Below are 72,089 nucleotides of genomic sequence, written 5' to 3' on the forward strand. Positions count from 1 at the left end.
GATTAAAAAGTTTGGTAACAACAATCCCAGTGAGGGCTTGTTAGCTAGAATGCAAAATGGACATAAGAGAAACTTCTTTCCATGAGCCACCATAATGAAACTAGATAGGCCTATAAAGACAGACCCAGCAATGAAGGGCTGCAGAACCTTGGTCATCTGTACCTAGACAGATGACTAAAAGAAAGTATCCTCAATTACATAAAGGATTAGTGAATGGACAAGAGGGAATGAGTCTGGGATGCTGCATAAAAAGGCTTTGCTAACAGAGTCGAGCGAGTCAGACATGATGGAAGAGGCTGTGGAGCCTCCGTTCCTAGAGTTTCTGAACCATCTCCCTGTGCACTCTGGCAGCAGACCTAGCTTAGCACGGGGAATGGGCTAAATGGCCTTAGAACTTCTCTTTCGGCCCTCTGATTACTCCTTTCTTTAGTGCCGTCTTTCCCCAAGAGAATATTCAGGCCAATTTTGTTTTTGTTTTTTCTGCATTAGTAAGAATTATAAACTAGCAATTTAGAATACCCCTCTCGCTGAAGTATCTTATGTTAGTATATGATACCTTGAGTCATAGGAACGTAGAACTTAAATGTCATTTACACCAGTCAAACAAGCCCATGTCATATTTCGATGATTCCACATTAATAAAACTTAGCTATGATATGTAAAAACTATTTTTTGCCAAGGTTTTAACTATTGGACTTTAAACCAATTGTAATATTCCATATAAAGTTCATTTATATTGCAGTAACATGCCTTCTTGTTTTCTACATACAACAAAGTAAGATTTTTTTAATATACATATATTTTTAAACCATTTCACTCCCTTTTACAATCACACCTTCAGTCCAACATTTAAAATATAAACCCAAACTGTCAATGAAAACAATAGTGGACCAAGTGATAGCATCATTTAAATGAAACAATAATGAAAAGGTCAGCAGTAAAACTTAGAAAATAAACATAAACCGCTTCATTGGAAAATTGCTTATATGCCTGATGTGTTCAAAAATGAACCTCATACAAAACAGATCCCACTGTGCTATTAAGACACTCACTCCTTTCTTATTTTCTCCTTCCATGAAGCATGTCTCACTATTTTTTACTGAGGTTTATACAGTGATTAGTTATCCTAACAGCAGAGATTAATATTAAATACACAGCCTATTCCAAAACTGGCATATGCTCCCAACAACTGTTTTGTGTGCTCCCTGAATTATAAAATAGTCCAATCTTTAGGAGCATAAAAATGAAAGGGCTTAAATCTTTTCACATACAGTGCGCATTAAATGGTACTAAATTAAGACAGTAAGGTGGAAAAAAGGAATAAGAGGGTACAGTAAATTTTCTTTAAACAATCCCATTATATTAGACAGTTCTGTCAATGATATAATTCAACCAGATTATGAAAAAAATTATCAGAATTTGTACCAATTTCTTGGAGATGCTAATAAAACATTAAATATACATATTTATTTGTATATTTATTTGAAGAATCTTTGGTAGCAATTGTGTTTCTTCTACATTATAGGACTTTTCAAAATAAATGTCGAAATTAATTTACTAATTTGCATATGAAAGATATATTATGATACTATTCTTTTGGTTTTCCCATAGAATGTACTTGAACCTATGAACTTGCACTAATCATGCACTTAAACACAGTATCTGTTTAACTCATGTACATATAAAATGAGACTAATACCAGAGAGAAATTAGACAATAATGAGAATCAATGACAAAACATAACAATAACAACTGTTCTTAAGAAATTTATTTTTAAATTATAAGATTACAATGCTTTGATTATGCAAAATAGCATAATGGAAATTAAACCAAATCAATAAAGAGCAAGAAAACTTAGTTTTCTTTAGTATCAGTACTTAAACCATCATTATAAGTATCTGATGTCCCAGTCACGTCTTATGTAGACATAAGTATAATCATTTCAAATGTTTCACTTGTGGGTTTCTCATTTTCAACTTTTATGAACTGTAATATAATTTATTTCAAATCCTATTATACTTAGTGTTTATACTGCAACAGCAGCAAACCTCACATGTGCAGTCAATTGTGGAATCGGGGCACTGCTTTTAGCCGCGGACAAAAATTATACACTGCATTCAGTACGGTAAGAGTACGTTATATTAACCAGAGCATAGAGTTTAGTACACTTATTGCAGGATTGATTATTTTTTTCCCTTTGAACTGAACCAGCTGAGCTTCTGAGCTGACATTACTGCTGTGGATAGTAAGGCTGCTGTGGGGGCTGAGGGAAGGGGTATGAAGGCTGCTGGGGTCCTGGGTACGGAGCCTGTCCAGGGCTCTGGTGATACACTGGCGGAAATGGCATGTTATACTGGCTGTATGCATAAGGATTATAGCCCATGGGCATGGGCATTTGGCAGTACCTGATGGGAAGAAGAAAACAAAAGAACTGGATTGGTAAATCAAATACTAAAAAATATGAAACATATAACAATTACTCTAACACCAAGTTTTTTCAAGACAGCCATTTTTCTCTATTGCTCAGTTTATTAGCGACCAAGTGGAGAGAAAAAACAGCTGTTTCAAGGTACTTAGAGAAAAATGTTCCTATCCTGCTATTAATTGAAGTGAAAGAATATCAAGTTCACTGTAACAAGCACAAATTTATTATTTATAAATTTCTAATATTGGGAAGACAAAATGTACAAAGTTTGAAGCACATCTTAAGAAGTAATCAATGTCTTGATTTTTAAGATTAACAAAGTATCACAAAGAAAGCTCATCTTTAAGAAAGCACATTCCATAATTAGATTTCTGTTCAACAGTTTATCAGAATATCAAAGTTCAGAGTAGAGGTATGTAAATAAGGCCTTATCAGTCTTGGTATGCTAAGCTCAGAAAAGGCACCTATTTATCACCTAAATAAACAAGACCAAGAAAAGACATTCTGAATTCCATACAGAAGTGATGTATAAACCCAATATGTAAAAACTAAAAACATAAATTGTTTAAATAAGCTTGGGAAATGGCTATCCAACTACTCAAATAAAGTGACTATACAATTATCTGTATGAGCTGACAGTATAACTTATTCTTCATGACACCTCCACTAAAGGGATGACTGTTTTATAAGACTAATCAGAGCTACCGTAAAAACATCAGCCAAGTCTGGGCTATACAAACGTTCGGCCTTACCCGGGATATCCTGGATAGGTAGGATAGGGGGGCCCCTGGGCCTGTGGAAGAGGAGTGGAACCCGGAGTCTGTGATGGAGCTGGTGCAGTGGTGCCAGCGCCCACTGGAGCTGGAGCAGTAGCAGGAGCTCGATTTGCTGGAAGCACAGGAGGTGGAGGCCGGGCTGGGGGCTGGGGCTTAGTAGGCTGTAAGAAAAAGTCGGCATTGGCTACAAAATGTTTCATGTTTCTCTCAACTTGTTATTAATTAAAATAAATGAGGGCATATGAGAAACTCTAGAATCCAACCAGATATATTTCTAATTCCCATTCTTAAATGCTGGCTTATTACTCTAGAAATATATCACAGTTGAGGAATAATTCTCTAATTTGTGGATACACCACAGCCACCACTCTGTTCCTAATGCCTAATATTTTAATCACTTACTGCTCACTGCTGCTCCCACCAATGGTTAGACAGCTAAGGTGGGAGGAAGGAGGTCAGGTACAGTTTACTACTACAATCTCCTCCTGGCCCCAACATGTTTTGGTATGAAAATTTTCAAACACCAGAAAACTTAAAAGAATAGTATAATAAACAATCACGTATTTACCAATTAAATTAAGTAATTATTAACATTTGGCTATATTTGTTTTATCTATAGTTATCTATGTCCATATATTTCTCTATCTATACATTTGCAGAACCATTTGAAAGTTGCAAACTTCAAGACACCAGCCCTAGGGATGTCAGCATATAACTCCTTTCTCCTGCATTATCACAATACCATTTCACCCTAAGAAAATTAACAATTATTCCTAATATCATCAAGTATCCATTTCAAGTTTCCCTATTTATGACAAAAAAAGCTCTTAAAGGTATTTTTATGAACTAAGATTCAATCAAAGTTCCTGTACTACATTTGATTATGAATCTTTCCTCTTTTAATCTAGAATATGCCCTCCACCTGTTTTTTTTTTTCTTTCTATGACATTCACTTTTAAAAAGACCAAGCCAGGTGTCTCACAGGATGTCCCACTTCCACATTTGTCCAATTGTTTCCTCATGGCACAGGTTAAATTTTTGTTTTATCACTGTATTTGCTATGAACTGAAAGCTGGTTCTAAAGACCTGGTTAGATTTTTGGCAAGAAATCCTGGGTGACGCTGGCTTCTTCATATTGCAAAACATCAGAAGGTTGGTCCACCTGATGAAAGTGGTGAGACCAGATTTCCCCAATGTAAAGTCTGTTTTATCCTTTACAGCAAGCCAGCTGTCACTGATGTAAAAACTTCCATTTGAGAAATGTGTTTGTTTACTGACCGTCATGGTTCTTGGTGCTGGAGTTGGAGGGGTGGGAGTTTGTCCCCCTGGCGAGGACTGATACGCAGGCGTAGGAATTGAAGGAGCACTGGGTTCTCTGGCAATGCTTTGCTGCAAGTCCCTTATTAAAGACAAAAGTATTAGAAATTATCGCAGACACACACACACAAAATCAACACATAAGAAAAAACAGGTCTTTTTCTTACTTTTCTTCAACGTGTAACATAGAAAATAGACTCAAAACGATGGTATTTTAAAATATGCTACATTTCTTCACTAGAACTAGCTTAAATCTTCTTTCTCCCTACTATTTAATAAAATGAAGTTAGTTCTTACTCTACTTCTGACGAATAGGAAAGAAGGTAAACTTTTCCAGAGATCACAGTTACAGCTACAGTAAGGAACATATCAAACTCCCAAGTGGTCCTGAAAGACTGCCTACTCTTAATAAGAGATCATCCCCTGGATGAGAAATTCCTAACATAATACCCAACTAGAAGTTATCAGAAAACTACAACTGCTCACAGTCACCTAGCTAATATTTTAATCACTGTATTATATCAGTGTTAAAGAAAGCAAAACAACGGGTGAGAAAGCTAACCTACTCAAACTATTTTGTAAATTTCTTAATGAAAACTTTCTAAAGATATTCCAAAAAAATGTGGCACTGAGATATTTCATGTTAAAAGATTCCTCAAAATCTATTATAATTAAAATACAGTATTAAAAAACAGAAAAATACTTTAGAATCTCCCCTAACAGTAAACTGAAATCCATTCCAAAATCTCACTAAACAAAACAGATGTGCTGTAAGTGGAAATTACACGCCAGATTTCTAAGATTTAGTGCGGGGGGTGGAGTAAAATATCTCCTTCAGAATCTTTGCGTTGGTTATATGTTGAAATGATACTATTTTGGATATATACATTAGGTTAAACAAAACCTATTACTGAAACTTATTTCACCTGTTTCTTTTAGCTTTTTTAATGTGACTACTAGGAATTTTAAATTCTAAATTGTATACTTCACTGCATAGTATTTCACCATAAGACGTAACTTTATTTATTTCACTAGTCTTAGACACTTGATTTGTTTCTATTCTTTTACTGCTACCAGCAATATTGGACAGTTGTGTTTTAGAACATTCATGCCCACACTACTTACAATACAATAGCCCAAAACTAAAAACTACTCAAACAGTGACACTACAGATAAATAAAATTGTACTATACTCACACAATGAAATATATACAGAAATGAAAATAAAAGATCTACTGCTCACAACTATATAATCCTCACAAATATAATGCTGCCTGAAAGCCAATCACAGAAGAGTACATATGATTCCACTTATATACAGAACAAAAACAGGAGAAACTAGTCTGCACTGTTACAGTCAAGACAGTGGTTGCCATGGGAGAATGACTGGGTGGATACCTGAGCTATGCTTCTGGGTTGCCTAGAACGTTCTGTGTGTTGATGTAAGTGCTCATTGCAAGGTCAGTCCTGACCTTGACAGCTAGGTTGCCCCACAGAAGGACTGCACCAGGCTGTGTATTCAGTTTGTGAAAATTCAACAAGATATACACTTATGTACACTTTCCTTGTGTTTTTATTCTATATTCAAAAAAATGTTTTAAAGAATTTAGGCCCTGAACATTAACAGTGATTTTAACAAAATAAAGCCTCAGGTTTTTAAAAGCTAGTATTTGGCCTACTTTTCCATCATTCATTCACCTTTCAATCACTGAGCTGAAACCACTAAACAAGTTTATTACTGTCTCAGAACTGATTTTATTTATAGTATAAGTATGCAAATAGTAACAAGCCTAATTTTCAAACTAGAGATTTGAATTAGGAAATATCTGAAAAGGAGAATATCCAAAATTCTCTTCCTAAGCCATGAACTTCTATTATGCTATAAAATTCTACAAATAGTTATGTTAGCCCATTTTACACTAAATATTTAAATGGAAAAACAGTCCAACTAGAAAGTCAATTACGATTGACAAGAAAATGATTTAAATTGAGGGTCAGCAAAATTTTTTATGTAAAGAGCCAGACAGTATTTTAGGATTTGCAGGATACAGGGTGTGTCTGTCACAACTGCTCAGCATTGATGTTGTTAATGCAAAAGCGACCATAGATCATCTGAAAATGAAGAGAGTGGCTGTGTTCCAATAAAACTTTACTTAAAATAAAAACAAAAGTAGTGGCAGGCTGGACTTAGCCTGAGTTGTCATAGTTTGCCAATCTCCAATTTAAGCTTAGATATCTTTTTCAGCTCTCACTTGGTCCTCAGCTACACAGAATTTAGGGGATCTGAACAGATGTCTCAATGGCTGCTGCCTGAAAGAAGGAAAGAGGGGCAAAAGGTCCTGCTCCAAGCCCCTGACCCTGCTTGGATCTGAGCTAGATCCATTTTTATTTATTTTACAAATTGGGCTTCTCTGTAAGATTAGTTTGAACAAAGATTTCTGCAGCTCAAAAATAAAAGAAGGAGTGGGGGTGGCCGGTGAGCTCAGTTGGTTAGAGCGTGGTGCTCTTAACACCAAAGTTGCCGGTTCGATGCCCACATGGGCCACTGTGAGCTGTGTCCTCCTTTAAAAAAAAAGGGGGGGTGGAGGATTGAAAACCATGTGAAAAATAAAAATCAGAGTATTTGATTTTGACTATAAGAACATGAAATTCCATTAATTATTTTATTGTAATTTTCTGACAATATATTCATTCACATGACTCAACAACTAAAGAGTGAAAGACCTCTCCCTATCTGCCAGTTCCCACTCCGTCAATCTCTCCAAAGTCACTAACTAGTCTTTTATTTACGAGTCCATCCGGAGTTTCCTTATGTATAAATAAACCAATTCAAATGTTTATTTTCTCCCTTTTTACACAAAAAGCATACTTTACAAATTGTCCTTTTTTTACATTAACTATCTTAGAGATCTTTCTATATCAATACATAGAAAACATTCTTTTTTTAAATGGCTGCATAGTATTTCACTGTACAGATGTAGCTTCATTATTTCACCAGCCATGGACATTTGTTTCTATTCTTTTACTACTACAAACAATACAGAAATGAATTAGCTCATGCATATGTCATTTCTAGCATGTGCTAACATATCCTCAGAATAAATTCTCAAAAATAGCTGGCTTCACGGATGTATGGATTTGTAATCCTGACCTTTACAGCTAGGTTGCCCCACATAAAGACTGCAACAGGCTGCACTCTCATAGCAATATATGAGACCTGTTCCCCCACATGTGTCAACAAAACATGCTACACAACTTCTAGATTTTTGCTAACCTAAAAAATGTTATTTCTGAGTGATTTTAGTTTGTATATTTTACATTGAATGAGGTAAGAATTTTTTCATATGCTTAAGAACCACTTGTATTTCCTCATCTACAAAATTTCTGTTTGCATCCTTCGTCAATTTTTCTATTGAGTTTTGTTATCCTCATTAATAATATCTAGGAGTTCTTTATTAACTAGGCAAATAAACCTTTTACCTGATATTAAGTTTCAATTATTTTCCCATTTGCTACATTTTGACTCTGCTTATGTTATGATGAACTTACATTTTTCTTTTTTAAAGGCCTCTGAATTTTCGTCAGAGTTAGAAATACCCTTTCCATTTCAGCTTTATTAAGGAATTCTCCCATATTCTTTTAGACTTGACATTGCATTCGATACACTTTTAAATTTGATCCACTTGGAATTTATTCAGGTACAAAAATAACTTGTTTTCTAAATGACTAGCCAGTTGTCTCTAAATTCTAATTGGTTTAGGATCTTTTTTACACTAAATTCATGTATGTGTTTGAATCTTTTCCTATTTTTCTATTCTTTCTTTGGCCTAATCATGTACCAGTATTACTGTGTTTTAATGAGAGACAATATTATATATTTTAATATCTGGTGGTATTAGTTTCTCCTTGTAGTTTCTCCTTGCTGTTCTTTTTATTCAGTTTTCCTGGCTAATCTTGTTTGACTGTTTTTCTACTTGAGCTTTAGGATCAATTTGTCCAGTTTCAAATGAAAATCTGTTAATTTTATTTTAAATCAAAATTATGTTGAATGCCTAAGTTTACTCAGAATTGACGTTTTTATGAATTTGAGTCATCCTGTCTGAGAACATTGTATGTCTTTCAACACTTAAGTCTTCTGTGGTCTTGAATAACGTTTCAGAGTTTTCTTCATACGGCTTTCATGTATTTTACCTTTTTTGTTGCTATTATAGCTGAGGTCTTTTGCACCATTATATCTTCTATATGTTTGTTTATATGAAAGTCATTGATTTCTGCAGATTATTTTTATTTTTGGTAATAATTCTTTCATTATCTGCAGAGCTTTGGGATTGACTCTCTTGGGTTTTCAAGTTGTACAAACAATACCTGTAAGTAGGGATAGTTTTACCTCTTCCTTTCCAATTTTTGTATTTCTAATTTCTTTCTCTTGTCTAATTATGCTGGCTGGTACTGCCAATATGTAATTAAATAATAGTGTTGATTATGGGCCTCTGAAATCTGTTCCTGACTTTAGGGGGAATGTTTACAGTGTTTCTCTATTAACCATGATGCTGGCTTTTGTGCAAATATAGACAGACAGACAGACAGACACATGCGAATGTTTTTTCACGTGAAGGAAGTATCCATCTACGCCTATTTTATTGAATACCATTATAGTTCTTTTCTCACATGCTTTTTCTTCATCTACGAAGGGAATCTTTTTCTCCATAGATGCAGAAATACTAAACCAGTCACTGCATTATTGGAGTAACCGCCCTCTTCTCCTTGGTCATGGTTCTGTTTTAACATACTGCTGAATATCGATGGCAAGTATTTTATTTAGGACTTTTGTACCCATACTCATAAATAAAACTAGTCTGAAGACTGTGCTTTGTTTCGTTTTGATCTTTGTCAGATTTTCTTCTCAACAGGAGTAATATGCAGGGTTTTGTTTTTTGGTTTTTTTAAAGGTCTGGAACCATTTAAAAATCATTTTATTAGGTTGGTACAAAATTAACTGCGGTTTCGAAGTTTAAAAATAATTGCAAAACCCACAATTACTTTTGCACCAACCTAATAATTTGGTTTTTAGTAGAAATACCATCTAAAATCACCTGGCCCTGCTCTTTCTTAAGAGTGGAGGGAGCTCCTTGGTAACTTCCCCCATCACTTCAATGGAAAACTGTTTAAACATGGACAGAGAGGTAAATAAAAGTGTGGTTGGCTGAAGGGCTCAAGAAAGGCTCATGAGTGTAATAGTCTGCGAGTTTCCTTATGTTCATTACTAATGAACATATGGCTTTGTATACACCTCAAGGAGAGTTTGACCAGATATAAAATCTTTGGCTCATATTTGTTTTCCTTTAGTTCCTACAGCAATCACTTCACTCTCTTCTAGCATGCAGTGCTGCCAGCCTAAATATTTTTTACGTTTTACAACTGACTTGATTTTTTTTGCCTGACTGCCTGAAGGATCCTGCCATTATCTTTTAAGGCTAACAATTCATATGCCTTGGTGCTAGCAGTTCTTGTTAACTTTCCTCAACCATAAGATACATCCTTTCAAGAAAGCCTTCACTTATTTTAGGAAAAGGTTCTTGAGTATTATCATTAAATATTTATTTTATTCACCGTTTTGATTTTTCTTCTTTAAGGGGAATGCAATCTTGTATATATTGGATCTTCTTTGCCCATCTCTAATTCTTTTTAATTCTCTCTTTACTTTGGTTTCACTTTTCTTTGATTTCCTCATTTCTACTCTCTATGTTCCTGTATTTTCTTCACTATCCATATTCTCCTTTTGTGCTCCTCCCCATTCCATCTTACATCTGTAATGTTTTTGCTCTTCGTCTTTTCTGAATTCTGACACTTCGCATTTTATCACCTCCTGTTTACTCACGACCTTGAGTTCTGGCATTTCTGTTTTTGGTGTGCCTTAGCGAGATTGCTTTCTAACCATTTTTGTTTGTTTTGTTTTTGTTTTTTAATTCATGGTGAAATATTAACTCAGAATTTTCATCTGTTCTGTGATAATATTCTGGTGAATATTCTTCATCTATTAAGTTTTGTTATTCACTTTTTCACCTAAATAAATATGGTATCTTCATTTTGATGCTAAGTCAACTCTGTACTGATTTTTCAGCATGGAATGAGTCCTGTATTACTCGCCCAGCTTTCTCAGAAGGCCCCTTCAGAAAGTGGTTTTGCTGATCTGAGCTGTTCACTCTGTCTTCCCCATGTTCTGTATGTCTAGTTTACGTAGGGAACCTATTTGTAACTTCAAGGTAATCTGCTTATGTTTATTGGCATTTCCTGAGATCTGCCACTTTGAACTGTTTTGTTATCATTTCTGTGACATTACTGTACTTCCTACATCTAGAGTTTCTGCTTTTTATCCTTTTGTTCCCAGATCATGCAGTTGTTTGCTTGTTACTCTGTAAAATACCCAGGAGAAAAGGAAGGAAATTGCTATCTCATACTGCCAAGTTCAAACCCTTATGGAGTTAAAGTACCAAAGGAGTGGCATATCTGAAAAACTTAAAAGTCTCCACATGAATTTCTTAAAAGAAAAATCCTTTAAATACAATTTGATACACAAAACAAACTTACTTTAAGAGTTCATCTCTTTCCGTCTTCCGTGCAAACACTATATCACTGCATTTGTTCTGGAACCTGAGCAGGATTTCAGTCAGCTCATTGTAAAACTATAAGCAAAGAACAAATATAGGTAATAAATCAGAACAACTTTTTAATCTAAGGAGGAACATAATCTAAAGCTCATTTGTCAATAATGGTTAAAACTAAAGAATTAAAATCTTCTGTATGAGATACAGTCATACCATTTAATTCCAACAACTTAGTATTAAATATGACCTAAGATTCCTACAGGAAATAAAAACAATAAAATTACTTTTAGAGAATATGGTAACCAAAAATTAAATGGCAAAAAGGTAAAATTTTCATGATCATAAACATTTCCCCAATTCCTAGAGAAAAATAAACTATCTCATAAAGACACTAAACCTATTTCATTGGAAGGACTAGATTTCCACGTTCACTTCAGAAATGCAGGTGTCATTCCAAAAACCCTTGGAAGAATTTCCCACGAATCTCTGGAGAGTTTTTCTCTGCTTGTCTATTTCAACAAAGCATTTTAAACCAAATTAAAATGGTATTTTACTATCCTCTCTATTTTGGAAGGCTTTGCAGTACTTCTACCCTCTCTTCAGAGGGTTATACATTATATCTACTATATTTACTTAAAGAGAACTTTATTCAATGATCCTTACGGAGTTCAAGTACCAAAGGAGTGGTATATCTGAAAAACTTAAAAACCACTTGTTCCCTTGTAAGCAAAGTATTAGGTTGGTGCAAAAGTAATTGCAGTGTAAAAGGTTAAAAATAACTGCAAAAACTGCAATTACTTTTGCACCAACCTAATAATTAGTTAAAAAATATATATATATAAGCATTTCCCTAAACTTTTTAAAGGAGAGGCAATTAAATACTTAAAGCGTATTTAGTAAGCACTCTGAGATTCGGGCAGGTTACAACTCTATCATCATCCAAACCATTAGCACAGAGTACAAAGGCCATACCCACCCACCTTCCCACGACAGAGCAACTTTGACTACTCTGTTTCCTCAGAATTCACTCAAATTGGTCAACTTTCCACCCCCCAAAAAAGTGTCATTGGCTTTTGATATCTCTGTGCTAATTCCTGCTACACCAAATGCCCATAACCCTTTCTGCCTGGTGAAATACACAATTCATCAAAGTTCCCATGAAATGTTGCTACCTTCATTAACCTCTTATAACAAACGTCGCTGAGGCAAAATTTAACAAATTAAAGCAAACAAATCTGAGGCAAAGAATAATTCGGTCCAACTGGAAAAATGAATGAACTTTCCAAACTTTATTTTCACATCTATACTGGTTAGCTAATTTCTTTTGTGCATCATACCTTTGTGCCCTCCTTCAAATTAGCTACAAGTTCAACAAAGTTGTCATAGGCAGTAGCTAAATTCTTCAAAACTTCTTCTCTTAAGTTAGCTTCGTTGTTAGATTGTTTCATTTTAGAAAATTCCTGGTGTGAAACCTTGTTAAAAAAAAGATTTATGTATCAAATTTACACATTTATTTATCAAATTAATATAGTTCCTAACATTTTTATTGATATTTTTCTAACTATGAAAATCATACATGATTACATGCAGGAATTACTAGAAATTTACCTAACATTTTTCTTCTGGAGTAGCGCAGTGCTTTATATCTTTCCTTAAGTAAAAATACCACAAATTCAGTACGTGTCAAAACATAATCGATAATGACTATGGATTTCTATTAGTATATAACATTTGTAAAAAAGACAATCCTAAATGAACAGATTTAGTCCAGGCTCATCCTTTCTATAATTTTTTAAAAACATAAATCTTACTAAAGTACATAACCTTCACCTGAATATTTTTAAGAAGTCCTTCCTGTTTCTTCAGAGATTCTTGGACTTTAGTTGTAAGACCTCCATAGATTCGATCCAGTTCAGTAACAGAAAGAGCTTCTTCATTTATCATACCATCTTGAGCCAAAGCTGTCAAAAATTTACTTGTCATGTCAAAATTCACTGATTTCAGGTCATTCTCCAGACTCTCTCTTTCCTTCTTTACTTCATCAAGATTTGTCAATAAAGATTTTAAGACATTTACAACCTAAACAACAATAACAAAAACACTTAATTGCCAAAAAAAAAAAAGAAGAAGAAAGAAAACCAAACCAGAAGCCAATTTCAAGGAAATTATATACAAAGGCTCATCATACAGAGTCAGGAAAAGATGATTTCTCAGAGAGCCAAGTATAAATCGTACATCAGATTTATTTAGATATAGACGTTGTAGCTTTGATGAACTCAGATTGTATCAGCAACAGCAATAACACTGGCAAGAGTTACAATGTACTGATCATTTATTATGGGCGAGGCACTGTCCTAAGCACTGTGAACATAGGGAGTAACTAGAATACAGTACCCAATTCACAGAAGACATTCACTAAACAGAAATGATTATTATAGGATAGCAATAGCATTCATATAATTACCCATTACTCGGTGTATATATCATGCTACTTTAAATATAACCACCTCAATTCACATCTGCAATTTTAAAAAGATGCCAGTAAGAAAGAAATCAGCGATCCATTGTATATGGATAATGGCTTGACCATAGCTTTCATCGACGACTGGTAGCATCGAAATGCATCTCCTCACCTCGCTGCCCTGCATGGTCTTTGCTGGGTTAGCAGAAGGGATGGCAGCATTCAGCTCAGGTTCTGGCTTACACAGAAGTGCAATGGTGTCACGGTGAGACTGGTAACGTTCTTTCACTTGTCCATCTGCTTGCACAGCTTTATCCAGAACTGCTCTGAAGCTGGTTCCCTCTGTGGGAAAAAAGAATGTTCTTAGAGGACAGCGTTGATGTGAACAGTAATGTTTACGGGCTGGTTGTATTTTTGTTCTGTACTCCTTCTACAGGCCCCAAGCCTATACTTAAATTTCAGCATTTTGGAGCCCCTCTTTTAGGAGGCTTCTGACCTTTTTTACTCTTTCTACAGGCCTCAATTCACTAGATAATAGAAACTCAGCTCCTGTCAGTCTTTGCATTTTTGTTTTTGAAAAGCCGATTGTAAAGCAAAAGCACAGTTATAACTTAAAATACAATTATGGTTACTGTCCACCAAATAAAAGCTAATTGACAGTCATCTAATCTTTTCCTACAACTTGTGAATATTGAAAGAAATCATTCAGCCCAAAAACTATTGCAACTTATTTTAAAAGTCCTCCTTTCTCAAAGGATCACTGCTTCAACTTTACATAAAATAACAGCAGATATATTTTTTAGAAAAATCTCAATAGTATTAATTCCTTTTATAGAGATAAAACAAGCTACCATGAAGACATCATTTATCTTAACAAGCAAAAAATCTTAATCAAAGTTCTAAAAATAATAATTTGGCTTCAAATTAACTGTTGAAACTCAACTTTTACCATCCATGATTCACTACTAACTGAAATGTAATTACAAAACGATACACACAACATGATCTCATTTATGTTTTTAAAATATGCACAGGGCTTGGAACAGGAAAAGAGTTATAGGATCATTTTAGTTTTTACTTTATACCCTTCTTAAGAATCTGAAGTTCTTATAATGAACATGGATTACCTTTGTTATTTTTTTTTTAATCTTACACTGAACTGAGGAAAAACACCTAGGTTTTTCTAATGGCACACAGTAGCAGTAAAATCAGATTTAAAATTGAGCCTAATTTAATCAAGCAAAAATGTGGATCCAGTTTGAGACTTTGTTCATCTGAAAGTCATTTATGCACATTTTTACCTGCTCTTAAAGGCTTGTAGAGCTCATTGGATGGTGTCCTTTGCCAGCGTTCCTTGAATTTTGCTCTTAAATCGTTGTCAGTTGCTTCTTCTTCATCCAACAACCTTAATGACTTTTATCGAGGAAGCAAAGCAACAAAGAGCTATTTCTGCTGTAAAACTTTTAAACATTTTTTAAATGATCATACTCAAAACAGGTGAGAATTAGTGAGATGGGAATACTCTTACTGGTTAGAATATAAATTGGTACAATTTTTGTTGCAGAAATCCATGTTATAATGTATTTAACAAAAAATCTTGTAAAATTTAAGGCTAGGGTAGCCATTTCTTTACTCAGCAAAGTTAAAAAGGAAGAATAATTAAGAGGTTATGTACATCCATATATAAGACTACTTTAAACAAAGGTTTATTTTTAAGATAAAAATAGAGAGCCTTTGGACATCAGAAACCATAAACAAAGAAAAAACTGATAAGTTTAACTATGTGAAAATAAAAGATCTGAACTTCTATCCCAATACAACTGAAAATTAACATAAAAAACTGAAAACTAATATATAAAAAATGCCTTTTTAATGCACAGTTGAGAAAATAGGATGGTAGGCGGCCAGAAACACAAGAAAGTACTAATCTACCAGAAGAACCAAGTGCTAGAGTCAATGGTATATAGTTTAGAGCAGGTCTGCAAACTTTTCTGTGAAACACTAGGATTTGTGGGCCACAGTCTCTGTTACATAGTCTTCTTTTTCTTTTTTCACAACCCTCTACAAATGGTAAGAATCATCCTTCGCTAGTGAACCATATAAAAATAGGCCACCAGTCCTTAGTTCACCAGCTCCGAAGTTCACTACTGGCTTAAAGTGTAATTTATCAGAACACGAGTAGGAAACAAGAAACATGGGTGGGGCTAATAAGAGTAGGAGGTGAGATCAAAGGCACTGTCCTCACTCATACTGGGACACTTTCAAATGGGTGACACTCAGTAGATGAATTTTTACAAGGAAAACTGCCCAACAGAAGGAAACTCAGCTGTCCGAACCTTGGCTCTAAACCGAAAAGTATCACCTAAGATTCCTAATCAGAAGCCTGAACATACGACTGGAAATCACACTACCTGTGTGACACAAAGTCCCGAGGTGAACTGATTATAAAAGAGCAACCACAAAAAAACTTCAAGTTTAAAGAGATGTCAGATATATAATGCCTTTTCATAGCAGAAGCAAACAAAAAATCCTCTCTAGGTTTTTGAAGAATTCACTTTAAACCCAGATCTCAAAGAATTTCCACAAATAAAGTTCCAAGAAATGTGAACCCACAATAAAAATAAAAAATATCATTGAACATTAAATGCAATGTACTATTCTGGGCTGGATCTTGAAAGAGAATAACAGAGTAACTGGCAAAATGCGAGTAACAATATTGTACCAATGTTTATGTCTTCGTTTTAACAAATGTACCATGGTTACATAAGGCTTTAACTTTTAGGGAGGCTGAGTGAAGAAACTCTACTAAATTTACAACTTTTCTGTAAATCTAAAATTATTCCAAATTTAAAATTTCCTGGAAAGGAAGAAGTAAAATTACCTCTACTTGCAAATGACATGACCTTATCTACAGAAAATCTTATGGAATCCACAAAATAACTATTAGAGATAATAAATGGATTTGGTAAAGTTGTAGAATACAAAATCAACATACAAAAATCAGTTATTTCTATACTCCAGCAATGAACAATCCAAAAAGAAAATAATGAAAACAATCCCATTTATAATAGCATCAAAAAGAATAAAATACTTAGGGATAAATTTAACCAAGAAGGTACAAGACTTGTACACTGAAAACTGCAAAATACAGTTGAAAGAAATTAAAGACCTCAATAAACGGAACGACATCCTGTGTACACGGACTGGAAGACTTAATACTCCCAAAATTGATCTGAACATTCAATGCAACCCCTACCAAACTTCTAACTTTAGGATTTTCTATATATAAGGTCAAATCAGAACCACAATGAGATACCACTTCATACGCACACGAATGACTATAACTACATCTACATAGGTAAGCAGTAACGTTGACTGTATAATTAATGTAGAATCCCTCATAAATCAGATTTCCCAGGGCAATAATGCAGTAAGTTGCTATTGCAGTTCCGTAACCTTTTTCAATAATTGATTTGCATTGAAAGGTGAATAACTACCACTACCATCATCATATCAGTTGTAATAATTGCAATATTATCATCACCACAGTAATGTAACAGCAATAGTAATAATAGCTATAATTTATTAAGCACATACTGTGTGTCCCATAAGCGAGACATGTCACTGTTTTAGTTTGGTTCATCCTTTAAATAACCCTAGGAGGTAAATACTCTCATCCCCAAGGTTCACACTATCATAAGTACTCTGCCCCTACCCCCAAAGTACTTAGAAATGATGTAAATACAATATCCTCTGAAAATTAACTGAAAAATCAAAACTATCAGGGGTGAAAGTATTGATAACACAAGTCACCTAAGAGAGACGTGACTCCTAAATTGGCAAAAGCCAATGTAACCAGCTTGAATATATTTATAGCTGAAGAAAGAAATGTATCAATTAGGGGAAAGAGTGGAAGGCATAGTAAAAGGAGAATAACATTGGCAAACAGTTGGCTTCTACCAGAAAACCAAATTTAGTGTTCCATTCCTATTGGCAAGATGCCCTCTCTGCTGGAAGATGGATGCAGTGGGCTTATGAAACATTTGATGGCCTAACTTCCTTTGATTCCAGGCTCAACAAGAAGCCGAATATTTAGTATAAAAGAAATCATTAATTATAAAGACTTTGAACAGTTTGTGTGACTATGTACTAGTATTAGACACTGGTCATGTGAGTTTCATTTGTGTGCATTTACATACCCCTGTAGACATGTATGAACCCATTCTCACTCAATCGAAATTCTCCTTAAGGCTCACGACCAGGCTCTGGGCCACAGTGAATTCGCCAAGATGATGAGTGAAACCCACAGGAGGAAGGCGCCAGTCCTAACCCCTGATGGACACCAAGAGGTCGAAGTGGTTTTATTTGAAAAGCAAATCTCTGAAAACATACCTCATCTAGGATTTCTCTATTTCTTTGTAGTAGTTCAGGTAGCTCTTTGATCAACTGATCTACAGTCTGGATGCCTCCCTGTTTAGTCACAGATGAGGACTTAGTCAGTATAGACTTAGGTACGGTATCTCCAGATACATCTTCAATTGCTGCTGGAAGATTAAGGGAAGCCAACACCCTAAAAAATGAAATACATTAATTAAAACATTAACTTCCTATATCCAAATCAACAGCAATGGAGTTAGCACCCCAAAAGTAGATAAGCCTTATCAATAGAAAAACAAGGCAAAAACAAAAGATCAGTGATTGATAAAATTAAAGCAAAATCATTAAAGAATTAAGTTATTTAATTTTACAGTTCAGAATTAAAAGCCAAAACGTAATAAATATACATTAAAATATAATAAATACCTTTGGCTCACAGCTCAAACTTAACTCCTATCAGTCTAGGTAATTAAAAGTCAAAGTCTATCTTAAAAAAATGCAATCTTGTTATTATAGTCCTGATTGTTATAATGTCACTGACAAACATAGTTATAATTTCGTATCATCTAGGGAAAATGTCAAGAGAACATAGTTGATCTAAGCGTTAATTACAGAATCTTCATCTGTCCTGTTTGTGGCACAGTAACAATTATTCTCTTATTTAATTTATATACTAAAGGGGATGTTAAACTTATGTTGCATTCTTGCTAGACACTGAAAAATGAGGTCAAAATCCATACATTCACCAAAATTAAAAACACGAAAAAGCAAATCAGACTATGAGAAAATATTTTCAATTACATACATCTAGCAAAGGACTTGTCTCTAAAATATGCAGTTATTCAAAGATTAATGAGAAGAAAAACTCATTTTTTTGAAATAAGCAAGATTTTCACAGACACTTCACAAAAGATGTGAATGGCTAAAAATAAACACGTGAAGAGTGGCTCAACATCATTAGTAATTAAGGGAATGCAAATTAAACCACAGTGAGATACTGCTACACACACACATTAAAATGGCTAAAATTAAAAAGACTGATAATACTAAGTGCTGATGACAATGCAGAGCAACAACATTTCTCAAAACGGTGCAGGTGGGAATATAAACTGGAACCACCACTTTGGAAAATAATCTGTCCATGTCATATGAAATTAAACATACACTAACCATACAACTCCACAATTCTAATCCTAGGTATGCACACGAGAGATATAATAAAACATGTCAACACAAAGATTTGCACATGAATGTTCACAGCAATTGAAGTATCCATCCACAGGTGAAAGAATAAACAAACTACTTGACCACAAAATGGAATACTGCTCAGTAATAAAAAGGATCAAACTGATAGATAACCCACAACATATGAATCTCAAAAAATTACGCTAAGTGCAAGACACCCTTTTTGAGTATATGCTGTACGTGACTGTAGATACTGTTAAGTATTGTATACTATAGCAATACTGTACTATGTACTATAATACACATACTACACATGTTATAATGATTACATTTATATTAAATTGTATAAAAAGTAAAACTAATCTATAGTGACAGGGAGCAGCACATCGGTAGTGGCTAGGCGCCAGGGGAGGAAAAACTGAAGGGAAAGCGGCGGGAGGAATTATTTTAAGGTGATAGAAATGTAATCAGTCTTGATCATGGTGGTGGTAGTTACAAGGGTATTCACATTCATCAACAGAACTGTACACTTAAAATGGGTGTATTTTACTGTATCAAAATTACACTTAAGATTTTTTGAAAACTAATAAATCCATCAGAAACAAAATAGGTTACAAATATTGAATGTACTATGTATCTTAACTGACGAAGTTAATTTCTATTTCTCATTTGCCTCAAATAAATATCCCTAAAATACAAATTAGTGGTCAAATATTTTCACTTTGTTTCATTTCATTTATTAATGGAAGAAATTAAATTTCTTCCAACTATGATATATTTGCTAGAGCTTAGTAAGTATAGTGTCCCCAAGAAATGTGTGTATGTGTGTGTGTCTATATTTGCTATTTCACATCTTTGACACACAGCTCCAAGCTCAGAAAGTAAAATGTTCATGAACTATTTAGCTAAAGAACAAACAGAAAACATTAGAACTTTAGAGATAAATTTATGAAAGGTAAGCTCTACCTACCCATTTGCCAAAGTGGTGGCTTCTCTCATTTGAGCAATTGATCTGTTAACTAAATCAGCTTTCCGCTGATTATAGGCAGCCAAAGACTGCTGCACTGACACAGGAACCATCTTCTCAAACAGATCTACAATTAGGAATGGAAATTTCAACCAAATGTTACGACAAAAACTCAAACTGTAAAGTCACTGTTCGCATTTCCTTTCCAACATTCATATAAAAAGTCTACAAATACTTAAATTTAAAGTAAAACTAAATCACTTTTGAAAGTACAATGATGAAGAGACTTTTTAGATTACAGTATTCAGGGACAATGAAAATGAAAGCTTTTTCTCTGAACTGAAATTTCTCAAAGTTTAGATGTGTCTGTCATTGAGTTTAAGGGATCTTTGGTGAAGAAGAGGGAAACGTAAGAAAACACTGTTCATCACTGGTTGATTAAACTGACTGGGTTAGTGCCATGGTTCCGTTCCCAGCTTTACCACTTCCTAACTACATGACCTTGGATAAACACATCACCTGACCACTCAGTGCATCAGCATCCCCATTAGTGAAGTGGAGATAATAATAGTACCTTTCTCATGGGGTTGTTGTGAGAAATAAACGAGCTAACATTTGTAAATGCTTAAAAGAGTCCCTGGCACGTGGTAACTATTTTGTTTTTACTCAACAGAAATAAGTAAAATAATCAGCCTTCCCCAATAACTTAGAATATTACCCTTGAAATCTCAGCTACAAGCCACCATACATTTCATCTATCTACAATGGCCGAGAATATTATAACATGTATTCATTGGATACAACCATGGCTCCAGTTGTTTATATATTTGAAGTCATATTTATGTATGTTTATTTTTAATAGGAGAATCTTAAATAACATAACAAATGTTAACAACATAAGTACTTGTTTAAAGTCTATCATTACTCAGTCGTATACTTTACATATGCTTTACCATTTACTTTCCATCTTAAAATTCCACTATAAATACAACACTTAATTTTAATTGTCATATTCACTTTGAACACAAATGCAAATTATATTCAAAGCATACTTTAGCCAATTGTGTGACTTTGGCTACAAAAAACAGATTAAACTGGAGAAAAGAGGAGTAAGATTAAAGTGCATCTGAACACTTGACATACCGGTGAACTTTTGGCTGATGGGTACATTGACTGGGGTAGATTTCACAAGCGTGGCTTTGCCAATAGGGTCTAGATCTTTGAGGTCTGGAACTCGATCATGATATATGAAGTCATTATCCTTCTTTGCTGCGGTAAGGGCGCGGTTGATTTTGTCAGAAAAGTCCTTCACATTGACATATTCGTCATAGCGAGATGCCACTGTTTTAATCAACTCTGCTGCGTGCTAAAAAGAAAATGTTAAAAAAGTAAAGAATGTTTCTTTGTCTCAACCAACCATCCTAGCATTGTTTTTGTTGTTTTTAATTCTTTAAATTGAGGACTTGCACTTCCAGCAATGTGGTCAACAGAATAACCTAGAAATTCTCCCATCACAAAACACCCCCAAAATGAAGAATAATACATAGCAGACATCCCTTTAAACACATGTGTGAATTACCAAGAAAGTAAAAGAAATCCATGGACCAACAATTATACACAGACATTGAGAAGGCTGGGATTTGGGTATTTCTGTAACACAAAGGACTAGCAATTAAATAAATTAAAAGCCCTCATGGAGACCTGAGATGGGGTTTTGAAACTACATGAGACAGCGTACTGAGAAACATACCGCTTACCGCCTTACACGAAGGCAGGAAGCTCAAAGGACACCACAGCGAAAGGATGAATCAGAAAAAAATTACCCAGCAACACAGGGAGTCAATAAAGAACCAAGTTGTCTCAGCATCAATACAAACTCTGTTATAACAATTCACAAGATGAGCATATGCCTCACGTAAACTTAGGACCCAAATGATATTACTTAGGTGGTATTAGGTATAGTAATATCAGATAAAATAGACAATAAAGCCAAAAGCATTATTAGGAATAAATTCAGTACATAATGTTTAACATTTGCCAATTTGCCAGAAAGATAAAAAACTTCTTAAACTTTTCATTTAATAGTCTGTATGTACATAAACAATTATAATGAGAAGTTGATACATCTACCTATCATCAGAGTGGAAGATTTTAACACTCCTGTCTCAGCAATGACTCGACCAAGTGAACAAGTATTTTTAAGATTATAAGAGATTTGAACAGTACAATTAATGAGTTTGATTTACCAGACATGGAAACTCTGAACTCCATGATTAGAGAATACATTTAGAGAACACCTATATAAGGAGATGAAGCAAATCTAAAACACCAAAATTACAGGAATACAAGAATGATTTAATATCAGAAAATCTACTTATGTAATTCTTCAAATAACAGATATGTTATAAAAAAAAAAATCAACTTATCTCCACAGACATTGACAAGCATTTGATAAAATTCAGTATTCATGGGCGGCCGGATGGCTCAGTTGGTTAGCCATCCGGTTCGATTCCCACATGGGCCAGTGAGCTGCACCCTCTACAACTAGATCGAAAACAAGGACTTGACTTGGAGCTGATGGGTCTTGGAAAAACATACTGTTCCCCAATATTCCCCAACAAAAATTTAAAAAAAAAAAAATTCAATATTCATTCTCGATTTTTTAAAATCTTTATTAGTAAAACAGAAACAGATATCCAGTACCTCAACGTGATAAAATCTTAACCCCCAAAGCTGATCTCATGCTTAGCAGAAAAATATAAGAAACATCCCCAGAGTCAAAATAAAACAAAGATCACCAGTATCATCACAACCATAGAAATGTCAAAACAACTAGACAAAAGAGTGAAATCAGAGGTATTAAATTTAGAAAAGGACAAAATTATTTACAGGTGTTATTTGTATACCTGGAAAACCTACAAAAACCTACCGAGCTATTCTAAATAACGAGAAGTAACTTAGATAAAAAACCAATAGAGCAAATACAGACAAACAACCACCAATTTTAAGAGTTAACGAAAGAAATAAATCCACTGTTACTAGCAACAGACAAAATATCCAGGAATAAATTTTGAAAGATATATGCAAGATCAACATGAAACCACAGAGAGAAATAAGGATAACCAAAACAAACAAAAGCAGCATCTTCAGTGTAAACTAGGAGATGGGAAGATGCACAAATTTCAATCACTTTTTAAATTTGTAAATCAAGTTTGATTTGTAAATGTGATCGAACACTCCCTCAGAGAGTAAAACTGGTGCTAGAACCGTAAGATACGCTGACAACACCAGGAGGAAAAGGAAACTTGCTAAGGGCCCCCCCTGAGTGGAAAGTGCTTTAAGTAAATCTGAAAGCTATGAAATGGAATGAGCTAACAACTGCCAGCTGATGATAAAGACAAAGGCAAATGGCCCATATGGTGAGCCACCAAGGCATCACAGGAAAAACGGTGTCCTAAGGGGCCTCATCCCAAGAGAGAGCAGCTGAGAACAAGAGACAGATTAATTACAAGGGCAGGAATGTTGGGGGAAGCAGAAAAGAAAAGGACTGAAAAGGGAGAAGAAAGTAGGAGTGGAGGAGCAGTTAGAAAATGTCAGCAAAACACAAACTCAAAAAGTAGACACATCACCTTGAGAAGCAAAAGCTGTGAGGAATTCAGGGAAATACAGGTACAGAAGTGGGATCCTTCCTAATCCAGGCTAGGCTTTGAGAAGTGGAGCTGAGACAGGAACCCTTACATAGTGAGGCTTGGAAAGCTACCCTGGCCCATTCTCCAACCTAGCAAGAAACCTCCTGTTATTCCCTCCACTAAAATCAATCTCACTCAAACACAAGTAACTGTAAAATCATCCTATCCGCCTCAACACAAAGAAACCATAAGGAAAAGGATGAAAAGGGACAGTATAATTTTCCAATAAATAATGAAAATTCACCCAAGAAATGTTGCCACAAAGCAGATGAAACGGCATATGAAAAAAAACAAACTGAAACACTTAAGGACGTAATCATAGTACCAAAAGAATACAAAATATGAACAGAGAACCAGATGGCCCAGACAGACAACAGTGGGTGATGGCCAGGTATCAGGAGAATACGAAACGAGAACTGACAGAAGGAAAGAAAGTGAAAAAAAAACACAATACAAAATCATTTAAGAAAAGAATGATGGAAATATTTATACAAGGAACAAAAAGGGATAATAGTCGTCACAGAAATCATTGTAAAAAACACAAAACAAAAAGTGAGGAAAATTCAACATGGCAGTTGGGGAAAGGGAGGCCATTACAAATTAAAGATTTATAAGACATACCAACCAAATGAAACACAAGGATCTTGTTTGAATCCCAATTTGAATAAACTATAAAAAGACGTTTTAGGAAAAATCAGGAAAAACTAAACTAGGTCTGGATATTAAGTTACTGGTATTAATTTTAATTTGTATTAATTAGTATTAATTTTGCTAGATACGATGACATTGTGGTTTCAATTTTTTTAATCCTTACCTATTAGAGACACATACTAACTTACGTAAGGATGAAATGATATGAATAGCTGTAATATACTCCAAGAAAAATGAGAGGGGAAGAGAAAATAGATGAAAAACAAATAAAATACTGACAATCATTACAGCTGGGTAACGGGTATTTGGTAAGTCATACTTCTGTAGATATGTTTAAATTTTTCCATAGTAAATAGTTAAATAAAATTCATATAGAAGCATAAACAAGCAAGAATAATCAGGAAAATTCAGAAAATGAGAGATGACAATACCTATCAGGCATTAAAACATTCTAAACTGTCTGACTAAAATGGTACGGAACTGAAGCATGAAAAGATAAACAGTCCAAAGAAACAGAATAAAAAGTTCAGAAATGACCCAACTGATATGATAAACTCAGAATCTCAAATCAGTGGAGTAAAGAAAACTGTAATAAATGGCTTGGGGACAACTAGCAGCCATTTGGAAAAATAAAAATTAGATCCACACTTCATATCAGATATCAGGATAAACGCCAAGTGGATCAAAGATTCCAGTATAATATATAATACATTACAGATGTATTTATACTTTGGCATCAGCAATCCTATTTCTAGGAATTTAAGATATACCTGCTGCTATGAACTGACTCATGTACTCCCCAAAATTCATACTCATATGTTGACACTCTACCCTAAGTGATGTAATGTGGAGACGGGGCCTCTGGGAGATAATTATGTTTAGATGAGGTCATGAGGGCAGGGCTCGCATAAGAAAAGATACCAGAAAGCTTTCGCTCTCTCTCCCCACCATGTGAAGACACGGCAAGAAGATGACCAGCAGTCTGCAAGCCAGGAAGAGAGCTCTCACCAGAACCCGACCATGTTGACACTCTGATCTCAGCCTTTGACCCTCCAGAAATGTGAGAAAACAATTCCGTTTAAACAATCCAGTCTGTGGTATTTTGTTATAGAAGCCCAAGCTGGGACACTTGCTGAAATACGAAATGCCAAGTGTACATAATTCTTCACTGCAGTACTGTTTATAATAGTGAATCTTGGAAACACGTAAGTATTCAGCAATAGAGCACAGCAATAAACTGGTTTATACAATGAATTACAATGCAGCGCCAAAGAAAACTGACGAGGATCTCTCTATTGCTGTATTAAAATGAAGAGATCTTCAAGATATGTTGTTATATGAGAAAAGCAAGATGTACAACGCACTTCCCTCTTATATAAGAATGGGGACAGTTAAGAATGCGTGTTGTGTTGTGCGCATTTGCTTGTATCTCAAAGAAAAACAACACTGAACCGATTAAACAAGAAACTAATGGAAATTACCTATGGGGCAGTGAGAAAAAAGAAAGGCAGGAACAGGACAGAAGGAAAAAGGTAGAGAAACAGGTTGAAATGTATACCTTTATATTTACCTGTTTCCTAATATTTATTTTGAAAATTTTCAAGCCCACAGGAAAATTTAAAAACAGGACAATGAATAACAATAGACCCTCTACCTAGTTTCAACAACTGTTACCATTTGGCCAGATTTGCTTTATCTCTCTTTCCTATATATACATATATACATGTTTTTTGTTGGGGTTTTTTGTTTGTTTTTTTGCAGGACCATTTGAAATTAAAGTTCAGATGTCATGATGTTTCATCCCTAATACTTCAGCATATATCTCCTAATAAGGATAATTTCTCTTTAATACTTACAAGCTACTATCAAAACTAAGAAAATAAACAATCCTTTCACAAAATCAGCTTTACCATCTTACTAGGTCACTCACTAATGAGTTAAACAAATCTCTAACGTGTTCATTCTATATAACTCATGTTTTTCTATCTATATATTTTTAGGTCTTTTTGAAAACTGTACTTTGGCGGCTTTAGCGATTCCATCAAGATGATCAAGTGGACCCGCCTTCTGGAGCCAAATAAACTGCACTGCCCTAGAAGCACACCTCATGAGCTATATAATATATAAGCCCAGGTACAATTTTGCTTGGCCCCAGAAGTGAATCCCGAGCAGCAATTTTACCTTTGTTGCTGCTTTACCTACTGTTTTGATTTTCCTAACTCTGATTTTGTTTTTGTTTCTGGTTTGCTCATAACCAGTAAGTTTTTTCCCCACTGCTAACGGCAATGATTGGAAAGCTAGTTTAATGTTGTGATCACCTAATGATTTCTATCTGGTTCATGGGGTACTCTTCACTACTGAGTGAGAGACTACATGCAGAGATATGATTTGTTGGTCATCTTTCTCAGTCTGTTCGCTTATTTCTAATCAATTTCTAAGTAAAAAAAAAATTTCATGGCTACTGAAAAGAGGAATAGTCTTTTGAGATATGAATCTGTAAACATGTACATTCTGTGTTAACTTTTGACCTATGATTAAAGCTGTAAAGCTAAAACTACAAACCCTTACGTGTCTGTAACTGAAAAATTTCACCTCTCATTGTGTGATTCTGGAGTAGTTTCCTTTTTCCAGAGTGGATTTTTAAAATTACAGTAAAATTTCAAAAGGAGCTCTTCTCTGACTGATTTATAGAGACTAAATAAGGGCCTGCTTGAATCCACTAGTCCTAGAATTTCCAGAAAATAAAAAAGTTACCTTCTAATACTTTAAATATGCTAGCCTACAAAAATCTTTCCCACAGAAACCCCTTTCTCAGAAGCATTTTCATGTAAGAATGTAAGTTACTGTAATCAAAGTGAATGCCTGGACAAAAGAGATATGTTTGATAATCTGGGTTTTGTAAAAAAAAAAAGTATGCTTTCCTGATTTTGCCAGTGTGGGGTACAATACAAGCATACATTTTATTTTTTCTAAAACTTGAGCTTCTTTTCTCAGGAAAAGACTAATTAATCTGAACTTCCTAAATGATATTTGCATAGTACCTTCCAATATACAGTCCGTAGTTACATTTCCCTAATAGTCCTCTTCCTACTCTGCTTACCAATACTCAAAAATACAAACAACTCATATAAACAGCCCTTGCCCTGCTGTGAAGTTGCCCGAGATGTCACAGCAAGTTTCTGACAACCCCAAAGCCTACAGTATAGATACAACTACACAGAAGGTACTCTGCTATTTACAGATGTATCTATATTCCCACTGTCCTTCTCAAGCTGTGGACTTATCTGCTCTAATTTAGATGAAATCTAGACCACAGATTAAGCACTGTACAGCCTTTCTGGAGCCTGGTAATTAATCTAGAATATTTTCTATTAAAATAAATGGGGGTAAATAGAAGAGAACTAAGTGTAAATTTTGCATGAATCTTTTAAATAAGAGAATTCAGAAAACATGCAGTAGGTAACGCCTAAAGATCAAAGCAATTGCTTGACTCTGTTGATAGGGGCAACGACTGGGAAAGATTTTCAGGAGCAAATTTGAGAATCTTACTAAGAAAAACAAAATGGAGATCCAAGTTACTTGATGTTTAATTCTAAAGGACTCACCTGTAACCTTGCAATCTCTTCTCCAAATTTCTTTTGTTGTTTTGCCAGGATAGACTGGTGGTACTCAGCATTGGCCTGCATGATACAGTGCTTGGCAGCCAAGACAGGGAACACCTCCTGGAAATAAAAATACTAACCAGGGGAGAGTCCAACCACACAAACCACCACAGACAACATGGGATGCAGGAAGAAAAAGGAAAAGGAGACAGAAGTTAGAATTACCCAATTAATGGTTTAGAGATAGGTTCGTCATCAGGTGTAAACAGAGAGGACCACATGATTTAGCATGGATTGAATTCAATAATTTCAATTTTTTTCTTCCAATTAAAATTAAGGTTGTCTTTAAAAAAAAAAATGTTAAGTAAAGCCAATTAAAATTTTTACAATTCTCTTTAATTGAGCCAGGAAGTCAATATTTTGTTTACAAAGAAGAAAGGAAAGCATGCATTAGAAAGAGAAGTAGAATGGACAGTCACAGAGGAACACCAAGCACAGGGTTTAGAAGCTATCTTATGAGCCTTTACCCAGCCCTTAGAGTAACTAAACCACCATTACTCACACACACTAATGAAATTGCTCTATAGCTGTTTCATCATGTTTAAAAGACAAAAGACAGTAAAGTAAGTTCCCACTTACATTCATATCCTGAGAGTTTTTAATAAAGATGGATTTTTTAGCCATATAAAAATGAAGTATCATATAAAAACTAACACCTCAGTATCATATACTCAAAACCACAAAGCAAAGAGACAAATGCACTAAGTTAATGACTAATACAATTCAGGGTTATCTTGCCCTAAACTGTTTGGAAAAATTCAAGTCACAATTAATTTTAAAAGATCCAAAAACATGAACCTCAAAAGCAGTTACATGGGTAGAAGCTCTTCCAAAATGTCAAATCCTAGCCTGCAACCTGTTTTTAGGAAGTACATGCCATCTAAAATCCAAGAAATGTACTAGAAATCACTGTCTAGAGAAAAAAAATAATAAGAAAATAAAAAACTGAATTACTACCTGTGTGCTTTCCTGTCTCCCAGTGAATAATATCCTAGCTTCCTGGATCACTACTTGCAGATATTCCAGTTTTATAACTAGGATATGAAAATATCTTATGAGCTTTATTAGTAAAAAGGCAAAAATAAAAGACATCTAAATCGCAAATTGCACTCATGCCAGTTCTCAAGGTAAGGCTGGAGCAACTTGGTACTTAAACAGGAGATTTTCAAGGAATACCAGGAATGCTGCAGAGGTAGTTTCCAAGTCTTTGTAGATGACATTCTTCTCTCCATGACAGGACTGAACTAAAGGCCCAACAGGACGTTAACGGTACACTGTGCAGCTGAACATGAGGTCTTTCAGATGAAAAAAACGGTAAGAGGAGATCTCAAGTCTCTTTTTAAGAGTAACACCATTAATACCCAAGAATGCTGGGTAAATTTCAACTGATCTCTTGGTGCATTTTAAATCTCCAGGAATCTTCACATCAATTCCTTACTGTTCATTTTCTGACTAAGGTGTACTGTTGATGCACTTACATGCTCTTTTACTGCACCACAAAACTGTCTGCAATTTCATCATTTACAAAAGTTCCTGAATGACTTATTAAACAATAAACTTCCCTACAAAAGATCATGTGACAAATACCATATGCTATCATACAGGTAAAACTAATTCCTTGAACATTTCTGAAAAACTCGCTGAACCATGCTACATTTCACTCAATCTTTAAGTTTCCATTTTTCACCATTCTAAATGTACTTGTTAGTTTAGTACTCTGCTTTATCACTTCAAATGATCATCACTGACTAGTCATTTCAAATGCCACTTCAGAGAAGTTTATATTAAAACAATTAATACTTCCTGTGATGTGTGATTTAAAGATGGTTGTTTTCCTTAGCTGTCCAATAGCAGCCCAATTTTCTATCCCTGTTGGCAAAACTTAATTCTAATCAAAGTATTGGATGAATTTGTTAAGTTTTCTTTTCCTTTTTTCTTTATGTCTGTTTTTGCGCTTTAAGACTCATCTTTAAGAAAACAGGACAATAATTAAAAGTGTGAATAATCAACATGCTTAAGTATTCATGCTTGTACCAAATCACCAATGATTAAGAACTACACAATGCCTTGATTTGATAAAATTACTAAAGACAGATGTTCAAAAATTTCCAGAAAGAGAGTTAGCTTCAAAAAAACAAGTTTCATAAAGAGCGGAGGCAAAGGAATCCCCTAAATATAAAATAAATTTTCATGCACCTTAAATAAAAAACTAGTTCTACAAATTTAGTCTTCAAATACCTTTCCTAAAATTTCAAATATCTTTATAAAACATAATTTTCCACTTGCTTCTTGTACATAACAATATCTAAATACTTCCACATGCAAAATAACCAAGTGTAAATAAAAACAATAACTGACCTTGGGAAGAGTATCTTTATACTGACACTGTTTGAAAGCATCACCAAAATAATCTGCAGCCTGATTAGCCAATTTAGCTATGATGGCATCTTTCATTTTATCTGGAATAAAATATTAAATTGACCATTACAATTAAAATATAAAATAATCTAATATATCGTGACTCAATATAGACACTGACATCACAAGTTTGTACATTTGTCTAAAAAAATCCTTACTGATGAAATCAATTCATCTGCATAGAACTTAATTACTCCATAGGCAAATACAAAGAGTCAAAACAGCATAATGGTTGCCAGGTGTTACGGGGAAAAGGGAATAGAGAGTGACTGACAGTAGGTATGGGGTTTCTTTCTGGGGTGATGATAATGTTCTAAAATAAGATGGTGGTGATGGTTACAAAACGCTGAAAAATCAATGAAGTATGTACTTTAAAAGGGTGAATTTTATTGTATGTGAATTCTATCTCAATATAAGGTGCTATTTTAAAAGAAAACATTATTCTAGTTAATATCACTTCCACCTGACGACTGCTCCCTTATTTTCAATTTCTCTGCACTCACATAGTCAGCCCACATTCCAATCTGTCATACTAACTTACATGCCTTATGAGACTTGGTCTTATTCCCTCATTCACAGTGCCAGGGACTCTGCTTAGATGGCTCCTCCTGGTCAATTAGGTCTGGTTGAAATGAGACCTCCTCAAAGAAACTCTTCTTGACTCTAATGAATCTAACATTAGCATGACTCACTCTTACATACTTACCCCACAGCCAAGCCACCAGCTATATCACATAATCCATCTTATTTTATTTATAGCAATTACCTCTCTCTAAAATTACCTCAGCTACTTAATTTCTTGCTTATCATCTCCCCCAAGCTAAAATATAAGCTTCCTGAAATAAGTAATCTTGTTTGTCTGCTAACTCTATTTATCTAGAGCAGGGGTGTCCAAACTGTTTTCAACGGTTTTCACCAAGGGCCACATGCGGTAAAATACACAAACAGCCGGGCCACTCACTCGAGGTGAAGTACGTATTGCCTCACCTGGTTTATTTAAGTAAACTAAATATATTTTTGGATTTGCTGTGGGCCAATTAACAATGGATCATGGGCCGCAGCTGGCCTGCAGGCCACAGTTTGGACACCCCTGACCTAGAGGTTAGAACTGGAACACAGAAGGTACCCAATAAATACTTGCTGTATCAGTAAATTTTTGACATATTCCAAACCTACATAAATATTATTCCAGAGTTCAGTGTTTTAAGACAATAGCTAACTATCCATTCTATATAAAAGACTTCAAGGACAGCTTACATTTTTTAACGTGCATTTACTCCACCCTAAGTTCAGAGGAAAGCTGAAAAATTTAATCCATGTGTCAAATTCAAAGAGGAAAGCTCTACAGTGAACACGTTATATTCTAATTACCTTCAAATTTTAAAAGCCTATCACTTCTTTCCATATGTAACAAAAATGGAGGACAAATTGGAATTACCTCTTGTGGCTTTTAAAAAAAATACTTCCTGGGCTTGTGCCAGCATAATAAGACTGAGGGTCCCAACAGTATCTGGAGATATGTCCACAGTAGGCTCTCGATTTAAGGCAGATAAAACCGTCTCTTTAATATGTAAAAAGGCACCACTAGCAAACTAAAGGAAAGAAAAAAGAATTTTTAAAATGTATAGGAATTCGGCAAGACTTAGTTTTCTACAAAATCATTTACACACAAAATTATTTCAAATGTTAACTCAGTTGAACAGTTACTATATTTAAATGTTTATATTGTGGAAAACAGATCAAAAACATTTAACCTACAGACAATAGGGTATTTTTCTAAAACACTAGAGTAACAGGAATTTTAACAAAAATTAAAAGTCAACTAAACAGAAAAACAAAGTCAATTAATGGGACGAATTGATAAGCTTATTTTTAGATATACATCCTCAAAACTAACAAGAGAATGGAAGTAGAGATAAAATATTAAAATGTTTTTAGTACTGATATGCTCTTGCTTTGGTCCCAAACAAATTCATCTCTCAAAAAAATTAAACATGCCATACTTGGGGAAACCTCAAATAGTATAGCTACCTAGACCTCTGAGGAATACCATAACCATTCATTGCTAGCAATTTCTATTTGGCTCTCAGAACTCCTTGGAGGAACGTTATCCATCAGATTTTTCTTCCCAATTATATTTTGCTGAGGTAAACACTTAAATATCTTAGCTTTTGTGCTCGCTTCAGCAGCACATATACTAGAATATCTTAACTTTTATGAAACAAATGACACCGGGAAAAAGAAAGCAGTCTGGAACTGAAAGGTGACGTGGGTTATACAGATAAGCCATGCAGAAATAACACAAGGTTAACTGTTTCAAGTAATCATCCCGTTTTCTGCAGTCACGAAGTATGCTAAAACTAGAGTCTCTGCAGGAAGTGATCAGCCGACCCTGCTTAGTAAACTAACAGAATCACAGACTAGAACAGCAAAGGATCCAGTCTCTCATTCACAGATAAGCAACTGGAAGCTTACAGAGGTTACAGAACCTACCCAGGGGCACACAGCTTCTTGGCGGCCAGCAGCCTAGACAAGGATCTAGGTCATCTGACACCACTAGTTCTCTTTCTATCACACTGGGTGACCTCCTGTGAATCACAGAGGTGACTCATAGAACAGAATGTGTCCTCAATAATGCAGAATGCCCTCCAAGATCTCACATGCCAATTAACTAAGTTACAGTTACTAGAAAAGTATGCACAATTTTACTTCATTATCACATTTTTAAATATTTGCCATTTATGGCCTCAAAAAGAAAGGGCATATTTTTTTATCTGACTGTATGAGAAGCCACAATTTGGAGCATGTTGTTTGCTAAAAGTATGTTTTTCTCTCACTTTCCTAGAACAGCATTCCTCACCTCTCCCCTAAACTTTAACAATGGGAAAAATCAGACTCCACCTCTAAGACAACTAAATTCCAGAGCATGAAAGAGTGGAGGACCATTTGGAATTCCATTAAATTTTGAATCAGAACACCTGAAACTGCAATGGACCATTTTATTAATACTTCTGCCTTTAGTCTCCTTGTCTGTAAAATGAGAATGACATTATATAATGGTGCATCACAAGGTCTATCTGAGAGTCAAATATCAAATAACGTACATGAAAAAATCAGACTCCACCTCTAAGACAACTAAATTCCAGAGCATGAAAGAGTGGAGGACCATTTGGAATTCCATTAAATTTTGAATCAGAACACCTGAAACTGCAATGGACCACTTTATTAATACTTCTGCCTTTAGTCTCCTTGTCTGTAAAATGAGAATGACATTATATAATGGTGCATCACAAGGTCTATCTGAGAGTCAAATATCAAATAACGTACATGAAAACACTTTTTGTAAATTATAAGGCAATATCAAATATGAAAACATGATTATAGATGATATCACTTAATAATCACTTGTCATTCTTTAAATTGAAACAAAAAAGCTGAGTAAATAATAAATAATTGCCACAAAATAATATGCCATATTAAGAAATGACACTATCTAAAAATATAAATTTAGCCAATTTAAGAACATTACATATCTGACCACATTTAAATATAACCTCTCCACAAGTCTCAGAGTTAAACTTTTCTTGCCAAGAGGTCTTAATTTTTGTGACTCTGGTGATATTTTATGTGTGTCTCACTATAAGAAAAAATATATATGAAAATGATGTACAATTTTTTTAAATAAGGTCATTTATTTAAAAGGGATTTACCAAGGATCTCGTCTCATACATTTAATCATTTGTTCTCCCAACATTTATTGAGCCTTTGTTATGTGCCAGGCACTGTGCTAGGTGCTGGTATAAAATGGTGAGGAAAAACAGAGCTGGTTTATAGGTAAGCAGTTTACCTTAGGGCTTCAAAAATATGACTCAATTCATTAAAAAGGATATTACTTTTCAAGAAAATATCTGTCTGTAAAAGAAACATCTATAAACCTAAAGGCAAATTATTTTCAGTTTAATCCAACTTAGTGTTGATCGTTATGTAGTGACTACTGTTCTGCATACCTGGTAATGCTTAGCAGCGATTTTCAATCCTTCATCATTATCCAGGTTCTGTTCTGCTGCAATCTGGCTAGCTAAGGCTGCACAATTGAACAACACACAGCTCTTTTCATATCCTAAGCTTGCAAGAGCTGTAAAAAATTGAGAAGGAGAAATTTGTCAGATTATTTTTTTCTAAAGAATATTAATATTTCAAAGAGAAATACTATGACCTCTATCCCATTGCCTCTCATAAAAACAAGTTTCCAGACCTGTTTTCTCACCCATAATATTCTCCCATATTTCTAGCTGCCCTGCCAGGCATTTATTTCCATAACAATATTCCCAACATCTAAAATTCAAAAGATCAATAATATTATTCCTTCTTTCCCTTTACATCCACACTGTTATTGGTCAGGTTCAAGATGAAAAGTCATTCTTTGTCATTTCTCACTTAAATCATTCCATTTTTCCATCACTCCTCTCAAAATTGTATCTTCCCAACTCATTTAAACCAACTCCTCACTACTCCAAAACTAAGCCAATGCCAGAAGCTGCTAGTGGGCCTCCCATGCCTCACTCCTTTATGCCAATATATTATTTGCTTAAAATACAACTCTGACCGAGAATCTACACACCTCACAACCATTTGGAGAGCTTCTATCCAAACACAGAAAATAACAATTGTTGACAAGCAGGTAGAGAAACAGTAACTGTTGTACAATGTTGGTGGAAATGTAAAATGGTAGAGCCAGTGTGGAAAACAGTATGGCAGTTCCTCAAAAAATTAGAAAATGACCATAAGATCCAATAATTATACTTCTCAGTATCTTCCCAAAAGAACTGAAAGCAGGATCTCCAAGCAAGTGTACACCCTTGTTCATGCAGTATTATTCACAACAGCCAAAAGGTAGAAGCAACCCAAGTGTCCACTGACGGGATGAACAGATAAAGAAAATGTGACAAATACACACAATGACAATTATTCAGCCTTAAAAAGGAAAAGAATCCTGTCACATGCTACCACATGGATGAACTGTGAGGACATTATGCTAAGTAAAATAAGCTAATTACAAAAAGAGAAATACTGTATGTTTCCTCTTATATGAGGTACCTAAAGAAGTCAAGTTCATAGAAACAGAAACAGAATGGTGATTACCAGGGATTAGAGGAATGGGTGAAAAAAAAAGTTGTTGTTAAAGGATATAGAGAACGTTTCAGTTTTGCAAGATCAGAAAGTTCTGGAGATCTGTTTCATAATATGAACATACTTAACACTACTGAACTTAAAATTGGTTAAAATAGCAAGTTTTATGTTGTGTGTTTTTAACCACAATAAAAATGACAAATTCAATCACAGTGATAGCCAGAGTCTTACCTAATGTGCCAAGCATCTAGCACCAAGCAAAATAATCAGAAGGCTCCTTACAAAACAAACAAACAAACAAACAAAAACACTGAACAAACCAGTTAGGAGTATCAGAACCCACTGTGTGTGCCACAGAGTCGTGCCATAAAGTAAAACTTTCCTTGCTACGGCATTTTAGTAGTCTCCCCTGTAATGGTGGCCAGTTTTCAGCTTGCCTCCAACCCAATTCTAGCCTCCTCAACCTAAAATGAAGCAGGCATACACAGCAGCTACTGAGATTTCTTAAATAAATATATTAAAAATCTATAATAACCAGGATGTGAGGAGTGCCTACAACAAAATAAAGATCAAAGTCAACTGATAAACTGTGCCCAGAGTAAACAAAGATGATTCCAATAATAGAAAATAACATTTCAAAGATCCTAATTAGCATGCTTAAAGAGAATCAAAGATGGTACATCCATAAAAGAAGAACACGATGTTATTTTTAAAAGAATAACCCATGAATAAGAAAAAGCTCCTGGAAATTAAAAATTTGACTGCTAAAAGTTTTTCAAAAGAAATATTAGAAAATAATACCTAGGCAGCCCATAAAGTCAAAGAAATGAAAAATGTAAGAGTTATGAGTAGCTCAGTAAGCCAACATCTGACTAATTCAGCATTCCAAAGAGAAGAGAGAAAAAAGTGAAGAGGAAATTACCAAAGAAATGTAAGGAAATGTTCCAGGGCTAAAGGCAATATGAGCCTTCAAACTGAAAGGGCCAACAATAAATGCCACATACAAAAAAATGAAAGCCAGTTAGATTTTTTGAGATTTCTAAACACAAAGGATAGAAAGAAAGTTATAAAAATCTTCCCAAGGGAAAAACATAAAACAGGTCACCTACAAAAAACCAAAAATCAGACTTCTCATCAGTAACACTGGACAGTAAAAGGCAAGGAAACAATGCCTTCAAGTTCTGAAGAAACAATTCTAATAAATTCAAAAAGTATATGTTAAGGCCAGTATGGATGGAAAAAAAGAGAGCAGGGAACACAACGGTAGGCAATCATTTCCGGGAGGTAAAAGAGAGACAACTCATGCTGTCAAGCCTTTAGCTTTCACTCTGAGTGAGGTGGGAAGTCAGCAGAGTTTTGAACAGAGAATCACTCAGCCCACACTGTGGACAACAGACTGCAGGGAAGCAACACTGGTGAAAGCAGGAGACTAAACTGCTGCAATGAGGTGCTGACAGGGGGTGGTGACTGACTAGAATGGCAGCAGGAGAGGTGCTGAGAGGTGACTGGATTTGGAATGTATTTTAAAGAAAAATCTGATAGGATTTGCTGGTAAAATTAACTGGATGTGGGGAATGAAGCAAAATAGTGTCAAGAATAACTCCCAAGGTTTCTGACCTAAGCACCCAGGCGCCAGAATTTCACACCAAATTCGCGTGAGGGCAGAATGCAGACATTTTCAGAAAAAAGGAATTCAGAAAGTAACCTTTTCTCAGAAAGTTACTTAAGAATGTATTCTGGCAAAAGAGGAAGACACAATATCCAGAAAACAGTGGCTCTAACCAAGGGAGCAGTAACAGTCCAGGATGTTAGTTATGCAGCAGCATTATAGAGCAAACGGTCCAGATTCAAGCAAAAAACAGAAGAAGCCAGAAGTGAGACTCTCAGGAAGTAGGGGACTCCAGAGAAATAAATAGTACGACTGAAAAGTTTAGAAAATCTTGAGAATATGATAAAAGCACACAATGTGTATGGTGGTGGAGCAAGTTCTACACACACACACACACACACACACACACACACACACACAGCAGTATAACAAAGTCATGGCTAAATATGAAGCAACTGGTCCTAATACATGACAAAAAATCAGTGAACTTCAGAAAGAATGAAATACAATCCAAGCAACAGATAAGGGTCAACTTTTTATATACGAGATACATAAACATTTTAATTGCAAGATATACACACACACACACACACACACACACACACTCACACACACAAACATTATCATCTCAGGCTGTAGTCTGTCATTTTATTTCAACATTTCTCATGTATAAGAGACCTTGTGAAAAAAATTTTTTTCTTATAATTAAATCTTATCTTTTTTCCTTTATGATTAAGATCTAAACTTAAATCAGGTTTTTTTTCCAAAAAAAAATACTCAATTCTCCTGTCTTCAAAGAGATCTTTTTTCTTAATATTCAACTCTTCTCTATTTGTACCTGAGCTCTTTTTTTTCACACTAAGCTTTTCAAAATGAAAATAGCTGTTATAAAGTTTTTCTAAAAGTCAAACAATTGTTTAAAAAAACTACAGAAGAAAATGAAAAACGACCCAATACCCTCCACCTCGCAGAGTTACCCACTGTTCATAACACAGCAGCTCTGAGCTGCAACAGCCTTTTATTCAATATTCCATGGATATAGCTTTAAATGTCAAATATACATTTACATTATCATTCTTAATATTCTAAAATTACACAATGTTCGAATGAATGAGTAGTTCGTGCTTTATTTAAGAAAGGTATTACTGAAGGACATTTAATTCCCAATATTTGCTAATAGAAATGCCTTGATGGAGTACCTCCTGCTTTATGTATGCCTTTTTTTTTTTTTTTTTGGCCTCCCATGTCTTCCAGGAACTTGGATCATCATTTAATCTATCTCACTTAGGTATCTGCTTGTTCTCCTGCCATTGGCTCCCTATTCTCAGCCTACCAGTTTGCTTGTCACAACAGCACTAAAAACTCTTTTCTTGACCTTGCCTCTCTCTCAGCATAACGCTCCCTTTATCCTAAAACCTTCACTGCAAATTTTCCGAAATAAACAACCTACATTTGCTGTTTCCATTTCATCACTTCTGTTCCACCCCTCAAACTGACGCAATTTGGCTGCTTTAGCATGACCTTAGTGAAATTTTTTTCATTGCCAAATCCAGTGACTTCTCCAACCTTACATGACTTGACCTCTGTCAATAATGTTCCAACCTGGATGAACATCAGAGTCACCTGGAGATATTTTCAGATTCTAATTCCAGTGCCTCTCACCTTGAAACTTCCTATTACATCTGGCATTCTGTGGCATTCTGTAACTTTATCCTTAAAGATACTGATGTATCTTTAACATTTCGCCAGGTAATTCTAATGTGAGCCAGGTTTGGAAACCACTGGCCTACATGACTTTGAAAAATCTCCTGGCATTCAATTCCATGTCTCTATTTTTCCCTGGTTCTTCTGAGATCTGAAAGCTTTTTCTCAACCTCATTCCCAGGACTCTCTTCCACCATTTCCCCTGAATGTTACACTCTCTAACTCTGGCTTTCACACTTTTCCCAATCTATACTCTACCAGAGGAGATAAATGTTGTATCATTTAATGATAACTGTTCCCAAAACCATGTCTCTACCTCTTTTGAGCTTTAAATCTATTATTTCCAAATGCCAAAGAAAAATTTCTACCCAGAAAAAAACACAGAAACGTCAAACTCAACCTGTCTATTGAAAGGAATTAAATATCTAATGGTCAAACCAAGTTATAAATCTTAAAGTAGACTCTTAACTCTTACTCTTCCCTCTGACTGACAGCAGACCCAGTCAGTTTCACCTCTGAAATGTCTCTCAATCCCATCCCTTCTCCTCTGACATATATACATATATATGTGTGTATATATATATATATATATATATATATATATGTATATATATATATATATATATATATATGTATATATATATATACACTCCTTGTCTAATTTCATCCATCTCTCACCATTTCTAACTGGTCTATTTCTTCATAGTTCCTGGAAGTAAGCTTTCTGGATTCATATCCAGCTTCATTAAATCCTTACCATATGACCTTTTCTTAGAAACTTAATCATTCTAAACCAGTTTGCTCAATGGGCTACTGGGGAAGTAAGACAGTCTGTGTAAAGCCCCTTCCACAGTGCCTGGGTGGAATAAGTACTCAATAAATGTTAGCTACGAACATGTAAGCTAGCTGAGTACAAAACTCAGGAGCATATTCTTTACAACTCTTCATAGTCTATTTTCCAGTATCTTCACCCTCCGTAATCCCCAACTCAACCTAGGGTTTCAAGCCCTAACAATAATTAATAGTCACATGTATATAATTTATCCTGCATAATATTGTTATGTAGTAATATACAGTATATATCCTATAATGCAAACGTACTGTAATAATATATTATATATGGTTATATAACACAATATTATAATTTTTCATTGCAGCTACTATCTACTGAGCACTGTCCTAAGGACTTTACATGTATCCATTCATTTGATTCACACAAGAACCCAGTGAGATAAATAGTACTTCACAGTACTAGTCCCCACTTCACACACAAGAGAAAATGAAGACACAGAGAGGTTAACTTGCCAAGTTAAAAAGCTTTCACTCTTACGACCTTTAGTTATAATGTTCTACCTGTAATGTTATTTCCTACCTGGATAAAACAAATTCATCCTTCAAGGTCTAACTCCAACAGTGCTTATTTTCAACAGGCAGAATTGATTTCCTCATCCATGCTCCCCCAAGTCTGTTCATAGACTGATCAACTGTCTTCCCAACCAGCCTGAGTACAACTGTCTTATTCACTTTTATAACTAGGACAGTGCCTGGCAAGGCATAGGCTCTCTACAAATATTTGGAAATTGCATTAAAAGTTGAAGTTAAAAAGAAAATGAAATGTAAAACATCTTATTACTTAAAAAGAGTCATTTGGAAAGCAATTTTTAAAACCTAAAACAAAGTGTTTACACCAAGTTTCCTGCCATTTTTAATTGAAAAATTACATACCCAACTTTACAGATCCTCCAAAAAGTGAACCTTTATCAAAAGCATCCTTCCAAGTAAACGTCAAGCAGATCTTAATAGAAAAAGAGAAAATGGAAAACTATGTTACCTTCTTGTATCTCATTAAATATTAAGTCTCTTTCAAAGAAAAACCCATAATGAGGAAAAAGACAAAAGCTTCAACCTGTCTAAAATATTATCTTCTCTAGCCAATCAATTCATTTTCCTGTTTCATAATTTTTTTTCAAATAAAATACTGGCACTAAGTTATTTCAAATGGTCACTCTGCTTCAGTAATTGTACATATTGTCTTCTCCAGAAAACACGATCTTATTCATCTTTATTAACACACAATGGATTGAACAGAATAGGAACTTAATAAATGCTTGTCAAATAAGCCAAGAGAAGCACAAGAAAACTACAGGTTTCCCAGGAGATAAAGTTAAAAACTATTCCATGATGACAAAAGAGGATGCTTTTCTTTGGTGGATGGGGTAAAGTAACATTTTATTTCTTCATTTCGGCAATGATTATATTATACATGTATATTTGCTTTGTGAAGATTCAAGCTATACATATGATAGGTTCACTTTTCTATATATCTGTTACACATGAATAAAGAGTTTACTTAATAAAACAAAAAACCACATCTCAGACTTCTAAAATATTCCACACGTGAAGATTTAAAAGAACTTAGCCTCTTTTAAATTATGTATGACAATCTAATTTTCTAACTCAATTAATTTTCAATACACACAAAACTAGAAAGAATAACATAATGAACCCCCATATTCCCATCACCAGTTTTACCCTTTTGCCCTTTTTGATTCATCTACCCCACCCCCCACTTTCCCTGCCCATCCACCCCCACCACCCCAAACACACACATATTTTTTTCCTGCAGTATTTTAAAGCAAATCTCAACATATTATTACACCTATAAAAACTTTATTACTAGAATATTTAATGTATTTTTCATTTTAAAATTTAGAAATGTAGAAATTAAAAACTTTCAAGGTTCCCAAAAAAAACTGTAATCCATCAGCATGCTCACTATCCAGCCTTTTAGAAAAAGTAAAGTTGACATTCTTATAGTGTAACATTCTTATAGTGTAACATTTCTAATCACAACAGCACAACATTGTATACAAATTGTATACAATTTGTTTACATTTAGGTACTTGTACAATTTTTTAAATACATAAACTGAGACTAATACTTTCTAAATTATATAATTTCCTTAATTCTGTAAAAGCCAAAGGACACTGTAAATTAATCAGTCAATAGGTCTTATTGATATGAAATGCGCTAAAAAAAAAAAAAAAAGAAAGAAAGAAAAGCAGTCCAATGCTCTACGTGAGCCCAGAAGTGACTGAGGAATGACATGAATAGAGTTCCAGGAGACATTCTTCAAAAAGACATAGATTCATATCAGATGAGCCTAAAAGCTTCCAATTTGTATAAAAGTCTCATAAAAACCTAAAGATAGTGAAGAGACACCATTTATTTTAATAAAACGATACCATGGGTGGGAGAAAACGGGCGATTTGCCATTATCATATAATTTTGAAACAAATTAAATAAATGACTTACCTGATTTTCAGAAAAAGGGAACTTAGGTTCAATGGCACAGACCTGATCATAGTATCTAAAAAAGAGAGCAAAATTAAAAATTACCAGAGCTCAATATTATACGCATTTAGGCAAATACAACCAGTTAAAGAGTATACTAAAATTATTCATGCTTACTTCAAGTGGCCCACAAGTAAAATTCAATCAGCCATTTTTAAGTTAATGAACATAATCTTTTAACGTGTAACCCAGGAGTTAAAACGCATGCAATGAAAAAACTGTGAATGAAAACTCATACTCACCACCAAAGAAAAATACTTATCAACTATTATTGGCTAACAGCAAACTAACATCTGCCCAGGAAATAGAACTATTTCTTAAAATACTATTTTTTTATTAGTGTAACTGTTTACATCCACTGGGCAAATTAATATTTCCATTTCTGTCCATCTCCACCACTGCCACACAGTTCACCAAAGCGACTACCCTCCCTTTAAAGGAGACTAACTCAAAAGTTCCCCAGCCAGCTTATCTTGTTTTCTCCGCCCTCATTCTTTTCAATCTGTTCTCCACAGAACAGCCAGAAGGATCATCAAACATGAAGCAGTCTTCGCCCTCATCAAGATGACCACTGAACCAGTAAGGGGGGTAAGGGTATATCCAAGGCCAAGCTTTCTAACTGGCCTCTACAATGTCCTCCTTCCCTTATCTCCCTGCCCCGCCATCCCTTCATTGGGGCTATCTTCCCAATGGTTATTTCTGAGGCCGAGTCTTTGGAGGGAGAGGCAACATGTCTGAAACTAAATTTTTGGCTGGCATGGCCATGAAGTTTCATTACAAACAGGAAGAACTGAGCAATTAAGGAACTACATCAAACATAATGGGAGCCAGGATTCTATAGGAGAAAGGAGTTACTAATAAGAAAAGGGAGAAGGCTAGAATAAACTCTGTGGCTTTGGACTGGAAATGGAAGTATCAGTGTAAACCCGCTTTGTAATACAGTGGAAAAGTGTGTGTGTGTGTGTGTGTGTGTGTGTGTTTCCTAAATGTATATGCTGAGAGGGTCTAGCAGCAGTAACACCTAGGTAGTAATAAGCATACCTAGTGTCCAGATAAATAATGCTGTACGTTAAAAGGAGCCAGTGCTCCTTAGATATATAGCTGACTCACCACGGAGACTGAGAAAACTGAAGACTCAAGCCTAAGACATCTTGCTATGCCCAAAAGCTAAGGAAGCACTCAAAACATAATGAGGACACATCAAAAGGACACAGTCCCCTAGCTTCAGTGGGCTCCCACTAGTGAAGTCTAGAACAATTTAAATAAAATAAATAACAAATCATAACCCATGGAGGAAAATAAGATCACCATTCTGAAGTAAAATAAACATGTCACTAGGAAAAGCTCTACCACACTGTACAATGCCAACTAATAAATCTAGAAAAAATAAGCAAGTAAGAAAAATCACCATTTGGTACCTTTCAGAGTATAGTATCCGATTCAGGTAAGATTCATCAATGCATGCTAAAACACGAAAGTCAGATGAAAACGGGATATTATAGTCTCAAAGTGTCTCCCCACAAAATACTATTACAACACACTTATTAACTATAGGGTTAAGAAACCTGGCAGACACCGTCTTAACCAAGTAATAAAAGTTAACATTACCAGCAACAGGACAAATCAACATTCTGTTCTTCCTGATAGCATTAAAAAGAACATAGCATCACTCTGGTGGTACTACTGCCCCAAAAGGCATTAATCACAAGAAAATATGAGACAAATCCTTCATAAGGGACATTCCACAAAGTAACTAGCCTGTACTCTCTAAAAATGTCAAGGTCGTGAAAGATAAGGAAAAACAAGAACTGTTCCCAGATTGAAGAAAACTAAAGAGACAACAACTAAAGGCAACTCAGGATTCTGGATTCAATTGTGGACCTGTAAACAACATTATTGGGAGAACTGACAAACTTTTAATGAAATCTATCGATTAAATGGTAATATTCAACCAATGTTAATTTCCTGATTTTGAAAGTTGTACTGTTGTTGTACAGGAGCGTATTCCTGTACTTAGGAAACAAACACTGAAGTATTAAGTGCTCAAACCCTTTAATGGATTCCCACTATTCTTAAAACTACATCCAAAAATGCTGACAAGGTCTAGCATTACCTGGCCATCGTTCAACTCTCCAAGCCTCACCTCAGAGTACTCACTATTCATCCTAGTCGCTGAAGTCTATGCTTTCTCCTGGCCCCAGGCCTTCACACACGTTTTTCTCTGTACCTAGAAACTTCCCATCACAATTTTCTACCTCTCTTGTCTAGGCTGACATGTCATGTCATCAGAGAAGCCTTTTCTCATTCATTCGTTCAACAAGTAAAGGAAGGCTGACAATTAAGTTCGCGAACTTGTTGCAACAATGTTGCTAACCTTTTTTGATATCAGAGGGATTATTCATTATGAATTTGTACCAACTGGACAGTTAACCAAGTTTACTATTTGGAAGTGCTGAAAAGGCTGTGAGAAAAAGTTAAGACAATCTGAACTTTCTGCCAACAATTTATGGCTCTCGCATCAGGACAATGCACCAGCTCACACGGCACTGTCTGTGGGGGAGTTTTCAGCCAGTAAGCAAGTAACTGTATTGGAACACCCTCCCTACTCACCTGATCTGGTCCCCAGTGACTTCTTTCTTTACCCAAAGATAAAGGAAATATTGAAAGGAAGAGATTTTAATGACATTCAGGATATCAAGGGTAATATGACGACAGCTCTGATGGCCATTCCAGAAAGAGTTCCAAATTTGCTTTGAAGGGTGGACTAGGCACTGGCATCAGTGCAAGGGGAGCACTTCGAAGGTGACCATAGCGATATTCAGCGATGAGGTATGTAGCACTTTTCCTAGGATGAGTTTGCAAACTAAATTGTCACACCTACTATACTAAGAGCTTACTATGCACCACTGTTCTAGGACATGGGAATTCAGCAGTACGGAAGCATTTTAAAATGTGTACCCTTGAGAAGATTACTGCTAGAGAGATAGACAAACAACATAAATAAGTAAAAATATAGTATAGTAGATAGTGATAAGTGCTATGAAGAAAATTAGAGAAATGAGAAGGATAAGGTATGGTATCTTTACATCTTCTACCCTATTTGATTTACAAATTGCAGCAATATTATTAGTGCTAAGATTATCTCAGTATCTTCACCTCAAAACCAATAATCAGAATGTAAGCAATAATTCTGAAGTCAAATAGAACAGTATTTCTTTCCTGGTCTATAAAACACCAGCACTTGGAAAAATTTTCAGAAATTGTGCAACTAGTTCCATCAATTTTATTTTACAAACAAAACATATTTCCCCAATGCAACAAACTAAATTTTAACCCACAAAAGGGTGACAGACTGATTTATTTAAAAATTTTACCACGTCTATATAAATCACTCTTGAGTTAAAGAAAACAAAACTAAAATTACTATTAAAAAATATCAATGAGAATACAACATATCAAAAATTAGTTGGATGTAGCCAAGAGCAGACTCAGAAAAGATAGTCCTAATATAAATGTATTAGAAAAACAAAAAAGATGAAAAGTTAATCATTCAATACAAAAAGGCAGAAGAAAAAGAAAATAAGTGAATGACAATAGCAGAAAACAAAACACAACAGATTTAGTTTGGAAAAAGAAAAACGTGCAAACCTTTAGCAAATCTGATCAAGGAGGGGAAGTCATACATAATATATGTGCAACATTAGGAATGAGAAAAAAAATTGTAACTACAGATTATGAGGAAAATAAAACATTTTGCAAGGACTTCTGTGTGACAAAAAGATATCATAAACACAATTAAGAGGTAAGTAACAGATCTGAAAATGAGATTTGCAATATATATAATGGAAAAGGATAAACAGCCAGAAAAGGTAAATAACTCCTAAAAATCAGTGAGGAAAACACAAGCAACCTATAAAATGGGCAAAGAAAAAGAACAGGCAATTCACAGAAAAAGAAACTGAAGAGTAAATGGAAGATGCTGGACCTCAGAGAAATCAGGGCACTGCAACCTAAAATAACGTACCATCTCTCATCCATCAGTTGAGCAAAAAGCAATAATCTGAATTATTAATCAGCGAGTATTAGGAAGGACATGGAGGTAAAAAAAAAAAAAAAAAGCAAACAAAAAAAACAAACTCACAAATTCCTGCTGATGGGAATGTAAATTGATACAACCACTGTGGAGAGTTGAAAAATGCAGATACCCTCCTCTTCCACTTAAAACAAATTGCTGCACAAACACTCTTTTATGCTTCCTCCCAAAATTCCACTAAAAAAAGAAACTAAAAAGATAAAAAATCACAAGGACCAAAAGAATGGGAAAGGGCACAACAGCAAATAAGAGGTTTCAGTGACATTTTCTAAAAGGTGAAAAGTGAATGAAGCATAGAAAGCCAAAATTCTAACTGCCTAGAGGGAAGTGAGCTAACAAAGTATGAGCCAAATCATGCCAGAGAAGACAGAAAGGGTCTGAATTAAGAAGCATGAGGTACCACTGAAGGCAGGAATTCAGTGTGAGGGTGGGAAGAGAAGGTGTGGTGGAAAAATCTTTGAAAGAAACCTTCAGGCTACCAGATCCTCTACCCTGAGGGTAGGTTTACTCCCAAGAAACATTAGGGATGTGAAGCACAGCTAAGGTGGTGATGAGCACAGCTAAGTGGGGCGGATGGGGACTGAGGCTAATTGCCTGCACGTTCTGTCTCCTTCCTTCGTAACAGCACCCCAGATTTCAGCTGGGTATATGGCTGCCTTTAATAAAAATTCCTTTTCCTATCCTACCCTTCTATGAGATGTGGACATTCGTAACGTCAGTAATATATGTGCAGAGTATTGCGGGGCAGTTTCCAGAAAACATCCGGAAGGCCGAGCCCTATGCCTCCTTTCTCTTCCTCTACCCCACTGTCTGAAACTTGAGCCTGACTGCTATCTGGACCCTAAGGACAAAGAGTCCAGGTTTTGCAGAGCAGACAGCTGGAGGGAGCCCGAGCCTGTTGAACTTCACAGAACCACTATACCAGCCCTGGACTACCAGAACTACCTACCTACCAACTTTTTACAGGAATAAAATCATAATTTAACTCACTGATAATTTGAGATCTATCACATGCAGCTGAATAAAAACCTAATACAGGCGCCACACTAAAAATAGATATAAAAGATAGCACATGTAATTGTTGAGATCCCCAACCTCCATTCCCCCGATCAAATTTCAGAAAGTTGATAACTAGGCTTTTTCATGGAAGTAGACTGGAAGCTTTCTCTCTAAAGAAACTAATCGCCACAAAAGACACAGACGATGCTATCTGTAGTTTCTCCCCAAAAAAACCAGCAGGTTCCCATCCGATCACCCTAGAGTAAAAGTCACCATTTACTAAGGCTCTTCTAATTAACTTTTAGTCAAAGCCACTTCATAAAGCATGATGTTCATTCTCAATATCATACACATAAATGTATATTTTAGGAAATTTTAATAGAGCATCTACATGTTAGTAAAAATAAAAAGGCAAGTCCATTACTGGACCTGTTTGCAGAGCTAAGTATTTACCAAGCTAGCTTCTATTCTTTAGAAATTAGCTTACCCCCTCCTTTATGAATATTGTATTTAAAAGTTCATTAAGTTAAAAATGTGTTAATTAGCGTTCAGTTTACACAATTATCCAAAAATAATTATTAAAAAATATTCTGCTTGATTGAAATGAACATCTCAAATGTTTTTTACAGCATATGTACCCAAAGAACTTTTGTACACACCTCCACTATAAAATTTAATAGACAGTAGTCTATTAGCTTATCTAACCCCACTAGAAGAGCAAGAAGTGAAAAAAAGTAGTTGTTAATGAATGCACTAGGAGAGGATAATATGGAGATGACTAAAGAAATATGGTAGCTTCAAAGAGACTATCTCTGCAACAGCCCTAGTACCTAGGAACAGTTCTCACAGTTATGCCTGGGAAAAGAAAAAAGGAATGAATAAATGAATGACGTTTTAAAGTTCACAGGAAAACCCCATCAAAACCACTATTCTCTCGACTGTTGTTCTCAAATCCATGCACCAATTGTCTCTGAAGACTCCAAGCTCTCTAAGGGTTGGGACCAAAACAAACCTAATCTATTCAACAAGATTGTCATCATACTACTCATTACACTCGTGCTTTTTTAATACTACTAATGGAAAATTCTCACTGAATGCTATTCATGTCTACATAAAAACAGCTTTGGAGATTTTTTTTTAAAGTGTATTAATTCTAAAGAATGTGTAAGTATCCCTAAGTTAACTTTTAAAAAATGCTTATACTAAGTGTCATATAATGATCTTTAGAACCCAGCAGTCTTATCTTTAAAACTGACATCAAGAGGTCATAATCCCTCTGAGCGATGTATTCAATATGCTCTTTTGGGGGAACCATCTCTTCTCCAGTCCATATTGCTTTGAACTACGGAGGATGAATAAGTTAAACCAGCTGAGTGACTCACACAAGGGAATTAAGTACATTTTCCACCATCATATATGGGCACAAGCCAACCCAATCAAAGGCGGAGGCCTTTGGACTTCCCCCAGAGCTAAGGAGAAAAGCACTCTTATGTATGATGCTGAGTGTTTCGGACCACTGCAATTACAGTAGAGCTGCCAGAGGCCATGTCTCCCAATACAGGAACAAACCTAAGAAGGAATCAACATGGAATCCAGAAAGTATCTCCAGTGACGCCTAAAGCTAAGGAAGCAAAAGTCCTGGACTTTTCAGTCACTGGAACAAATAAGCTAGTTTAACCTGAGCTTCCCTTACTTACATCCTAATACAGCTGTATTTCTCCTGTGGAACAAGAACGTTACACACAGGAAATGAGATCATTGAACAAGGCAGTCCAAAGAAATTTTTTAACTATAAAGTGCTATAAAAATGTTCTGTTATCCTAACTGGAAAGAACCAGGCAAGAACTCTCATCAAATACAGCATGAGCTCAATAAGCTTTTGCTAAAATAACAAAATTTACTCCATTATGTGCCTACCTGTTTGTGAATAAACTGACTGTAAGCAACTTATCTTGAAGGTTCTATTATGTCACTCAAATTTGACTTCAAAAAAATGGTAGCTCCTAAACTTTGGACTTCTCCATCTGTCACTTGATTATGATGAACTTAGGAAAATGGATCATTTCAAATGGACAATAATAGACATTTATTTATTCCAGTGTCCCAATTCTCCCACTTCCCTTAAGCAACTACTATTTTGAGATCCAAATCTGGCCAAGAAAGTCTTAAGACGATGATGCAAAACCGGGGGGGAAGAGGGGAGTGTCAGAGACACCCCCTCAAATAAAAAAAAAATGAACACTAGTCCTGGGTACATGTGGCAAGAGAGACAGTTTGTGGCAGACCGTTCCCCCCCAGGTATCCAGATCTACCGAGCCCGAGCGGATCCAGGGCGGGGGCGAGCCGGCCGGACAAGCAGGCAGTCAGTGGCGGCCAGTGGTGCAGCTCCGCTCACCAGGAAGGAATGCGGCCACACCTACGGCCCCACCAACGCAGGGCGGGGCGGCCGGGACGGGCCGTGGGTGTGAGAGGGAAATAGGACGGGCGAAGCAAGGAAGTGGGGCGGCAGGCTGCACACAACCTCCCGCGCCCGGCCCCAGGCCCACCTCAGGAGCGTCTCCAGCGCGCCCTCATGCTTGTCCAGCGGGCGGCCGAGCGCGGCGCGGCGCAGCTTGTTGAGCTCCTCCGCCGCGCGGCAGTACTGGGCCTGCTCCTCCCCGCCGCTCGGGTACGTCTGCTGGATAAATTTCACCAGCGGCTTGGCCAGGTCCACCTCCGAGGTCTTCTTTAGTTGTACCGAGATGAACGTCGCCATGGCGAGCACCTCGATCGCCTTCCGGCCAAATAAACTGCGGGACAGCGACGAGGCAGGGGAGCGCGGGACGCCGGCTAGCAGACTGGCGGACCCACCGGCTGACGGACGTGCGCTCGCCCGCGATTCGGTCCGGCCACTTCCGGGAGCTTCCGCGCAGGCGCCCTCGTCGCACCGCCCGCTGTCACGTGAGGGATTCGGGCTGGTAGCTCAGCTCACCTGGGCACTGCTGGGCCTTGGCTGCGCGATGAGGGCCTGGCTTTCTTCGCAGGTGGCATTCTCCCCTTCCTCCTTAGTGCTGCGATGGGTGGACAGACACTTTCACTTAAAAGTAACCAGTCCTCCACTGGAACATCTGGGTGCGGTACCCCTGTTATAATATACACCACCCGCGAGAGTTTGCACAGACCTACGCAAGACCTTACAGCCTCAGGGTTATTGTGACCTATGGTAGTTCATTCAGCGGACTGCTGTGTACAACTACTGAGTGCATAATAAGCCTAGAAGGCAAGGTTCCCAGAGCTGTGCAGTTTACACTTAAGGTAAGAATGCAGACACGAAAAAAGTATGGTACAAAAACAGGGTTTGTCATGCAGGGTGTCAGGCGGGGGTCTCTAGTCCCGCTCCCCACATAAGAACGCAGGATAGGGTGAGGCCAAAAAGGAACACAACACCCACGGAGCCATAGATAGGGGAGTCATACCACTATATTCTCACTGATGGCACTACAGTCTCACTGGAGGCTGAGTCACACGACCTGCAACCTGCTGCTGTCCATTATTCTGCAATCCACAACCTGCAACCCGCCGTGCTAACTGCAGTCCGCTCTTGCCAGCTCAGCCACCATCTTCTTGCCAGCCCCCATTTTCTGCTAGCGTAGCCACAGCAGTTATATTAGTGGCCAGTGACTCACTGGTTACAGCTGATGGCCAACTAGCCACAGCTGATGGTCATCTAATCACAGATGATAGCCATTTACTACCTGAGCCAACATCTTTCCACGAGAGGCCAAGAGCCTGGAAACTGCACTGCTGGCTCTATCCCCACACTCTACCTCTACAGCGTCTTGCCTCACAATCTACACAAGTGTCTTCCATGAGGGGCCCTGTGCAAGGAGCCTGGAGGTGAATGCAATATCCTGGACACAGCCAGTCTCTCTGGGCACAGCCAGGGTTTCTCAGGGCAGCACCAGTCTTTCTGGGCACAGCCACAGACTTCCTGGGCTTCTTAGGGTACCACCAGTCTCCCCGGAGCACAGCCAGGGCCTCTCAGGGCACTGCCACTCTCTGGGCACAGCCTGACTCCCTGTCTACACCCAGGGTTTCTCAGGGTACCACCAGTCTTTCTGGGCACAGCCAGGGTTTCTCAGGGTACAGCCAGCCTTTCTGAGTACAGCATGGGTTCTCAGGGCACAACGAGGGTTTCTCAGGGCACTGCCACTCTCTCTCGGCACAGCCAGACTTCCTGGGCACAGCGAGGACCTCTCAGGGCACTGCCACTCTCTCTGGGCACAGCCAGATTTCCTGGGCACAGCCAGGGTTCTCAGAGCACCACGAGTCCTTCTGGGCACAGCCAGACTTCCTGGGCTTCTTAGGGTACCACCAGTCTCCCCGGACACAGCCAGGCTTTCTCACACATTCTCCACAGCGGCTAGTCGAGACACAAAAGCAAACATCCGCCAGTTCCACTACATGGTGGTACGTTCCCAAGCAAACAATCGGTCCATTAAATTAGGGATGGAAGGTAATTCCCCATAGTCCAGTCATTCACCAGGGCTGTCCTGGGGGTGGGGGACGACCTTGACCTTACCCTCATCTCCCACGGAGGACTCAGCAAGCGTTCCCTCCTGGGACTACAAGTCCTGCATCCAGGCTGCCTCAGCAAGAACTTCCCAGCCCACAGGGCCGCAAGGACCTTCGCTTTCTCTGGCCTATGCTGGTTGGGGAACCGTCCACGTCTTCCCACCCCTTCACGGGGATCCAGCTCTCTGGCAGCTGCTCCTCCTGGTCTTCCTGAGACTGAGTGTTCATAGGCACAAACTACTCCACCGCCCTTCGGAGAGCTTTGGCTGGCACCGTACCCTGCTTGCTGCACCATGTGTCATGCAGGGTGTCACGCGGGGTCTCTGGTCCCGCTCCCCACATAAAAATGCAGGATAGGGTGAGGCCAAAAAGGAACACCCACGGAGCCATAGATAGGGGAGTCATATCACTATATTCTCACTGATGGCACTACAGTCTCACTGGAGGCTGGAGTCACATGACCTGCCACCTGCTGTCCACTACTCTGCAATATGCAACCCACACTCTGCCATGCTAACTGCAGTCCGCGCTTGCCAGCCACCATCTTCTTGCTAGCCCCCATTTGCTTCTAGTGTAGCCATGGCAGTTATATTAGTGGCCAATGGCTCACTGGTTACAGCTGACGGCCAACTAGCCACAACTGATGGCCATCCAATCACAGTTGATGGCCATTTACTACCCGAGCCAACACCTTTCCACATGAGGACGAGAGCCTGGAAACTGCACTCCTGGCTCTGTCCCCACAGGATTCTTGGGATGTAGGATATTAGGGTCCCTTGGAAGAACCTAATTGAAACAGGATAATTAGAGAAGTCTTTTCTGAGAAGGTAAACTTAAAATGACTTTCAGTTTGAAAAAAGAGTTGACTTTAGAAGAAGGGAAGACTGGCAAGGGAGAACATCCCAGAGCAAGGGGTAGCAAGTGCAAAAGTCTTAGGGGGCAGCATTTTCTATGTCCAGGGTGTTGAAGCAAAAAATTACAAAGCAAACAAAGAATGGAATGAAATAAATTTGGAAAAGTAAGCAAACGTCAAATCATTCAGAAACTTGTATGCCAAGTTAAAGAATATGTATTGTAGAATAAAGCAAAGGAAACTGTAAATGGCATTTAAGCAATTGTGGGGACAGAGCCCCAAAAGCAGTTTCCAGGCTCTCGGCCTCACATAGAAAGGTGCTGGCTCAGGCAGTAAATGGCCATCGACTGATCAAATGGCCATCAGCTGTGCCTAGTTGGCCGTCAGCTGTAACCAGTGAGCCATTAGCCATGAACATAACTGCCGTGGCTAGGCTAGTAGCAAGAAGAGGAGAGAAAAAAAGGGGGAGCTAGCAAGAAGATGGTGGCTGAGCCTGCAAGCGGTGCAGTGAGGGTTGAGAATTGTGTGGCTCCTGGTTCCTGTGTCTCCAACCCAGCCGCCAGTGAGAGTATAGTGGTATGACTCCCCTACCTATGGCTCCAGGGGTGTTCCTTTTTGGCCTCACCATGTCCTGCGTTCTTATGTGGGGAGCGGGACCAGAGACCCCGCCGGACGCCCCGCACGACAGCAATAGTGACATTATACAATCAATTTTAAAAGGCCACCCTGTGCATTAATCTGATATTGTATATCTTGATAGGATGTAGTATGAACTATACAGTATCCTCTGTGATATATTCCAGGCAAAAAATGTTTAACTTGAATCTATCCAAACTTTGCATCTAACACAATTTATAAGAAATACAGGGGGGTAGAAGAACAAAGTAAATGATACCATAGGAAGTAACCAAACAAATCCAGAAGGTAAAAAACATCCTGCAGGCTAACTGGCCCTTCTTCAACAACTTATTGTTATGAAAAAAGCCACTGTTCTATGAAAAGAATTTTAAGAGTCTAGATTGAATCCTGGATTGAACAGACCACCTATAAAATGCATTTTCAGGACTCTTGAGGAAATGTGACTATAAATGGAGTATAAGCTGAAAATGTATTGCCATGGAAGGTGGAGATCATTAACTGGAAAGAGCAAGTCACAGAACAGTATATATGTTACAATATCTCATTTTGATTACAAAATGCACATATGTGCTTTTATGTGCTATGAAAAAAAGATCTAGAAGGATTATACCCTAAGGTGTTAGCAGTTGTAATCTTTGGAAGTAGAAATGTATATTTTTATTTTCTTTATATTTGCCTATCTTTTCATGTAATTTTTACAGCATACACACTACTTTTATTATAAAAGTTTATTTTACCAAATTTTTAAATATTTGTTTTAATCAAAATATTCTAGGTTACAGTAAAATAGCTATTCTGGCTGCTGTGTAGAGAATGCATTAGAGGAAGGCAAGATGGAAGCTGGGAAGCAAATCATGAAACCATTCATGAAATCTAGACATGAGATCATGAAAGCTAACATTAACAGGAGTGAGCCAAGTTGATATATTTTTTAGTTAAACATTGAATAATTTACTGATAAACAAGATAGGAAGCTGAAGGAAAGGAAGTGATCCAGGATGGCTCCCCATGTTCAGTCCTGCACATCTGAGTGGTTGGTGGAATGATTTAGTGATACTATAAGGAAAACTGATGGATAATCCACTGATGGGGCAGGGGATGGAGAGTATTTATACCCAAGCTTTCAAATGGAGTCATTAAATTGACAGTTGAGTATATGAGATGAGAGCTCCAGGAGGAGGCCTTGTTTGGGAATAAACAGTTAGCATACAAATTATTTTTAAGCCCCTGGGACTATAAAGGAACACAATGAAATAGAAATAGGTCAAAAGCTATCAGGAAATACAGCATCAGACTCAGTGTCTTTTGCGACAGAAGAAAATAGAGTATCTTGTAGGTTGGTTGACTGGACTGATCCATTGGGGAGAGAATGAAGATTCAGAAGATCCGAAGATAGCCAAAGGAGCAAAGTGCATGGTAAAAGGAGAGGAAAGGGTAACCAGAGCAGGGAGGATACAAGGGGAGGGATTAACTGTCAGAAAGATGAGAATTTTGTCAATCATTGAGGCAGATGGAGGGAAAAAGGAAATGAACGTAGATGTGATTAATTTTGTGGCATTGATCAAGAGAAGATTAAGACAATCCTATCTGATGGAACTTAGAAAAAAATACAAACTCTGTAACATGGCATGATCTATCTCTGCATAGCTCTTCAATTTCGTATTTCACCATTTATTTCTCATTTATTACTGCCCAGTCATATGGGTCGTATTTTAGTTTTTCAAACTCAGGAAGATCTTTCTTTGCGCATGTGACCAAGAATACTTCCCCCTGCATAGTTCTGTTGAAATGTCTGCCCCCCATGATGCCATCTACAGTAGATTCCCCACTTGTTAATATCTAGCTCAGCCTTTGTTTATTTCCTTCACAACATTTATCCTAACTTGCAAGTATTTTGTTGATTTAATTTTTCTCTGACTTCCCCACTAGAATATAAGCTCCGTGAGGGCAACAACTGTGTTTGTTATGTTTACTGTTGTATTTCCAGTACTTGGCACATTCTAAGCACTCAGTAAATATTTTTGAATGAGTAGTTGAGCTTCACTTACTTGTAAAAACATTTAGATTTCTCCTATGAAAATAACACACCTTCCCCTATAACTGGTACTTTTATTAATTAGGCATAGGCCAGTGGCCAAAAGAGGATGGTATATTAGGACAGGCTGGCTCGTGGTCTCATAATAATCAATTTCAAAATCTCAGTGTCTTAACATAATAAACATTTGTTTCTTGCTCACACAAAGTCTAATGGGACAGGCAACTGTCCAGGATAGCTGTCCTCCAAGTGGTGTCTCAGTAATCCAGACTAGTTTGATCTTGTAGCTTAGCCGTCTCCACATGACACTCCACGGTCAGAGGGGAAGAGGGAATCCATAGCACCAAACAGCAGCTTTTCACTGCACTAGGCCTCTCACATCCACTCACATTTCAATGGCTAGACCTCTCACTTGGCCCCGTCAAACTGCAGTGGAACTGGGAAGGGTAGTTTTCTGTATCCCTGGGAAGGAAGGGAGAATTGGATGTTGAGGAACACTAGTGACACATTCCAAGGATGAGTTTCACTGCTTCCAAGCTTGCATAGAGTATCAGTGATTCCCCATCTGTGTATTGGAACTTCATAAATTATGTTCTTAGAATGTATTCTCAGTGTAATATTTTGGTGGATATTAAATCCATAGATTTTCCTCCCTGATGATCCCTATCTGGTGGGCCCAACCTTACCCGCATTGATTGAACCAATGGAAATAATTGTCTCTCTGGAAGGACAGAACCCTGCTGGTAACAGCTTTAAGTTTCAAAATAGAGTTTTCCAAGTCTATGTTGACACAACAGCCTGAAAGAAAGCACTTGTGATTTTTGAAGGAGCCAATATTTCTTGAGGAGAAAAGAGGCTTACAGAAGCCAAGTCCAGAAGACTATAGTAGTTTTTTACAATGAATGAGAGAATAAATCGGACAAGGATTTGATGTAAGGAAAGTTCCTGTAATGCAAGAAAGAAAGCCCTTTAGATGTTAAGAGGAAGAGTCTGAGAGAAAGTGAAGGGCAAAAGGTAAATGAAGTGTCCTCACTTGCTTACTCCACACTCTCAGGGTAAACCTAGAATGTTGGGCAGGTGGGGTACAGGGGACGGCCTAGAGGGACGGAGGTGCGGAATAGAAACACTCAAATAGACTTGATGAAATCAAGAACATCAATGATGGTCCCTATACCATGTCACCTGGGGAGATACATCCTATGTAAGGAATGGAAAGGGGGGAGTGGTGTTAGACAGAGACACTGTGTTTTTTTTGCAACATGTAATAGAAAACTATTTGTCTCTTAATCTGTTTGCATATTTAACTTTTTAAAAAACAAAACAAGAAATGAATGCAAAAAGAGAAAATTACCCATTTTTCATATATGGCTGTGTAGATTTTGTCCACATGGCATCAAAAATTGTAAAGAGAAATAGGGAAACTATTATGCCTTTTATTTAGAATTACTCCCCGTGTAAGCTCATTCTCATCCCATTTACTGCTGATCATATTTTCATCAGTTGCCAGCTCTCTAATACCATTCACAGCTATTTAAATTACTACTGCCCTTTTCTACCAGTGTCTCTCTTAGATAAGAGTCATTTTGCTTGGGTAAGATAACTTCTGAGAATAAATAGAAGCATAATTTTGGGGAAAAATGCTTAATAGAGTAGAAATAAATGTTTCTGTAGAGCTGGAAATGAAGATCGCGACATTGAGGTCAGTTTCAAGACTCTTATTTTCACTAAAATCCAATATTTGTTTTTAAGTATTTCAAGTTGAAAGGGGAGCACCGTCACTCTCTCACCCTGACTTTTGTTGTTAATTTGCTTTTAGAGTGACATAAGCATGTTTCTTTCTTCTGTTACGTCAGGCATACATTATCTGTTTCAGATTCAGGGAGCAGTAAAAAAAAATGGTTATTAGTGTCTCTTCATAATAAATACACTTGAGTTTCCATGTAAGAAATTGTGCATATATACAGCATATATCTAGTTTCATTTATCTTTATTTATTTAATATTTATGGTCATATATTAAAAACCAAACCCTGTAAGCTCAGAGTACAAAGGAAAGTATCAATAACATTTGGATGACGATACTAAGTCATTCAGCAAATATCTCTTGAGCTTCCACTGTGTACCCAGCAAAATTTAAATCAAGAGAATTGTGTGACCAATCTGTCATCTATTGCATATATTTACAGAGGTCTTGATTCCACCCTCATAGAGGATAGTTCAGGAGCTGGTTCATAGGAAGAGGTCTAGGAGAACAGTTCAGGGAAGTTCTCCCATGGCACTGTGCCACGCAGGCTTCAAGAGTACCCGCCCTGATCGAAGCAGGAGAATGAAGGGCTCCAGAGGAAGGTCCCATAGAGAAAAAAAGAAAGATTAGCAAGATTAGATAAAATACCTGACATGATGGAGCTTTTAGAGAAAAATAAGAATTATTATAAAAAAGAAGAAAAGAAAGACAGTGACACTCTAAAAAAAACAAAAGACTATGCAAGTAAGGAAATAAAATCATAGGACATAGCTTGCTATGGTGTTAACAAAATTTACAGTCATAGTAAACACTAATTTTTTAAGGTGGTGTCCACCCGGTTTCTTCCTGGAAAAATGACTATTTTCTCTTTGTAATGAAAAAGTAATGTATGGGAATATACTTTGCAACTATATAACTATATAATTCCTCATTAAACTGTTTTCCACTAGTTTTTACATCCTTTGATGATTCTTGCCTGAATTTATTATTTCAATGATGGCTGCAAAATGGTAATTTTCATCTCCATCATTCCTCCTCTATTTATTACTTAGCATCATTCTATAAGGAAGAGTTTTTCTTTCTCTCCCATTTATTCATTCATTCATTTGTGTATTTATATCAGCATGGACCATGGGTTTTTTTCAGTAGATCATAATCCATTACTATCATTTATTTTGATGTTCTCTTTTATCCAACATTTGGCCAATGGGAGCACCTTTAGGCTGGCTCCTATGTTCTTCTTTCTCCAACATTTTAATTTTTAAAATTTCAAACACAGCATAGAATTTTACACTGAATACCTACATACCTACCTCCCAGATTCCAACATTAACATTTTAGTATCACACATATCTATCTTTAGAGCTTATCTGTCTAATTATCCCTCTAACTGTCCATCCATTAATCTGTGTTTCTGGATCCATTTCACAGTACATTGCAAGCATCAGAAAGGAAAAATAGAATAAATAACTTGATTGGTAAATATTAATAGATGGGAGTCAAAAGATATTATTTAAATGATATCAACAAATGTCATTTAAAGTTGACAAGTCAAATAACAGAAGGAAGTAAGGAAAAATGAGACAAAATTAAGAAAAAGGCATTAGTGTAAAGGTAACCATTAAAACAAAAATATAGAGATGTCATCAAAATGGCGGCGTGAGGTGAGCCTCTGTAAAGCTCCCCTAGAATTTACAACTAATGGAACAACTATAACTCCACCAAGGACTCCCTGCACAGCAGACAGGCAAGACGAAGAGGCCCACTACTGAATTCACCTAAAGGTAGGCGAATCGCGCAACCAGGGGAGGAAGGAAGGGAGAAGTGCAGAGACATTGCCTCGCAGGCGCAGGACGCACACCTAGCTCAGTGCTCCGAGCTCGCCGCTTCCCGGAGCTACCACAGCTGTGGGACAGGGAAGAACTCAGACTGCTAGGGCTGCGCTTATGGCCCACAGGGCTGAGGGGACAGCATATAACACAGCTGAACCCAACACTCACGGCAGAGACCTTGGAGTAAAGACTGAGGGAAGAAGGCTGAAAACGGTAGTTTAAGCCCTCACTGCCAAGCACAGAATGGAACCCTTAGGCACTGAGACTAGCCACCCCCTCCCTACCCTCCCAGGGCTTGCCCCGCCCCCACCTGCCCAGTGCTAGAAGCAGAACAGTAGCAGTGTCAGATCAAAAGAACAGAATATTTGCAGTTCTGAGAACTGTGGTCTGCAGACATGGACTCGCAGCCCAACTAGTTCTCGCAAAGGAGAGGGAGCTGTGGAAGCAGGACCGGCTGTGGTGGTGGTATCTGCCATTGCTCTCAGTCACCTCTCACAACTCACCCCACCCCTGGCCCCACCTATCTGGGCGGATCCCTGCAGGAGTAAACAGAACTGCTGAAACATACGGGCTCTGAATCTGGTGCAGGAAGAGCTTTGGAACTTCAAAAGCTCTCTGCATGCCCACACGGACACTGCACTCTGTGACCAAGGAGAACTATTAACAAAGGAGAAGCCCTCTCCCAAGGAATCCACCCATATGTCAGAAGCTGGAATAGTGCAGAGGAAACATAGCACTACAGTGTGAGAGAGGAAAAAAAGGCTGCAGTCGGAGAGAAAATAAAACATTCTACCAACAAGTACTGGAAAACAAAAGAAAGACCTCTTCCCATCAACCTGTTGCAGAAGCCACTCCTGTAGAGGTCTAGGAAGAGAAATAATAAATCAGTAATTGCCATGAATAACCAAGGCAACAAGACAGCTCAGAAAGAAACTGAAAAGTCTCCAGAAAAGGAACTTTAAGATATGGAAATATGTGACTTAAAGGACAGAGAATTCAAGATTGCAGTTCTGAAAAAACTCAACGAGATGCAAGAAAACACAGAAAGGCAGTTTATGAACTCAGAAACACAATCAAAGAACAACATGAGCATTTTAGGAAAGAGATTGAAATTTAAAAAAAAAAATAGAATTTCTGGAGATTAAAAACTCAATAGAAGAAATTAAGAATGAAATAACCAGCTTAGGTAGTAGAGTTGACCAGATGGAGGAAAGAATCAGTGACATCAAAGACAGAAACTTGGAAATTACACAGATGGAAGAAGAAAGAGACTTGAGACTTAAAATAAATGAAAGAACTCTACAAGAATTTTCTCACTCCATCAGAAAGAGCAATATAAGAATAATGGGCATACCAGAAGGCGAAGAAAGAGAGAAGGGAACAGAGAATATATTGAAACAAATTGTTGATGAGAACTTCCCAAACTTGTGGACAGAACTGGATCCTCGAATCCAAGAAGCAAATAGAACACCTAATTACCTCAATCCCAACAGGCCTTCTCCAAGGCACATTGTATTGAAGCTGTCTAAAATCAATGACAAAGTAAGAATCCTCAAGGCAGCCAGGGAAAACAAGACAGTAACCTACAAAGGAAAGCCCATTAGATTATCATCAGATTTTTCAGCAGAAACTCTACAAGCCAGGAGGGAGTGGAACCGAAAATTCAAACTATTGAAAGAGAGAAATTATGAGCCAAGAATAATGTATCCAGCAAAGATATCCTTTAAATATGAAGAAGGAATAAAGACCTTTCCAGACATACAGAAGCTGAGGGAATTTTCTAATACATGACCTGCACTACAAGAAATACTAAAGGAGGCTATTCAACCACCATCAACAGGGACAATTTGTGGCAACCAAAATATAAAAAGGGAGAGAGTAAAGGCCTGAACCGGAATATGGGAATGGAGAAAGTAAGTGTGCTGAAGAAAATGGAATACTCTAAATATCAAACTTTCTTTTACGTAAACTTAAGGGTAACCAGTCAAAAAAAAAAATCCAAAACTGAAATATATACTGTCATAAAAGAAGAAACAGAGGGAAACATCATAGAATACCACCACACAGAAATAATAGACAACAACAAAAAGGCAAAGAAACAATGGAGACACAGCCTTACCAGAAAACTAAAGATAGAATGACAGGAAATCCTCACATATCAATAATCACCCTAAATGTAAATGGACTGAACTCACCAATAAAAAGGCACAGAGTAGCAGAATGGATCAAAAAACTAAACCCAACCATATGCTGTCTCCAAGAGACACATCCCAGCTACAAGGACAAGCATAGACTCGAAGTGAAAGGGTGGAAATTGACACTCCAAGAAAATGCTATCCAGAGAAAATCAGGTGTAGCCATACTGATATCAGATGAAACAGACTTCAGGGTGAAAAAGGTAACAAGAGACAAAGATGGACATTTCATAATGGTAAAGGGGACTATACAACAAGAAGACATAACAGTCATCAATATGTATGCCCCCAATCAGGGAGCACCGAAATATACCAAGCAACTACTAACAGAACTAAAGGGAGAAATTGACCAAAACACAATTATAGTAGGGGACCTAAATACATCATTGACAGCTATGGATAGATCATCCAAATAGAAAATAAATAACGAAATAGCAGCCCTAAATGACACATTAGATGAAATGGACATAATTGACATTTATGGAGCACTTCATCCTAAAACATCAGACTATACATTTCTTTCTAGTGTACATGGAACATTCTCAAGGATAGACCATATATTGGGACATAAAATCAATATCAGCAAATTTAAGAAGATTGAAATCATACCAAGCATATTCTCTGATCACAAGGCTTTGAAATTGTATATCAACTGCAAAAAGAAAGCAGGAAAAACCACAAATACATGGAGATTAAACAACATACTTGTAAAGAATGACTGGGTCAAAGGAGAAATTAGAGGAGAGATCAAAAGATACATAGAAACAAATGACAATGAAAATACATCCTACCTAAATTTTTGGGATGGGAGATTTTTTTAAATTTTTAAGAGAGAGATTTATGTCATTACAGGCCTATCTCAAGAAAAAAGAAAAATCTCAAATAAATAACCTTACATTACACGTTAAAGAACTAGAAAAAAAAGAACAAATGAAACCCAAGGTCAGCAGAAGAAAGGAAATAACAAAAATCAGAGCAGAACTAAATGAAATAGAGAACAAAAAGACAATAGAAAAAATTAATGTGACAAAGAGCTGGTTCTTTGAAAATATTAACAAAATTGACAAACTCTTGGCTAGACTCACTAAGATAAAAGAGAGAAGACACTAATTAACAAAATCAGAAATGAAAAAGGGGAAGTTATCACGGACACCACAGAAATACAAAAGATCATCCAAAAATACTATGAAGGACTATATGCCACCAAATTCAATAACCTAGAAGAAATGGACAAGTTCTTAGAAACATATAGCCTTCCTAGGCTGAACCACGAAGAACTGGAAAATCTAAACAGACCAATCACCAGTAACAAAATTGAATCAGTCATCCAAAACCTTCTGTTGTGCAGGGCGGCCTGCAGGGTCTCTGGTTCCACTCTCCACATAAGAACGCAGGATGTGGCTAGGCCAAAAAGGAACACCCACGGAGCCATAGATAGGGGAGTCATACCACTATACTCTCCTGGCGGCTGCATTGGAGAGACAGGAAGCAGGAGCCACACTATCTGCAACCTGCTGTCCACTTCTCTGCAATCTGCAACCCGCACTCCGCCGTGCTAACTGCAGTCCGCACCTGCCAGCCACCATCTTCTTGCTAGACCCATTTTCTGCTAGCATAGCCACGGCAGTTATATTAGTGGCCAATGGCTCACTGGTTACAGCTGACGGCCAACTAGCCACAGCGGATGGCCATCCAATCACAGTTGATGGCCATTTACTACCTGAGCCAGCACCTTTCCGTGTGAGGTCGAGAGCCTGGAAACTGCACTCCTGGTTCTGTCCCCACACCTTCCCAAAAGCAAAAGTCCGGGACCAGATGGCTTCACTAGTGAATTCTTCCAAACATTCAAAGAGGATCTAATACCAATCCTGCTCAAACTCTTCCAAAAAATCGAAGAAGAGACAGTACTCCTCAACTCATTTTATGAGGCCAACATTACCGTGATACCAAAACCTGGTAAGGACAACACAAAAAAAGAAAACTACAGACCGATATCTCTGATGAATACAAATGCAAAAATCCTAAACAAATTCTAGCAAATCGAATACAACAACGCATTAAAAAGATTATTCATCACGACCAAGTGGGGTTCATCCCAGGAGCACAAGGATGGTTCAACATCTGCAAATCCATCAATATGATACATCACATAAACAAAATAAAGGACAAAAATCATATGATGCAGAAAAAGCATTTGACAAGATACAACATCCATTTATGATTAAAACACTTAATAAAATAGGTATAGAAGGAAAATACCTTAACATAATAAAGGCCATATATGACAAACCCTCAGCTAATCTCATAATTAATGGTGAAAAACTGAAGCCCTTTGCCCTACGTTCAGGAACACGACAGGGCTGTCCCCTATCACCTCTGCTTTTCAACATAGTGTTGGAAGTCCTTGCCAGAGCAATCAGGCAAGAGAAAGAAATAAAAGGCATCCCAATTGGGAATGAAGAAGTTACACTGTCACTCTTTGCAGATGACATGATGCTATATATAGAAAACCCTAAAGACTCCACCAAAAAGCTATTAGAAATAATCAACAAATACAGTAAAGTTGCCGGCTACAAAATCAACGTACAAAAGTCCATTGCATTCCTATATACTAACAATGAAATCTCAGAAAAAGAAATACAAAAAACAATTCCTTTTGCAATTGCAGCAAAAAGAATAAAATACCTAGGAATAAACTTAACCAAGGATGTGAAAGACCTATATGCTGAAAACTACAGGACATTTTTAAAAGAAATTGAAGAAGACACAAAAAAATGGAAAGACATTCCATGCTCATGGATTGGAAGAATCAACATAGTTAAAATGTCCATATTACCCAAAGCAATATACAGATTTAATGCAATCCCCATCAAAATCCCAATGGCATTTTTTAAAGAAGAACAAAAAATCATCAGATTTGTTTGGAACCACAAAAGACCCCGAATAGCCAAAGCAACCTTAAGAAAAAAGAACAATACTGGAGGTATCACACTCCCTGACTTTAGCTTGTACTACAGGGCTACAATAATCAAAACAGCATGGTATTAGCAGAAAAACAGACACATGGACTAGTGGAATAGAATGGAGAATCCAGAAATAAAACCACATAAAAATGGACGGATAATTTTTGACAAAGAAGCAAAAAACATACAATGGAGAAAAGACAGCCTCTTCAATAAATAGTGCTGGCAGAATTGGATAGCCACGTGCAAAAGAATGAAACTGGACTGCTATCTGTCACCATGTACCAAAATTAATTCAAAATGGATCAAAGACTTAAGCATAAGACCTGAAACAATAAACTGCATAGAAGAAAACATAGGTACTAAACTTATGGACCTTGGGTTCAAAGAGCATTTTATGATTTTGACTCCAAAGGCAAGGGAAGTAAAAGCTGAAATAAACGAATGGGACTATATTAAACTTAAAAGCTTCTGCACAGCAAAAGAAACCATCGACAAAATAAAGAGGCAACCAACAGAATGGGAGAAGATTTTTGTAAACAGTGCTTCCGATAAAAGGCTAATATCCAAAGTATACAAGGAACTCATGCAACTCAACAACAAAAAAACAAACAACCCAACTGAAAAATGGGCAGACGACCTGAAGAGACATTTCTCCAAAGAGGACAATACAAATGGCAAATAGACATATGAAAAAATGCTCAACATCACTAATTATCAGAGAAATGCAAATATAAACCACAATGAGATATCACCTCACCCCAGTCAGAATGGCTATCTTCAACAAGACAAATAGTAACAAGTGTTGGAGAGGCTATGGAGAAAAAGGAACCCTCATACACTGTTGGTGGGAATGCAGACTGGTGCAGCCACTATGGAAGGCAGTGTGGAGGTTCCTCAAAAAATTACAAATAGAATTACTATATGACCCAGCAATCCCTCTCCTGGGTATCTACCCAAAAAATCTGAAAACATATATCCATAAAGACACATGTGCTCCAATGTTCATTGCAGCTTTATTTACAGTGGCCAAGACATGGAAACAACCAAAATGTCCTTCGATAGATGAATGGATAAAGAAGTTGAGGTATATATACACAACGGAATACTATTCGGCGGTAAGAAAAGATGAAATAGAAACATTTGTGACAACATGGATGGATCTTGAGAGTATAATGCTAAGTGAAATAAGACAGAAAAAGCAGAGAACCATATGATTTCACTGATATGTGGTATATAAACCAAAAACAACAAAAGAATAAGACAAACAAATGAGAAACAAAAACTCATAGACACAGACAATAGTTTAGTGGTTACCAGAGGGTAAGGGGGGTGGGGGGTGGGAGATGAGGATAAGGGGAATCAAATATATGGTGATGGAAGGGGAACTGACTCTGGGTGGTGAACACACAACGGGATTTATAGATGATGTAATACAGAATTGTACACCTGAAATCTATGTAATTTTACTAACAATTGTCACCCCAATAAACTTTAAAAACAAAAAAACAAACAACAAAAAAATATAAACTTGCCTAAACACTAAAAGAAAATTAAGAAGAGCAAACAGACCACATGGAGAAAAACAATAAAAATAACAGTACATTCAATAAATATAGCACAGAATGATACGACAAAATTGAGATCAAACATAGCCATATAATAAATTTTTAAATATAAATAAATGTTAAATCAATCATTGAAAGAAAAAGACTAAGATTGACTCACAAAGAAAGCCCAAATGTGATAGATTATAAAATTGGCCACAAATTCTTCCCCTCCGTTCATCTATGACTTTGCAATGTGACATTGTAGATCTTCCTCTTCAGGAAGTGGAGTCTATTTCTCCACCCCTGAGGTCTGGGTTATTGACGTGAATTGGTTTGGCCAATGGGGCATTACCAAGTGTGATGCTAGCAGACACTTCAGTTATCAGGGCTTATCCCCTCTTAGTTGCACTTGAAACACTGTGACCCCTGTGTGTGTAGTCTAGCCTGCTGGATTATGAAAGACACAAGACTCAGTCATTTCCCTAGTCCTAGCTAACAATCTGCCAATTGTCAGACATGTGACTAAGGCTATCTTAGATCATCCAGCCATCAGCCAACCCCGCAGCAGACGTCACACATATGAGCGAACCCGTCAGAGATCAGCTGAAACAGCATATGCCACAAATGCCCAGCCAACCTACAGAATCATGAGCTAAATAAATGGCTCTTGTTTTAAGCCACCAAGTTTTGATATGATTTGTTATGCAGCAAAAGCTGCACCATCGTTATAGTACACACAAGCAATGCACCTAAAACAAAGTGATTCAGAAAGGGCAAATAGAAAGGAGTAGACAAAGATATACCAGAAAAACGGTAACAATAAGAATGCAGGTATTGTTACCTTGGATATCAGATAATTGAAGCCAAAAAGACTTAAATATGATTAAGGATACTTCATAATGCTAAACGATAAAATTATCCAGAAAAAATATTGTAACTAAAGGCTACAATTAAAAGTTTTGAATAACTATGTATTAGATAACCTGAAATATCTATGTACCAAATAATACAGCAACCACCATCACAAAAAAAGAACTTACAAGATTAAATTTCCAACTAATAATTGGAAATCTTTCGGTAAATGTGGTAGTAGTCACAGACTTTGCTCTGTCTTTCTTCATTCTCCCGTTAGTGAGGATTGAGGCAACAAAAAGAATGACAACAACCTTTTCCTTAGTTTAATGGAAAAGTCCTCAAGAGATTCAACCCTTACTATTGTACTCCAGTTCCTCTGAGTAGCTAAGTGAATCAAAAGGAATATTGCTCAGGGATGATCCAAAGAAGATACATCTGGAAACAAGGTATGTGGATTAAGTCTTCTCTTAATAATAATGTGTGATTCTAACCTCATTATGAGAAATGTGGCCTTGCAAATTGTAGGGCAGATGAGAAATTAGATATCTTCCACTTTGTGTTTAGGCTATACTTTATAAATATTAATGTTTGTCTGAGAAATAGTGGTTCAACAGTCATCTGCAGCATCTGTAGCAGAACAAAGAGACTCATGTATAACTCACAGAAGTGGGCTCCTTCATCTACCTTGTACTTTTTGTGGGATCTGGATAGTCAAAAGTTCCCCACCCTAACTTGGACTATAAGAGAATTCCATTGCCCTTACCCACCGTACACTCCTTTAGGGTATTCATCTAGTGGTGCTCAGCCAGAGGTAATTCTGTCCCCCAGAGCACATTTAGCAATGTCCAAAGACATTTTTTGGTTGTCACAACGGGGGGGGGCGGGAGGGGGGTGGAGGGACGGAGGATGCTACTGGCATCTAGTGGGTAGAGGCCAGGGATGCTACCTACAATGCAAGAGGCAGTCCCCCACAACCAAAACCTACTTGGTCCAAAATGTCAAAAGTACCACGGGTGACATTCACTCTTGGGAAGCATACTGTTCAGAACAGTCTCCTGTTTTGAGGAATATACTGCTGAGGTTACAGTCCAACCATCTGGAAGGGATGGGTTATTTCAAAGAATGAGTGAAGCCTTTCTGTGAGAGGTGAGAAGGAAATATTGTTGCAGAGAGATTGGTGTCTAAGAATAGGGGAGAAAAATTAGGAACTGGAATATAACAACAGGGCTTGAATTTCTTGAGGGTTTTTCCATTAAATTAAGGAGACAGTAATGGTACATTGTGTGTACTGTATATTTGTGTCCTTCCATATAAGCTCAGGAAGAGTCCAAAGGATCAATTTTCCTTATACTGGCTTTAAGAATGAAAGATGGATGAATTCAGTAAAGCTGTAAAATACAAAATATATAAAAAGCAATTGTGTTTCTATACACTAACAATGAGCTATCAGGGAGAAATGAAGATAACAATAAAATACTTAGGAATAAATTTAGCCAAGTAGGTGAAAGATCTATACACTGAAAACTATTAAGACATTGATGAAAGAAATTGAACAAGACACAAAGACTGAAAGAGTTAGTATTATTAAAATGTCCATGCTACCAGAGCCATTTATAGACTCAATGCAATCCCTATCAAAATTCCAGTGGTATTTTCACAGAAATAGAAAAAAGCAATCCTAATAGTTGTATGGCACCACAAAAGACCCCAAATAACCAAAACAATCTGGAGAAAGAACAAACCTGGAGGTATCACTCTTCCTTATTTCAAACTACACTACAAAGCTATAGTAATCAAAATTACTGGTATTGCATAAAAATAGATACATAGGTTAATGAAACAGAATAGGGAGTCCAGAAATAAACCCATGTATATATGGCCAATTAATTTTTGACAAAATATACAAAGGGGAAAGGATAGTCTCTTCAATAAGTGGTGTTGGGGAAAGTGGATATCCATATGTAAAAAAAATGACACTGGATTCCTATCTTGCACTACACACAAACACCAACTCAAAATGGATTCAAGACTTGAATGTAAGACCTGAAATCATAAAACTTCTAGAAGAAAATGGGGTGAGCTCCTTGACATTGGTCTTGGTAGTGATTTTTTTGGATTTGACACAAAAGCAAAGGCAAGAAAAGCAAAAATAAACAAGTGGACTACATCAAACTAAAAAGCTTCAATTCAACACAGCCAAGAAACTATCAACAAAATGGAAATGCAGCATATGGAATAGGAGAAAATATTTGCAAACCACATATCCAATAAGGGGTTGATATACAAAATATATAAGGAGCTCATAAACAACTCAATAGCCCTCCCCAAGAAAAACATTAAAAAATGGGCAAAAGACCTGAAGAGACATTTTCCCAAAGGAGACATACATATGGCCAACGGGTACATGAAAAAGTGCTCACTAATCATTAGAGAAGTACAAATCAAAACCTCAAGATATTGCCTTTTAACTGTGAGAATGGCTATTATCAAAAGGACAAAAGATATCTAATGCTAGTGAGGATATGGAAAAAAGGGAATCCTTGTACACTGTGGGAATGTAAACTGGTAAAGCCACTTTGAAAAATTGTATGGAAGTTCCTCAAGAAATTAAAATAGAACTACCATATGAAGATGAAATCATTATCTCAAAGAGATATCTGTACCCCCATGTTCATTGCAGAATTATTCACAATAGCCAAAGTATGGAAATAACCTAAGTGACAGGTGAATGAATAAAGAAAATGTGATATTTATCTATGGATATATAGGTATATAATGGAATATTATTCGGCCATAAAAAGAAGGTAATCCTGCCATTTGTAACAACATGGATGAACCTGGAAGGCATTATGCTAAGTTGTACAAGCCAGACGGAGAGAGACAAATACTGTATGGTATCACATGTGGAATCTGGAAAAAAAAAGGCGAACTCAGAGTGTAGAATGGTGGTTGCCAGGGGCTGCGGGGTAGGAGACTTAGGGAACAGTTGGTAAAGGGTACAAACTTCCAGTTATAAGACGAATACGGTCTGGGCTCTAATGATAACATGGTGACATAGTTCAAAATACTGTGCTGTATAATTGAAATTTGCAAAGAGAGTAGAACGTAAGTATTGTCACAAAAAAAAAACAACAAAAGGTTTTAGTTAACTCGATGGGAAATCCTTCCACAATATATACGTACATCAAATACCATCTTGTACAGTTTAAATATATTATAATTTTATTTGTCAGTTATATCGCAATAAAGCTGGAAAAAAAATGAAAAATAAAAAAACGAGCGATGGAAAACCGCTGTCGTCCTCACAGACAACAGTCTCTCCTACCTCTCCACTCCACCGGGTGTCACTGTTGAAACACAGGAGATCTGCTATATCAAGACTGCTCACAAGATGGAGCTGTTAAAATTTAAGCACTCGAATAGTCTGCAATTCCAAAGTTAAAAAGACGAAGCGCTAGTTTTTTCTAGGACATGCCTGTGGTGTCAGAGTGAAATTTATATGGACTGAGCTAGAAACTTGTCCTCCCAGCCAGCAATGTTAGACCCAGATAAGCAGGCCAGGCTCCTCTCTCCTACACGGTGAATTTCTCCTGGGTAAACCCTGGTGTCTTTTGCTGCCATCTCAGGTCAAGGCCACTTTCAGTGCATCACAGGTGATGTAGTAACACTGACCCTCCTTAAGAAAGTTGTTAGGGTCCCAATGACTTCCTTCCCAGAAAGCTCCTTAGTCTTTGGGAAATTTTGCTGACTTTTTCCCAGCAACTTTCAAACTCCTTGTACCAAAGATCATGATGAAAAGAGAAACATTGACAACTCCCAAAGTGTCCAGCCACACCCTTCCCCTGCTTGCCTTACATTTACCTAATTAAAAGGAATGCCCCTTCCAGAACAAAGGGTTATTGGGGGACCTCTCCTAACAGAGATGCAGCTGTCACTTTTAAACGATAGTAAGTCTCATTTCCGTTACCCATGAGTCAGCTTCTTACCAATACTGATTACCTTTTATACTATAAATTTACTACAACATTCAGCTAAAACATCCTATTATAGGAGTGATTTTCACTAGTTTTGTTAGTATGTAGACTGTTTCCACTTTCTCAATAATGTACACAACATGGCCTGGATGGTCGTTAAATCTTAATTCACATTCATTATCATTACGTTGGAATAAATTCCCAGAAGTGAATTTGTTAAATCAAAGGATCTGAGCATTTTTTACACTTTTTGATCTGACCCACAAAATTGTGCCTCATCTGGAAGAGATGTACGTACGACTTTGCATTTCTATCAACAGCATATGACAGTTCCAAAACCTTAACCAACATTGGCGGTTGCTTGTTTTTTTAACCTTCACCGATTGAAAAAGTGAAAAATAGTTTTTCACAGTTTTAACTTGCATTTATTTTATTTCTAGTGAGACTATGGATTTTTTTCATGTGTTTCTTAGGCATTTTTGTATTCTTTTGCAAATTACCGTTTTCAATTTTTGTTTTGGAGAACTCATTTTTTCATATTCATCTCTAAGAGTGATTTCTATTATAAGGATAGTAACACTTGATTTCACATATTGCAAATATTTACTCCAATTTGTTGTTTGCTTTTCAATTTTATTTATGGAGTTTTAAAGCACCAGGTTTCTGACACACAGAATTTTATACTCTTAAAGACCCAATCATTGTGAAATAATTGAACATTAGAGACAACGAGACGATACTCTAGAGTACATAGAGAAAAAGGAAAAGGTCACATATCAGGAATCATAATAAAAATGACTGGACTTCCCAACAAGTTTTAAAGGAAGAAGACAGTGTGTCACCCTCCTGGTGTAGATGTGACAACCTGAAAGCTCTCCAAATCCCATAACCCTTGGGATTTTTATGGAGGCTTCCTCCCATACGCTCAATTGTTAACTCTATTTTTAGCCCTTCTCCCCTCTCTGGAGGATAAGGGGTGGGGCTGAAAGTTCCAAGCTTCTAATCATGGCTTGGTCTTTCTGGTGACCAGCCCTCATCCAGGAGTGCACTCAGTCACCTCAAGATGCTCCTAGTGCTCTTACCACTTAGAAAATTACACGGTTTTCGGGGCTCTGTGCCAGAGCCAGGACAGAGACCAATATATATATTTCCTATTACCTCACAAGTACTATTTTACTTTTCAAAGGGTGTATATATTACTTCAATAAAATACAAATTAATTTTAAAATAAAACTTAAAAAGCCAGGACTGAATGAGATCATGAGGTAGACAGAGAGAAAAATTCTAATATCTAGGCTCAGGGTCCCTCCAATGTTTAGAGGTCAGGAAGATGAAGAAGAGCCAGCAAAGGAGACAGCAAGGGCAGCCAGAACCATTGGAGGAGAACCATAAGGGAGTGGTGTCTTGGAGGCCAAGTGGAGAAAATATTTCAAAAAGAAGAGAATGATCAAGCACGCCAAGTGCTCTTAGTTAG

The 72,089-nt window shown here is 36.9% G+C and overlaps 1 protein-coding gene across 2 annotated transcripts; it reads right to left on the reverse strand.

Annotated features, from left to right (window-relative positions):
• Window positions 1-1,373: 1,373 nt before the first annotated feature.
• Window positions 1,374-50,312, reverse strand: PDCD6IP (programmed cell death 6 interacting protein). 2 transcript variants are annotated; one of them, XM_033132144.1, is made up of 18 exons: window positions 49,969-50,312; window positions 42,292-42,346; window positions 40,702-40,771; window positions 34,541-34,668; window positions 31,972-32,125; window positions 30,474-30,574; window positions 28,059-28,175; window positions 21,257-21,479; window positions 20,117-20,240; window positions 17,977-18,154; window positions 14,886-14,997; window positions 13,757-13,926; window positions 12,954-13,202; window positions 12,461-12,595; window positions 11,107-11,201; window positions 4,480-4,600; window positions 3,178-3,362; window positions 1,374-2,405 (listed from the first exon to the last, which is right to left on the reverse strand). In XM_033132144.1, exons 1-18 carry the CDS (start codon window positions 50,175-50,177, stop codon window positions 2,231-2,233), a joined length of 2,601 nt encoding a protein of 866 aa, XP_032988035.1. In that variant the 5' UTR covers window positions 50,178-50,312; the 3' UTR covers window positions 1,374-2,230. The 2 variants fall into 2 exon arrangements, with proteins under 2 accessions (XP_032988035.1, XP_032988034.1); XM_033132143.1 differs by having other exon boundaries at window positions 1,751-2,405; window positions 28,059-28,190.
• Window positions 50,313-72,089: the final 21,777 nt, after the last annotated feature.

Source organism: Rhinolophus ferrumequinum, chromosome 17 (assembly GCF_004115265.2).
Source record: "Rhinolophus ferrumequinum isolate MPI-CBG mRhiFer1 chromosome 17, mRhiFer1_v1.p, whole genome shotgun sequence".
Classification (NCBI taxonomy): Eukaryota; Metazoa; Chordata; class Mammalia; order Chiroptera; family Rhinolophidae; genus Rhinolophus; species Rhinolophus ferrumequinum.

Bases quoted from the DNA above. Each gene is read 5' to 3' on its own strand.
- PDCD6IP (XM_033132143.1), bottom strand. From the start codon at position 50,177: ATGGCGACGTTCATCTCGGTACAACTAAAGAAGACCTCGGAGGTGGAC. The intron at 32,126-34,540 runs GTATGCAGAACA...TCTTTCCTTTAG, and splicing joins TCGCTGCTAAGCATTACCAG to TTTGCTAGTGGTGCCTTTTT. The intron at 30,575-31,971 runs GTAATTCCAATT...ATTTTATTCCAG, and splicing joins TTTTTTAAAAGCCACAAGAG to ATAAAATGAAAGATGCCATC.